At 34.7% G+C, this 65,370-nt stretch overlaps 2 protein-coding genes across 2 annotated transcripts; one reads left to right on the forward strand and one right to left on the reverse strand.

Annotated features, from left to right (window-relative positions):
• The first annotated feature begins 16,576 nt into the window (after positions 1-16,576).
• Positions 16,577-19,452, forward strand: LOC131944253 (GTPase IMAP family member 7-like). The gene is made up of 2 exons (XM_059304792.1): positions 16,577-16,667; positions 17,741-19,452. The coding sequence occupies exon 2, from the start codon at positions 17,747-17,749 to the stop codon at positions 19,148-19,150; it is 1,404 nt and encodes a 467-aa protein (XP_059160775.1). The 5' UTR covers positions 16,577-16,667; positions 17,741-17,746; the 3' UTR covers positions 19,151-19,452.
• Positions 19,453-37,857: 18,405 nt separating this feature from the next.
• LOC131944243 (GTPase IMAP family member 7-like) lies at positions 37,858-52,670 on the reverse strand. Its single transcript, XM_059304782.1, has 3 exons — positions 52,576-52,670; positions 44,338-44,410; positions 37,858-39,105 (listed from the first exon to the last, which is right to left on the reverse strand). Exons 2-3 carry the CDS (start codon positions 44,404-44,406, stop codon positions 37,858-37,860), a joined length of 1,317 nt encoding a protein of 438 aa, XP_059160765.1. The 5' UTR covers positions 44,407-44,410; positions 52,576-52,670.
• Positions 52,671-65,370: the final 12,700 nt, after the last annotated feature.

Raw genomic sequence — 65,370 nt, forward strand, 5'->3', positions numbered from 1 at the left:
TTGCGGACAAAGGGAAGGGGAAAGGGGAATAGCGATAAAAATACCTCACCCAGCCCCTTAATCAATAAAAATTATTGATTTGTACTTTAGAGTGATTAGATTGAATGATATGTATGCTAACGTCATATCATATTTAGTTTTTACGTCATTATATTGGTGAACTTTAAATGTAGACATTTTAAACGGTGTGTCCTTTGACACGACGTCCTATAACGTTGATGTTTTTTAAAACTCGAAGTTTATAATCTTAAGCAAATTTTTACTAAGGTGATCAAAAATTAAGATGACAATGTAAGATATAGAAAAAGAAAATACATTGAGTGGTAAAAATAAAAAATTGTCATTAGACGTAATGTAATATGTATAAGTAAACTTTCTTAAAAATTAAAGAAGTTCAAGTCAAAAAGAAGTTTGATGAAAACTGTAATACTAAAGCGAACATGGGAAGGTAATCTGCTGCAAGACTAAGATATATATATTCGTCTTCCTTCTAGGTTCATTGTCTTTTTTGGTTGAGGTTAAACATCGCCATGTTTTCAAATATCGCGATGGATGTCACGTTCTCTCCCCTCTTACCTAGTAATCGCTTCCTCTACCTATTGTTTACAACACGCTTACAAAGAAAAAATATCCCACCCCTCTACTTGAGACATAAAATACAAAAGTGTATTGTGCCTTGTCGTCACAGGAAACAAAAACGGTGGCGTCTAATGTTGTTAACCCTTGTCTTCGTAAATTATTTTTTAACTTGTTAAAGAAATTGAATGTTTAGTTAAGGATTCTGACGCGAGATTTTTCACAAGGGACGCTACTCGTGGCTGTAAACAAGGCTGTTCTAATTTTAGAACAGTTGTCTTTCCTCTCGTTTCTCTATTAGGGAAGACATGTGGGGAAGACACGCGACACGTCTTTTAAAATGTAAACAAACGTGCACAAGGTGCACTTAAAATAAACCCCGCTGTGAAAATGGCAACGGCCTGGTGACACTTTTTGGAAAACACGCTTTCATGTAAATAAAATAAGGGTCGCTTTTGTTGTCGCCATGATAATGTATACCTATAAGTTCTCTCCGCCTTTACCGATCTAGTATGAAATTCGCGCGCGCGCGCGCGCGTGTGTGTGTGTGTGTGTGTGTGTGTGTGTGTGTGTACGTGTATCTCAAAAAAGTGTATCATGTCAACACCTGGACAACAAGTCATAGTCAAAAAGGCCTAATTCATTACAGACCTATAGGAAATCCCTCTTTACATGTGCTTACGTTAGGGGGAGTAAACTCGTTTGAATCAAAAAATGTATTTAAATATATAGAGTTATAGAACCTTAAAGTTAACAGATGATGAAAAAAAATAAAAAATAAATAAATAAATAAAATTTAAAAAAAAAAAAAATTAAAATTAAAATCCACCTCACTTAGGTGGTGGAATCTTTTACTATATATCCTTTACTCCTACTTGTGTTCCCCCCTTCACCCACCTTCTCCACCTTCACCCACCTTTCACCCTTCACCCACCTGTTCACACCGTCGCCCGACTGCTTACACCCCCCACCCATGTTACTATAAGCGAGTATGTATTGAACATTTGTTAATATTTCCCCCTTCACCCACCTGTTCACACCGTCACCCGCCTGCTTACACCCCTCACCCATGTTACTATAAGCGACTATGTACTGAACATTTGTTAAATTTATCTGGCTCAGGGTGGTCAAATGGTGGTTAGATCAAAAGAAAATCGGAACGGTCATAAAAAACTTAATTACTTTTCGAGACTTGTAAAAAACATGTCTACCCCGCATACCTACGTACCAACGCACCAAGTCGCCCTGTCGCCCATTAAAAAAACACGAACCTACCGAGACTTCGTTTCGTCTCAAAACCTGATTTATCGGTGGTTGAAAGAAAATTCCAACCCTTAAATATATATTTTGTTTTCGGTGACCCTCGCTATAAGCGAATAGTTACAACCAATGTCCTTACTCGGCGTAATTACAGCACCAGCTGTTACGTCATGGCTTCTCACTCTAGTAACCGAGCGGGGAAAAATCAATTAAAGTGGTACAGCTGTTACCACACTTAACGCGGAGACGCGCTTAATGGCCCTCATTAAACACCGGACCCTACGGTGTTCGCGTCCGTGAACAACACATAAAATCGACGATACGTAACAAAATTTAATTAGGCGGGACATCATGCTGTGATGGCCCGTGGGTGGGATCAATATTAAAAACTTTGCTGGTGAATCGATACGTAACATCTGTTACATGTCTGGTTAATGGATGTTATTCACAAAGTACACGCTAGTGCACCCCTACCCTCAAACCCCATCATTACTCCCCCTCTCATCCACCAACACCCCTATCCGTTTACTATTAAACATACATACAATCAAATAAACAAACCAACAAATTAAACATCAAAGAAAAGAAATATATCAAATAAATAAATGAAACAAAGTAATCAAAAATCAAATTACGTAACTAGTTAATAATAATTTAACTAATTATAAGATAAAATTTAAAAATTTAAAAATTCAAAAAATTAAAATCCAATTACGTAACTACTCAATAAAAAATTAATTAAAAAGTAAACAAATAATCCAATTACGTAACTCGTCAATAAAAATTACAAAACAAAATAAACAAACAAAGTATTTAAATTCATTAAAATCAAACAAATAGTTAAATTATGTAACTAATTAAAAAACTAATTAAAATTTAAAAATTAAATTCAAACTAATTATAAAATTAATTAAAATTTAAAAAACAAAATACAAACAAAGTAATTAAAATCAAGTTAATTAAAAAACCCAGGTGGGTGAGTATTTTACTATATGAGGCTGTACCTCCACCTCCCCCAGGGAGTATTTTACTATATTTCGTTGTTCCTGCGGATTGTACTTCGCGGAGAGGCACTTAATGTACGTCGTAAATTACCATAACCTGTCAACCGAGCGGGGGAAACCCGGTGAAGCATAACAAAAATTTAATTAGGTGTGATGGCCCCGTGGGTGCGATCAATATTAGCTCGGCCGTTGTTTGACAAAAACAAAGGATTGGAGATCGATAAGTAACACATGTTACATGTCTGGTTAATGGATGTTATTCACAAAGTACAACTAGCACACCCCTACCCTCAAACCCATCATTACTCACCCCTCCCCTCAACCACCCCTCTCCGTTTACTATTAAACACACATACAAAGAAATCAAATAAACAAACCCCATGCTGCGACACCACCACCACCCCCAGGTCACCACTACTCCCCCACCCCCTCTCCCCCACCCCCTCTTCTCCACCCCCACCATTACTCCCCGTCTTCTCCCCCTCCACCACCACCATCACCACTCCCCCTCTCCCCCTCCCCCTCCCCCTCCCTCCCCCTCCGTCTGCCCCAGGCTGGGAGTATTTTACTATATCTCGTTGTCCCAGGCTGCGCATCCCCCTCCGAGTATTTTACTATATCTCATTGTCCCTCCGGCTCCCCCTCCCAAATAATAATCAAAAGTGACCTAATATACTACTGTCAGGTCTCCATTCTTTGGCAGTTTTATCAGGTATCCCAGTTTCCAGTCAGATGTCATCTCTTCTTCCCAAATCTGCTTAAGTAGAGGATGTAGTATGTCTGCTGATATGGCTGGGTCTGCCTTGAGTGCCTCTGGTGGGATGCCGTCCGGGCCAGCTGCTTTGCCATTTTTCTTGTTCTTTATTGCTCTTATTGTTTCTAACTTTGTGGGTGAATCGGTACACAAATTTAGTAGGTGATTTGCAGGTGGTATATCAGGGATGTTTGATGAGAGAGGATTGTTTAAAATCTCCACAAAGTGCTGTACCCATCTGTCTCTCTGTTCTGTGTTACTTGTTAAGATATTTCCTACTTTATCCTTTACTAGTTTGTTGGGATTAAAATTTTTGCCTGATAGGGTCCTGGCTACTTCATAGAGCCTCTTAATTTATCCCTGTCGTGCTGCAGTCTCTGCCTTAGCTATCATCTCTTGTATGAACTGTCTTTTGTCTTCCTTTCCTGACCAAGCGATTTACTTCACAACAATGTGTTCTGAGGTTTATTTTCTCTTTTTCATCCTTATATTTCTTCATCGTTTGCTTTATCTCTTTTTTATCTTCAATTTTGGCCCATGTCTCTGTTGTGATCCATTCTTTTTGTTCATTTTTTCTTCTTCCCAATATGTCAGTGCATGTTAACTTCCATAGTTAATGTATTCCTAGCCATTTTTGCTCTACTGTTTCTTCTGCTAGGCTGGAGAGTGCTTCAGACCTATTTTTTACTGCGCAGTTAAAGTCTTCCTTTATTTTTGGACGCCTAAGATATGTTGTATTAAATTTAAAGTGCGGTTTATCAGCTCGATCCCTGTAGGATTTTAGGTTTGATTTTAGTGTTGCAACCAAGAGTTGGTGGTCTGAGGCTGCATTTGCACCTCGTTTCGCCCTAACATCCATTAAACTTCTTCTTCACTTTCTGGAAACTGTGATGTGATCAATTTGGTTTTTTGTTTTGCCATCGGGTGACGTCCAGGTGGTCTTATGTATATCTTTATGAGAGAAAATTGTCCCCCCTATAATTAGATCATTAAATGCGCAGAAATCAGCAAAGAGTTCCCCGTTTTCATTTATTATGCCAATTCCATTTTTCCCCATGGTGAACTCACGATCTTTATTTTCTGTTCCAACTTTGGCATTCATGTCTCCCATCACTATCTTTATATCTCCTTTTGGTGAGTTGTCAATTTGAGCTTGCAGGGCGCTGTAAAAGACCTCTTTCTCTTCATCTGTTGCAGCATTTGTGGGTGCATAGCACTGGATCAAAGTTGTTTTCCTTCCCTTGGCATTGAAACGAGCTGCTATGAGTCGTGGTGAGACTGGTTCCAATACAATCAAAGATTTTTTTTTGCTTCTGGAGACATCATTATGGCTACACCTTGCGTGTGTTTATGATCTTCGTTCTCGTGGCTTGAGTAGATGACAGTCTCTCCCGAGACCAACCTAGTTTGGTCACTGCCATTCCATCGTGTCTCACTTAATCCTAGGACTTTTAATTTATACCTCCTCATTTCTTTGGCGACCTGGGCTGATCTGCTGCTTTCATATGGGTTCTGATGTTCCAGGTCCCTAATCTGGTTTTGGTCTTGGGCGTTAGGAGATTTGTCAGCAAACTAGCTTCCTTCAGGCTTTCACTAGTAGGCATCATGGGCTCTGCTAGAGAGGATCCTCCTTGACCAAGTCGGTGTTGGATTTGTGTACTTGCAGTTTCTGTAGCGGTTTATTTTTTTTACGAGATAAGGTTGCTAGCCTTATGTTTCAACCCCCAACCTGGAGGACCAGGGTGTTAGCTTTGGTCTGATCCCTACCCGCGCAGACCTTCTCAGCTTAGTTGAACCTACTAGGAGTTTACACTCCCGCTGGCATAGCTCTGGGGGTGGTCAGGATACACAAGCTGCCAAGCCACGACAAGGCTCTAACACCAGATGGCAGTTTTCGTCACTTACTTTTGTTAATTTCGACTGTTTCCTCAGTTTGCCTACTACTTTTTATTTATCAAACAATGCCCACCACATTTTCCGTATGTGCCCTTTATGCAAAAATACACATTTTTTCATGAGAGAATTATTATTGCTTTTATCGAAGAAAGTTATATGGTAAATAATTTGCAAATTTTGAAACTTTTGAATATTAAGAACTTGTAAAAATATTACTGGTAGCTCACTGAAAAAAAAACGTGAAATGTTATTAATATATACTGAAATATAAGCAGTGTAAATTTGATTGCTATAAGTGAATTAAAAAAGCCTTAGCATTTTTTAAAGTACCAAAAAAATTAAAAAGGCGGAGGTTTTTTTTTGGGTTTCAACCTTTTTTTCCGTTTAATACTTACTTTCATATGCAAAAATGGTAAAAATATTCAAGAGGCTGTAGATTTTAAATTGTAAAAATAGAAAAAAAAAACCGGAGCATATCGCCTTAAGCACACACAGTTTTTTGCTATAGAGAAAACACAAGCAGAGTAAAAACATGCATAGTAATACGAAAAACGAAACGTGACGAAACATTAAGCCTATGGTAAGATATAGTATCGAGCCGGAAAAGTACACACAGTAATATGACGTCATTGATTCTCGAGTAAACAATGAATTAAAAAGCCAACTTTGTTTAATCTTAAAAGTGGTTTGCGTGCAGAGTTTCTTTCATGCATTTCTTCTTTGTCCCAACCCCCCCCCCCCCACCGTAGAACGTCTAACCCTCCCCCGTCGTCGGTCTCCCCCGCCCCGGAAAATTTTATTCGATTCAAGTGCCCACCCCTGGAAAAAGTCTAAAAGAAACACCGAGTGAGTGAGGTTTATCGACCAAAAGTAGTACACGGGTCAATAATATAGAAGTAGAGGCTCTACCTTTATTCTGTATGATCTACAAATACGACAAGTTTTTCTTTCAGACATTTTCTTCCACTGAGGGGGGGGGGGGGGTGGGGTGTCGGGGTACTGGACATTTTAAGGGGTGGGTGGTTTTAATTTTCTGAGGAGGGGTCGGACATTGGTAAAAGTGTATATTATTATATAAATTCTATGTCGTTATAGGGGCGTGTAGACCTTTTCGGGGGGGGGGGGGTCTGCCCCCCACACACACTCTAACTCTCCCGAAGAGTTACTTGAAAAAACCTCTGAATGCAATTTTTGACAAGTTTGATCTTAGACTCAAGGTTTAGCGGTATGACCAAGACTATATTAATATGTATGTGCAGTAACTACGTGCCGATTCTTGATAAACAAAAATCATAAAAAAACGTTTTAATAACAAGCTTTTATGTAATAATGCACTAAAAAGTAGAAAATAAATTATACACCACTATTTAAATAACTATAAAGAAAAGCGTGGGTCTCTTCCTAAAGTATTAGCAACTACGATTTAAATTACTATAAAGAAAAGCGTGGGTCTCTTCCTAAATATTAGTAACTACTATTTAAATTACTATAAAGAAAAGCGTGGGTCTCTTCCTAAACATTAGTAAAGGTATCCAATAGATACTAAAGTGACCCACGCTAGAACTGCCTACGGTCCAAATTTTAATTAATTCATAAAAAAATAATTAGGCGACCAATTAAGTCAAATGGAATGTCACCATGCATTGTCTTCATTTCTTGACCCACGTACCAACTACGAACCATATCTGTCAGTAAGAAGTGCCTGCAATTCACACGGGCATTTCAATCTAGAATGACGACAGACTGACGACAGACAGAGCAAGTGACTTAAATAAAAGCTAGTAAAAATAGCTTTGTTCGTTTCAGGTTAATCTAGAAGTTGAGGTGGTGATTTTGGTTTTGGCTTTCGTTTAGAGAAAACTCTATCAACCTAGCGTCAGTTGTATCCTTCCTAAACGGGTCATTTATATCTTAATAATAGTTTCTCTATTCTGTCAATCTGTCACTGTATCTATATGTTGGGAACGCTATACTATAGAGTAAACACAAGCAAAGTAAAAACTTTAACAATCAAACAAAAAAAAAGAAACGTGACGTCACTTGTAACAAATAATAGGAAATATATTAAGTCTGAAAAGTACACACAATAATATGACGTCATTGATTATAGAGTAAACATAGAATTACATAGCCAATGCCGAAAAAATACACAATAATAATGACGTCATCGATACTCGATAACAAATACACCGACATTACCGCATAATTCATTTGCTTAACTTAAAAGTGTTTCGCGTGAATAGTTTCTTTCATGCTCCTCTTCGGGTAGGGCAAAGCCCCCACCCCCCCCCCCCCCCCCACCTCCTCCGTTACAACGTCTAAACCGCACCCCGCCCCATCCAAATAGAAATACAATTTATATAGAAAATATATACTTTTACAAGTGCCAACACCCCCCCCCCATGTATAGTGCTCCCTCCCTCGAAGAAAAATGTCTGCAAGAAACACTATTCCCATGATTGAGGTTTGGCGGCCAAAAGTAGAAAATCGATCTATATTAAATACGTAGACTCTACCTTTAATCTATCTGATCTACAAATACGACCAGTGTTTCTTTCAGGGCGATCCTTGGAGTTTTCGGAGGGGTGTGGTTTAAATTTTCTGGGGAGGGATCGGACATTGCTTAAAACATATTTTCTATATAAATTATATTTCGTAATAGGAGAATGCAGACGTGCTTCGAAGGTGAGAGAGGGCAATTTTGCCCCCCCCCCCCTCTGAAAAAAACTCTAAATGCGACGTTTGACAAGTTTGAGCTTATGTGCAAGGTTTAGGGGTATGACTACGGCTATACTTAGTAACAATGTGCAGTAACTACGTGTAGATAAAACTTGAATCCGTTTAAAATGCCGATTCTGGAAAAAAAGTCTGTTTTCAATTGCATTTTTCATTTCCAGTTAAATTTGAAGTTGAGGTAGTGATTATGTTTCTTATTTCGTTTTAAAGACAACACTATCAACTTAGCGCGCAATGTATTTCTCCCTCAACAGGACATTTATCTCATATGTTATATATTTTTATGTGGTTGTTATTTTACTATCTAGATGTATATCTATTTAGTTTTAAAACTGTCGATATGTGCCTTGGGCCAACATGCTGTTAAGATTAAAATATACGAGCCGACCCGCGGTGTATCATAGGCCGCTATTTAGTTGTTTTTTCTACTTTTCAGTAATTCATAATTTGTGAATTCGACAGTACCAATGCTGCCACTGAAAATATTTGCTTTAAAACACTAATCCCCCATCCCCCTCCCCCCCCCCCCCCCCCCCCGTGAAAGCAGCCTTGTCACAGCCTTTTTTGCGTGACTGGGTTCACGTTACAAACTTGCCACAGGCCTTTACCCTACCTTTTATCTATCACATACGAAATTACAAAACGAGCCTTCTTTTACGTTCTATATACATTAATTTTGTCTTCACATCGACAGCGTGTTCAGCCAAACGATACACAATGTTTCACTGTTATACGCCCTTTCTCCCGTTAAAAAAATTAATTTATTAATTTTTTTTTGTTATATAGATCAAATTCACTATAAAATCTTCATGATAACATAACAGTGAAACAAAAATCATGTGGAAAAAGAAACTTATTAATGAACATTCTAAATTATTTTATATGTACACTGATGAACTAAATCAAAAACTATCAATAAGCCAATACTATATCCCATAGAGGAGTATTTCCCATGAACCCCTAAAACAACAACCAAGTACTCGGTACAACCTCGAGATACCAAAAAATAAAACGGACTGCATCCTCAGTCTCGCACAACAAAATCAACTATCTAGCGATGAAGATCAATTATCTCCAAAAACAACACTAAGCTAATGGGTTCATTATCCAACCAAGAAAATCAAACCTCCTAGGGTACAATAATTTAGCACATTGTACATTAGATATAACGATATAACTTAATCACATATTTCACTTGCTATAACAACTAATGGTGCATGACGACGTCCAACCAACTATTAGTATACACATATAATATCCAATGGAGGACAATTTTCCATGACCCCGGGAAAAACAAAATATCTCGGCAAACCATCGAGATCCAAATAACCATATTCAATATCCCTCAAATAACTACGTTACGTATCAACCCGACAGCATCCAGCATGAATGGGTGACTACGACAATACAACTACTCTACAAGGGAAACAGGGAAAATACTGGGTCCAACAACCAAATCAGAAAATATATCCTCAATTGACATCATATCCAATAAACCAAAGAGTTATTAAACCTAGCACTAACAAAGTAACTTAGGTAAACCTTCCTGGTTTAGTAATAACAAATGACTCTAACTAAGGAACATCTCTTCTTAGTGTAACAAACAAAAATCATTAAACCTCACTAAGGAATATTGCCTCTTAGTGTATCTCAAAAAAATATAACTCAGGAAACTTTCTCCTAGTAGAACAAAATCATAGCTATGCAATAGCTCCCATGGGCAAATCATATTCTTGATTTCCCTACTTCAATGGTTGAGGTCAACTCCTCATTATAATATATGTAAATTACCACATCTTATTGCATATAATTACCACATCTGTCAGGTCATACTGCCATAATCATGTTCATTACTTAACAAGATATACAGTATACATACAAATCACAAAATAGAATAAAATGTATGTTCATTTTCATTACAAAATTAAAATAGTAGTAAAACATATTCATACAAGACATGTTATGATTTATTCTTATCTTGGTCACATTTGTAAAATGCTAATGTTCTCTGGAAGTACACATCACATACTACATTATTCAAAATTTCCTTATAAGAATTGGCTGATATGTCTCAGGTCATTATTTTCTTTAGTCAGTTCCATGTTTGTTTTTTTTCATCTTCAATCTGTCTTAATACTCAGCTAGAGTATTGTGCAGTCCCTTTAAAGTTAGCTTTTCTTGACATAATGTTCTTAGACAAATCCATTTTCCTTATGAAAGCAATATTTATTAAGTCAAAATTCCAAACACTTAGTTAAGCTCTGTTAATTGAATACAGCTTTAAACAACAGGATCCATTAGCATTAACATATAAAGTTAAAAGAAATACACAACAGTTATGTTCATAAACATCAGTTAACAAAATACAAGGTCCAATAGCAAACTAAACATTTGTTAACACATTATGATAGCAAACTCCATGCTGTACCTTAAAAAGTTTTCTAACTTACAAATTTTACTAAAGTCAATAACATGTCAAATAATGTATGTTAGTGGTCCTCAGTGGTGGTAGCTATACTTTAAATCACTGATGCTTAAGTACAAATGCACACACCATAAAATAACAGTTTTTGTTAGCCAAAAAGGAATGTGTACAGCCAATCAATGAAATAAATTTTTGAAACTGTTGAGGTTGGTGATACAACTAAAGTGGTTAAAAATTATATTGTCACATCCACTAAACCAGGTTCTATATGCATGATAACTGATGTTACATCTTAAAACTTGAAAGTAAAATCTTAAAGGAGTAGTAAGTTCAGCATATTTATCCACAAAATGTTATAAAAATTGCTTAGTCCAAACAATGATTTCACTTCTTTCTTTGTAGTAGGGGTTTTGATATTTAGTATTTTGTCCTTGTTTCCTTAAGTAGGTCTAATTTCTTTATTTCCAACCTTGAATTCTTGGAATTCTACTGTATTTACTCCCACATGCAGTTTCTCTGGTGCTATTGTAACCCCATGTTTTCTTAGTCTTTCTAGCAGTTCTTTTATTGTTTGTATGTGTTCTTGTCTCAACCGCTGCTCCAATTTGACTTTCCCATCTATCTATATCTTCCTCATTACTTTCTTTCACCTCCTTTACATTCCCAATGATCATATCTGCTATTGGTTCTTCCATGACTGCCACTTTATATTTACCATTCAGCCAAGCAGAATTTATATCAACTGCTGCCATCTCACACTCATTTTTAAATTTCTTGTTGGCATATGTCATTTTCATTATGCCAGGGATGTATTGTTCAGGTCTTACAAGACTTTTCTTAACAATAATACATGTGCAACCAGAATCTCTCAGGCACATTACTCTGACATTGTTTACTTTAGCTGGGAACATCTTCAGTGTTGTATTGCTTTGTCTAACAGATGCCACCATCTCTGACCCTTCTACCCCTGCTGATATCTCTTGATGATTGTTTCTACTAATTCTATTTTCTCCCCTGTTGTCTGGACTCATTCTTGGCTGTCTACTTTGATTGTGGAATTCATTTCTACTTTGTCCATTATACTGTAATAATTATTTTGATTTCTATAGTTATTATTAGGTGCATAACCTCCTCTGTAATTATTGCTGAGATATGTATCTCTATTTTGTGAGCTGAGACACTCAGGCTTAACATGGCCTTTTTTCCACAGTTGTAACACTCTGTGCTTCTGCTATATTTATACCTGTCTGGTTTCCATGTGGTAGGTGCACTGTTGCTTCTATCTCTCTTGCTGTTGACATACCTTCTTTGATCCATGCTAGAGTCTCTACTGTAGACTGCTGCTGAAATCTCTTCCTGCTCTCTTTTGTCCAAAACAGCCCCTGGATGTGCATCCTTATAAATATTGAGGTGCTCTATTAATTGTTTCTGTGTCCTAACTTTTCTTTCACTCAAAAAAGTGAATAAACTATCTGTTGCATTATTTAAAACATGATCTATCAGGTTGAGTTCAATAATTGCTTCAGGATTCTTTAAATCTATTTCTGCCAATTCTAGCCTTTTGTTCATGCATTTGCGAATGTCAAAAATGATCTGGTTTATGTCACCAGTGTTGTTAATTCTAGCATCTCTTATAGTCTTTCTGTAATAGTCTTCTGTCTTTCCAAAATGTTTCATCAATCTTCCTTTTACTAGGTCATAGTCTTCTTTTTCAGCCTCAGACAATCTTGCTATTATGGCAATAGTTTCTCCTGTCAAATTGGACAATAAAACCTGTGCCTTCCCAGCAGGTGAATAATTAAAACTCTTACATATTTGCTCAAAGTGTATTAAATAAGTTTCCACACTTTCTTCCTGTGGTTTGAATGCTCTGAATTTAGGCTTCAAATTGTCCATATTGTGAATCTATTGTGAATCTTGCTGTCTTAAAATTGGTGACTTTTAATTTTTTCTAACTCTAATTCATGTTGTCTCTGTTTTTTTCTATCTTCTAATTGTCCCTGTTTTTCTCTATCTTCTAATTGTCTCTGTTTTTCTCTCTCTTCGGCCTCCAGTTTAATCTTTTCCTTGTCAGCCTCAATTTTGGCTAGATCTAGTTCCTTTTGCCTATTTAGTTCCCTCTCTCGAGCTCTGTCTTCCCTTTCAGCAGCTACCTTCTTTTCAACCCATTTGGCCTTTTCTGCCGCAGTGTAACCTAACGAATCAGCCCACTGAATGTATTTGTCATATAACTCCATCGTAATGATGCAAGAACAGTTATTCAGTTACACTACTAAATCTAGATTTAATTTGTTCCTTCACGGTGCTGAGCACCGACCACTTCTGACACCAAAATGTCACAGCCTTTTTTGCGTGACTGGGTTCACGTTACAAACTTGCCACAGGCCTTTTCCCTACCTTTCATCTATCACATACGAAATTACAAAACGAGCCTTCTTTTACGTTCTATATACATTAATTTTGTCTTCACATCGACAGCGTGTTCAGCCAAACGTACGCCATGTTCTCGTCTCCCCCCCTTAGCACAGCTTTTCTGATGCAATCTCAAAAACACACTCCCAAGCTACGATACACAATGTTTCACTGTTATAAGCCTCCTCTTAGTTACCTCCTCTAAGTTTAAAATAGTTTCAAACTAATTTATCTGCCCCTGATAGCCGTCACCAAACCCTGCACTACGATTGTTTTGTAAACATTTAGCATGAACTACAACTCACCTGACAATGTGAGGGGGGTGAAGGGGGGTGAGGGGGGGGTGGTGGTAGCGATAGAGAGGAAGAGAGAGGAATGCAAGGCGCGCGCTTGCAGCTTGTTTTCTAACGGCTCCCAGAAGAGAATTATATATATAGATATCCTAGACCAAGCCGCAATAAAGATACTATGTAATCTTTTTGGTTGGGGATGATGGTGGGGGGGGGGGGGGGGGTAAGGAATGGTCTATACGAATTTAAACCGCCTACAGTTGAAAATGGTGAGGGAGTGGTCTAGCGGTAGAGAACTGGACTGCTAACCCGTAAGTCTCGAGTTTGAATCAGGGTTAAAGTCAGTAGATTGTCCCTGATTCCACCAAACTCTGATAGGTACCTAACTCACGTTAAGGAAAGTAAAGGCCGCTGGGCATAGTGTTGACCCTACTATCTCATCATATGCCGAGGTCACAGAAAAAAACACCAGGTTTGAAAGGGAACTTCACTTGCTTACTTACAGTTGAAAATATAACGAATCTAAATGCTTTTTACATCTAGCCTCCTACCACTTCCCCCCCCCCCTCCTCCACCACCAATAATATTGCAGCAGACAAATTTATAAAAGTTAAAAACATTAAGGTTTGTAACAATCTATATACTACTAAAAGTCAAGTTTGTTTACATGTTTGAATATTTATTTTTTTGTTTGTTTGTTTGTTTGCCTGATCGAGTATTCTGATATGTTCGACTCTATCTGGAGAGCTGTAAAATAGTATGTAGGTAGAGAATAATTTTTTAATGCAGACAGACTGTTAATCACAAATTTATTTAAAGACGTTAATTAATTTATTGATTTATTCATAGATTTATTAACAACATTTTTTTTTTAAATTTTAAAACACTAAGTAAACTTTGTGGGGATAGTGACGTCCCTTGATAGTGACGTCAGAGTTTTTTGTTGACTCTTTAGTACAATAAAATGGCGGCGTCTATCGAAGAAAATTGTGTTCCCATTCCAAAGTTTAACGCGTTCTAAATCTAATTTTCTGTCGGTCATAACTTTAACAATACGTCCGTTTGCTGTATTTATTACGTTCCAACACTTATATCAATTTTCAACTGTCTTTTTTTTCATTTAGTTTTACAATAAATTTCTCTAGATCTAAAGATCAGCTGTCGAAGGGGAGGCGGGGGAGGTGGAGGGGGGACATATGTTGGGGCGCCAAAATGGTTTGGAAAAATAAATTGAAAGGTTGAGGGGGGTTTAAATCGAAAGTTTGAGTGGGGGGGGGGGGGGGTGCACAACAAAAGTTTGAGGGGAGGGGGGTTGAAAATCGAAATCTGGGGGGGGGGGGGGTTAAAATCGAAAAGTTTGTCCCCGGGCGCCGGGAAGGCTCGCTATGCCTCTGAGTGACAGACGTAATGTTTTTTGATGGATGACCCCCGAAACCCACAGTTATCCAATGGATGACGGGTATTCTAGTAATAAATAAAAATACTATCTGATAATTTACGGAGCAACCTCAATTTTTGTTACGTATTTAGTCGTAGAAAAGTTATTTGTAAAAGAAATGTAGGCACCTCTTTGTGTTTTGTATGTGCTTTACCGTAAGCAATTCCTTGGACGGCTTCTCCTCAGTCAGCCTTGTCCGTCCACACTGTGTGTTGTTTACGTTATGCGCCTATGATATTGTCGGTTTTCTGTTTTGATTCTATGCGTTGGATTGTTATGAGCGTAATAAATTTGGGCAGTACACCTACAGCTGGTTAAACTATTCTTGCGGCGCGTTAAGGACAGCAAGTCTTATTAACTAAGTCTTCGTACCATAGCGTGTTTATTTAAATTTAGTATTAAAAAAACAGGATAAACATTATATTTAATTCTATAAACTACTATATTTTATATGTAAAACTGAATTAAAACCTGAATAGTTCATACAAAATATTTTACATGTGTTATAAATATTACAATACAACCTAGATACTTTATTACATTTTAATAAATCGTAAGTAGATTTGCATTCGCTGAATATTTAATACAAATAAGTATTAACACATTCTACGCAAATACATTTGTGACGTTTTTTCCTGATACTTTTTTTCCTATGACTTTATTTACTGTGTTTTTTTTCAGTGTTTTTTTTTTTTTTGAGACTTTTTTCTTACTAAACAAGGTAATTAAAAAGTCTAGTGACAATTTAGCGCAATTTTCCTTATGTTATCTAAAAATAGCTCTGTCGTAACGTAAATCAAGAGCAGGGTTAGTAAAACAATTGGTTAGTTATTAAAACGTTTTTTATTTATTTTTTTTTAGTATTGTACATGTTTTATTTACAATAGAGTTACATGACTAAAATCCATTGCGCGCCTAGCTACTGAACGTGATGACGCAGCCTTTGAACGTGATGGCGCAGCTATTGAACGTGATGAGGCGTGTGGTGTGGTTGGATAATCATGCCTAGTAATTCGGTCCAAATTTTAATTAATTCAAAAAACATTTTGTGACCGAACGAAAGGATATTTTTGAAAACTTTCTTCGGCAATATTGTTCTAAATTATGGTAGGAATCGATTGGTAAATGTTTCAAGTCGCTAATTGGTCTGGTTGCCGAGATATGGGCAAAAAACTGCATTTTTTGGAGCTTTTTGTTTTGGCTTTTCCGGGAAATCCATGAAAGAAACCCGGAATTTTTTGGCCCACTATCATCCTGGTAACTTGCTTAACATAATTTCTTTTGGAACTAGTCCTCGATATTGCTTCATTGAGGAGGAGATACGACTTAAACCTGCGGACACACATTCATACATCCATACATTCATACATCCAGAAATGACGGGTTAATAAACGCAATTCTCCAGAATGGAAATTGCGCTAAAAGATTAAGTACGGAAAATAAAACATGAAAAAAATCACGAGAGAAAATTTTTATAGAAAAAAACAAGCCGCAGAAATAAAGTCATAGATAAAAAGCCACAAAAGTCTTTTGAAAAATACTAAAGTGAACATGAACCGACCTATGAACCGAAGATGGACCAAACATGAACAGATTGTCTAGACCTATGTCGGTTCCTGCGCGTTTGAAATTTCTTTGTTATATCTGGTATCGGTGGATGTAAATACAGATTTAGCCGCGTGAAACTAGTTATAAGATTACGCCTATTTGTATCTACAGCTAGACGCATGCGCTTTGCGTTAAATATGTAGCGAGTCTCTTTGTGTGCAGCCTTTTTGAGACCGCATTTAGTCCACCTCTGTCGCTGTGAACGGGTTGCATATATTGAACTATAAAATCGAAGATTATTTGCATTGGATTGGAGCGTTCCTTGACGGTACGTACTAGTGAATTTTGTATATCACGAAACCGTCAATTTGAAAACAAAGTTGTGTAATAACATTTACGTAGATTTTTCTTAATTTTGCCAACACACTAATACTATGTTTAACTTACGTAGTAGGACTTAAATATAAAATTGGTATTTGAATAAATGTAATAAATGCAATGTAAAATAATTGCCAACTAAACACAATTGTCTACTTATGTTTAAATGCGTGAAAATTAAGCCTTTTACTTGGACAACAGCTACAACTTTTAAAATGCAATTTATCGTTTACCTGGAATTTCAATGACACGTTAAATTTCACATGGGCCAGAGACCTAACTATATTTGTAAATGTCAATTTTATTTTTATATTAATATCTCAGACGACCCTTAGTCACCGGGGTGGGGGTGATAAAAGGTAAATGGACAGTTGTAATTGACATCTCTATTCTTTATGAAATATTTAACCAATCAGCTCCTTCCTATCTACCTGTCTTATTCTAATTAAACAGCAAACTAAGCCGTTGCCTTAGTTTAACAGTGCAATATATATATATATATATATATATATATATATATATATATATATATATATATATATATATATATATATATATATATATATATATATATATATATATATATATATATATATATATATATATATATATATATATATATATATATATATATATATATATATATATATATATATATATATAATTTTTAAAAAGCCTCCATACAAATGCACCTATTCATAAATCAAATAGTATTTCAAATATAAAAAAATGATCTATTTAAAAACATATGCTACATGCATAATAAAACATCAAACAGAAAGTCATCCCGAAATTTCTTTAGTGCTTCTTATTTTTCTCTTTCTAACTAACTGGTTGTCCTTGTTTTATTAAAAAATTATGTTTATTAAAAGCATCACCAGTTGACTTGTTCCACACAGTCAATTTGAAAAACAAGCTACGTGCCAACCGATATCGCCTTGACTATTGAGTTTTCTATGACAATACATCTAATTATAACTTTAATTTAATAAGCATACAAATTATTTTTCCGTTCTTTTACAGTTTAAAATGAATATTCTTAAGCCGTTGGACTTCATTTTAATTGGCAAAACAGGAAATGGAAAAAGCGCCACAGGTAATTCCATCTTAAGAAAAGAAGATGTGTTTAATAGCAATTATGGATCAGCCTCTGTGACAAAAGAACCACAATACCAAGTGAGTAAGTTTGAAAATTATAAGATACAAGTAGTGGATGCACCAGGAGTAATTGATACAGATTCAAAGAAAGATGAGGACATTAAACTTATCACAGGAGCCATGGAGGAGGCTGTGGAAGTTAATCCTGACGGTTACCACGCTTTTTTAGTTGTTGTAAAATTTACACAACGATTTACTCCGGATGAACAAAAAGCTATTCAAATACTAAAAGGTATACTGGGAGAAGATTTCCTTAAAAATTACGGCATTATCATCTTGACCAAAGGGGATGCTTTCAAACGAGAAGAAAAAAAAGGTTTGACAATGGAAAAATATTGCAATGAAGAGGAAGGTCCTTTCAAAGATCTTTTAAATGAGTGTAGCAACAGAATTGTTTTGTTCGACAACGTTACGGAAGATACCGCAGAACAGAACAAGCAAGTTAAAAATCTAATTGAAATGGTGGAGCGTCTCCCTAATGGCGGAGCTAGATACTCAAATGAACTTTTTGAAAAGGCTGCACTTAAACGTAAGCACATGTATATTACCTCAAAGTTACCCATGATCCGAAAAGAGACATTGGAAGCTCAAACTTTAATTCTAGATGAAATAAAAAATTGCGATTTTGAACGAGACGAAAATAGGAAAATAGATGCATTGGTACGTCTTTTGCCACAAATAGATGCTATTATTAAAGACTTAACAGAAAAAGATCAGGGCACTGGAGCACTGAAGGAATTGTTAGATAACGTGAAGCAGACCAGAACTGACGCGACGAATAAAATAAACCACGCTACTCAAATAATTGAAGATGATAAAAAAATGAAAGAGCTAGAAGAGAAGATACAAAGAGAGGCAGAGGAGATGATTTTTAAGAAAACACAGGAAATTGAGAAAGAAACCGCAGAAATAGAAGTGAGAATGCAGAATGAAATAAAGATGTTTGAACTTAAAATTCAGTTGATGAACAAAGATAAAGCTGACGAAGAAAAAAAGAAATTAAAAAAAAAAATGAAAGAAGAAAAAAAGCGTATGGAGGAAGAAAATAAAAAAAAAGAAGAGCATATAAGACGCCAAGCAAAGGAAGAATTTGACAGACAACATGCAGAATTAGAAAAACAGAGGGCGGAAAACAAAAAGCTTCAAGAGAAGGAAACCGAAAGACTTAAACGTGAACTAGCTGAAACTCAAGAACGGTATGAAGTGATTTTTGAAAAGGCTAATAGAGGTTTCTTGAGAAGATTTTGGGATAATGTTACGGGTTTGTTTACTTAAAAGGAGAACAGCTTTACATCCTATGCAACTCTGTTGGGAACACACAAATGTGCTTTTTCTCCATTGTATTTTTTACATTTTGATTTTATTTTTTTGTTAGTATATTTGTATTTATTGGCAACATGTTACTTTTCAAACAATAGAACATCCCATTGAAATAGATAATATAACTCATTTTCCGATCAACAATTTAGCCTGATCAAAGGGTATAAAATCTCCGTACACTTATTTAAATATGAAAGTCCCTTTACCCACTCCGATACCATTGATAGCATTACTTTCACCAGAATGTTTGAAATTTAACATGCTTCATTTTTATATGTATCTGATAAAAAACGTACTTGTTTCTGTTTTATATTTTAATTTTTATTGAAAAATTATAAATATAGTGTGTACTTTGAATTATTGTTGCTTTTTTAAACTTCGTTTATTTTTTATTACTAATTTCACATTTTTTAACTGCAACAACTATTTTATTAAATTAAGTTCTTTTTTTTTTAAATTCAATATGAAAGAAAAAAGTAGGCTACGTTTCTCTAAACTTAACCTAGAAATGTTTCAGTATATCTGTTAAACGCATCGCAATTCGGCTACTGTTAAAATTTGATCAATTTTCAATGGCAGAAACAAACCTAGTTAAGAGATTTAACTTTGCATCGTCACACGTTGTAAGATGTTAATGTGTTCACATAGCATCAGTCTCTTGTTTGATAATTATAGATGCCGTTGCTACAGCATGATACTTCTTTTTGTTTAAAGGTTTATCTGACTTACAAATAAATAAGTGACAAAGATTTGTGGTTGATAGGGGCCAGCATACATATCGTAACAGTGTTAGCACTACAAAAAAATTAAAAGTACTGCCTATTACGTTTGTTTATTTATAAAAATAAATTTACATTATCGACAAACCTAGAGCTAAAAATAGAATTGTGTCTCAGAGGAATTGTGGCGTAGCGACACTTGGAGAGGGGGGGGGTGGATGAAATTGGTTTGATAAACCACTTCTGACGACAGTTAATAAAAACTACGCATGCTGCCCAGCTTCGCTTAGGCTTTCGAAAACATTGAGAATTTTAATGCTTAATTAATTCGCCCGAGGGTCGGTCTACAACCTCAAGAGTTATGAAGAGATTCCTCCACGGACAATTTTTTTTCCATTTATAGCTCATATAAGGCGCCGGTCAGTCGAGGTCAGTTTTGACCCCCTCATTGTAGAAGACTTTTCGGCCAACCGGCCCTCGTATTCTGTCGCCCCAAGGCAAGATCCTGCCAAATTTGAAGCGCCTGCGGCGTTGGGAAGTGCCCTGTCGGACACCCGACAACTTTGCTTTATATATTATAGAGATTAGCAAATTGCATAACTAAACAAAGATTTCAATAAAGTAATAAAGGCCTAAAATACTTTAGTATAGAAATGTATTGTTTGAATAGATTCTAGATCTAGGTAGGGTCTACATCTGTGTAAGTCTAGTTTTTCCGTAGATCTAGATCATCTAGATCTAGAATCCTAATAGAATTTTTTTTTTTTAAGTTTAGCCCGAGCAAAATAAAAAAAAAATAGATTAACCAAGTTGACTATCATCTCCACTATATAGGCACCTTATAAATTTTGGAGAATGAAAGACGTATTTTAAAATCTTAACTTACGCGAATATGCCTATTCTTTCAAATTATTTTTTTATCCCAAATATTGAAATTAGCCAGCTCCAAACAAAGGTTTTGTATAAAATAATTAGATCTATGTCTTGAAATTGTGTAGTCCTAATATAGAAATTTAGTTTTGGAATAGATTCTAGAGAAGTTAGAGTCTAAATCTAGATCTTAGCGTCTACGTCTCGATCTAGATCTAGATTGTGAGATATTGCGTAGATTTGTAGATTTAGATCTAGTCTAGATCTAGAATCTCTAGATCTAGAATCCAAATAAATAAAATAAATTTTATGAGTTTGGGCCGGAAAAATTGTATTGTGTACATTTCATAGTGTACGTAGATCTAAATCAAACTTAAATGAAATAGTTCATTTCTTTTTATTCTAAACACGGCAGATGACGTCATTAGTAAGCAATAGTGACGTCACAGTTTTATGCGTTCTTTTACACATCTATTAATGCTTTTCCGGTTGCATAAATAAAATTGTTTTTCTACATTCAAATACGCCTTGATTTTTTTATTTTTCTTCTTTAAATAAAATTGTGGTTATACATTTAAAACATCTAACATATTATTTTCAACAAAAGTCCGTATAAAGTTCTCCATATATCGCTGCCGTTTCTGACGTGATGTCCGGCGAAAATATTTTGCGGACAGACAGAGAGAGAGAGAGAGAGAGAGAGAGAGAGAGAGAGAGAGAGAGAGAGAGAGAGAGAGAGAGAGAGAGAGAAGAGCGCACATGGCGTTTTATATATTAGGATTGTTCAGATCAACTAAAGTCACCCAACATACTATTAAAATATAGGTGTGAGATATTCTGTCTGAGATATTTTGTCTGAGATTAATTGTCGGTGGTAACATTTGTCCTGATATATTTTGTCCTGGTATCTTTTGTCCGTGAGATCATTTGTCCTTGAGATCATTTGTCCTGAGATCATTTATCCGTGAGATATTTTGCTGAGATATTTTGTCTGAGATCATTTGTCCTGATATCATTTGTCCTGTCACCATCTGAAACAGTACTCAAGTTAAAGGCTCTTGATAAACCAAAAACGAAATACGTTCCACTTCTGATAACCGGGAATAGCTGAAAAAACTGAAAGATAAATAAAAGTTTGGGCTTTATTTCATTTATACTAATAGATTCGCTGTCTGTGTATGTATCTGTGTATCTATCTATCTATCTGACAAGAACGCTATGGAGAAAACACAAACAAAATAAAAGCTTTCATAGTAAAACGAAAACGAAACATGACGTCACGTGGAGCATATAGTAGGAAATAGTCTACAGCCGGAGAGTGCACACAGTAATATGACGTCATTGTTTCTTAAGTAAATATTGAATTAAAAAGCCAGTGTTGTCCACTCTTAAAAGTGGTTTGCGTGAAGAGTTTCTTTCATACAATTTTTCGGGGAGGGGTGAAGTCCCACCTGCGCGTAAGAACGTCTAATCCGCCCCCCACCAGAAACTCAAAATAAATGTCGTCAGCGATACTCTATAATAAAATTACCGCCTAATTTATGTGTCTAATCTAAAAATGTGTTTGCTTGCAGAGTTTCTTTCATGGATCTCTTCTGGTAGGGGCGAAGCCCATTTAACCCTCCCCCCCCCCTCTCCCTGGTAGAACGTCTAATCCCTCCCCCTAAAAAAACGAAATATAATTTATATACAAAATATATTATACTTTTACCAGTGTCGGGCTCCCCCGCCCTGTATAAATTTATTCGCCTCTGCAAAAATTCAAGTACCCAACCCCCGGAAAAATATCTGAAAGAAACACTGTCAGCTTGAGTGAGATTTATCGGCCAAAAGTAGGAAATGAGGTCTAAATTATAGAAGTAGGCTCTACCTTTAGTCTGTATGATCAACAAATACGATCAGTGTTTCTTTCAGAATTGTTCCTCCCCTGAGAGGGGGGGGGTACTTGAATTATTCGGGGGTGAGTGTGTACTAAATTTTCGAGCAGGGGGTGGGGGGCACTTGTGAAGTAGCCTATACTTTCAATATAAATTCTATTTCGTTGTATGGGACGGTATATGTGCTTTCAGATGTGTGTGTGAGAGGGGGCAAGTAGAGTCGTCTAAAAGAAACTCTAAATGCGGCTTTTGTCATGATTGAGATTAGTTTCAAGGTTTAGGAGTATCGCTGCAACTATATTTAGTATCAATGTGCAGTAACTACATAGAGATCAAGCTTAAATCCTATTAAAGTACCGATTCTGGATAAAAATCCGTTTTCCATGTCATTTTTCGTTTCCGGTTAAATTTAATTAAGGTGGTGATTTTGGTTTTGGTTTTTGTTCAGAGAAAAGAGACAGCACTATCAACTTAGCGCCCGTTGTATCCTTCCTTAACGGGCCATTTTTCTCGTCTATACTAATAGTTTCGCTGTCTGTCTATGTATCAGCGTATCTATCTGACAAGAACGCTATATAGAAAACACAAACAAAATAAAAGCTTTCATAGTAAAACGAAAACGAAACATGACGTCACATTGAGCATATAGTAGGAAATAGTCGAAAGCCAGGAGAGTGCACACAATAATATGACGTCATTGATCCTCGAGTAAACATTGAATAAAAAAAAACATTTTTTTCTAATCTTAAAAGTGGATTGCGTGCAGAGTTTCTTTCATGCAATTCTTCGGGAAAGGGCGAAGCCCCCACCCTCCAGTAGAACGTCTATACCGAAACCCCTTACCCCCTCAAAGAAGTGACGTCATCGATACTCCATAATAAAAATATTGACATTATGGCTTAAATTATGTGTCTAATATTATATGTGTTTTGCGTGAAGAGTTTCTCTTCTGGTAGGGGCAAAGCCCCTTTACCCCCACCCCACCCCTACGGTAGAAGGTCTTCCCCAGCCCCCAACTCCCACGGTAGAATGCCTAATTACTCCCCTCCCCTGGTAGAACGTCTAATCCCTCCCCACCCCCCCACCCACGGTAGAACGTCTATTCTCCCCCCCCCCCCCCCCGACGGTAGAACGCCTAATACCTCCCCTCCCTCCGGTAGAATGTCTAATCCTTCCCCACCCCCAAATAATATAATTTATATAGCAGATATATACTTTTACCAGTGTCGTCCTCCCCCGACCCGTCGAAATTTATTCGCCCCTCCAAAAATTCAAGAGCTCCACCTTCCAGGAAAAAAGCCTGAAACGAACACTGTCTGCGTGAAAAAAAATTATCGTTCGAAAATAGGAAACATGTCTATATTATAGAAGTAGTCTCTACCTTTAGTTTGTATGAGCGACACATGTGACCATTGTTTAGGTAGGGGGGGGGGGGGGTTCTTGAAATTTTCGGCGATTAAATTTTTTGGAAGGTGGCGGACAGGTAAAAAATGGTTTTAATAAAAAGTATTTTTCGTTGAATGGGACGGTAGACGTTCTTAAAGAGTGTGTTAGGGGGGGGGGTGCACGGGGCGGAGCGCCCTCCCCCTAAATGCGACTTATGTCGTGTTTGAGATTAGGTGCAATGTTTAGGGGTATGACTTCGACTATGTTTAGTACAAATATGCAGTAACTACGCATAGATCAAGCTTAATTCTGGTTAAAATGCCGATTCTTGGCAGAAATCCGTTTTCAATGACATTTTTATTCCGGTTAAAATTATAGTTGAGGTGGTGATTTTGTTTCACTATCGATTTAGAGGAAAAGATAACACTATCAACCTAGCGCCCGTTGTATCTATCTCTCAACGGGCCATGTATCTCGTGGATAATATTTGTCGAAGCATGGGTCTTATCTATACTACATCACAATATCACACACCCCTGGGCGCTGTGTATGAAAGCCTTCAGCTTATGTTAATCACTCTCTGTAATAGTGAGGTAGAGCACACCGCCAGGGTGTAAGGGACTAAAAGGGGCACTCTCGGGAGTCCCAGGTTATACTAATGCAGTGGCGCCGCGTGCGGCCGTTGGCGCGGTTTTATCGTCGAATTTCGTGTGCCAATATTGTATTGTCAATATTGTTTTCTAAAACTAAGTTATTTCGATGTAAACAATGCCTGCGCGTAGATCATTTTTATCGGGGCACGGGTTTACCTACACTACAGCCCAGCACGCTTTCGGGCGTGCTATATAACATAATTGAGTGTACGTTAATCACTCACCGTAAGATCACAGTTTTAATGATGCCGCCTAAGCATCGGGGACGTGGAGGTGTGATCGCGTGAACCCCCAATAACAATTCTGTAAGGGCGCAGCGTACGGCACCTGGCTCGATTTAATCATTAAATGTCGTGTGCCGCTGTGTCAATATTGTAGGGTGCTTCTTAAAACTAACGTAGCCACCATAATGCTCATTGGTTAGCGAAAGACGCCAAATCGCACCCTGCCCTTTTGCCAGTGAGTGGCTATAATGCCCCAACTTATTCATTGTCTATCACACTGTTTAGAACGAATGTAGGCGTCATTGCACTCACGGGAAAGACCAGGGCTCCAAATCGCACTCTTCAGGTCGCCATATCACGCTCCTGATTTGATATAGTCAACGATAATTGTTGCCCATAGTGTCTTCAGTGTATAGCCTTTTTTAACAATCGTGGGGCCATATTGTCCGGGGCTCTTCAGGTCACGCAATCGTCGGCGCGCCGGTGGCTTCCCCTGTTGCAGTTTTACCGCTGAATTTACTAGAACCCTTTACTCTCTATGCAGGACGCCCTATAAACGGGTGCCAAGTGCTATAATAGCCGCTCAGGAACTCTGGGCGCCAAACCGTGTATTGACGAAAATCGCACTCTCCCGGGCGCCGCCCATCAGAAATGTTAATTTTTTTCCCACATACATCTTTATGGTTGTATCCTCTTCAACTCCCCAAAGTTTCATGACGATCAAATGAATGGTGTCGAGCCGCAATTGACTTATATTTTAATATACAGTATATAGAGAAAATTCGCTCCGTCGCGTGGTCGAGTCGGCAAAAAGTTCAGGGTTGATAAATTCGAAAAAGTCTCTGGCAGATAAGGCTCGATCCCTTCCAACACTGAAGAATGAAGAAGAAACAATTTCACGTTTGGGTATGAATGGTGCATACAATACCAAAATTGTGTGAGCAGTTTTTTTATCGGACGCGGAATCATTACGTAAATTAAATGTAACAATTCATCTTGTAATTCATCGGGAATGATGGCAACATCAAGGGAACCAGAGAATGGGTAACGTGTCAAAGCAGATTATTCTTCTTTTTTATCAGGGAAAACAACGCGGCAGTTTGTTTTCAAGAGATTTAAGATGCCTAGAAATCGTTTCTTTAAAAATGTAATTTATCTTACAATCATATTCATCTACCACACTGAGTTTCTCAAATTTCAATATTTCCCAGATTTATTTTTCTTATTGAGATTATTATGAAAAGAGGTAATATTCGTTCATTTTCCCTCAAGCTTCAGGCTAAGCTTTCGAATATATATGCTAGGTATGATACTCTCTCCCAGTGTTTCTTCCAGAATTTTTACTCCGGGGGGGGGGGGCACCTGAAATTTTCGGGGTGAGGGGCGGACTAAAATTTCCGAGGGGAGGGGAGAGGGGGGCATTGTTAAAATTATATTTCATCTTTCAATTATAAAACACAATTCATAACATTTCGTTTGACAGCCAGAGTACTTTAGTGTAGAAAAGCAAAATCTCGTAATGTCTTTGCGCAACATTTTTTAAGGGCTCCAGATTTAATATTGTCACGTTTACCTATCTACCAGCCAGATAGATGGTGAACGCCCCCGGATTCTTTTTTGGGGTTATATGCAAATGACTTAAAGCCTAAATGAATTAACATTAACTCAACAACACACTAGGGCTCGTTCTCGATGTCTAGGGAAAACTAGTGATACTATCGAAGTTAACGACTCACTCAATCTGCATACAACCTTTAATAAGCGAACACAGTTGTGGCAGAACACTAGGTTAAACGAGATAAAATATTTAATTTAGAAAATATCAAAACCCAACTTACAAAGCGTAAGAAAAAACACTATCACAGATTTTAACACTGTATAAAAATAGCCACAGGTCACACAACACTGTTATAGCATCAGGAATTACTTGGCGACAAGTAATATTATACTAGAATACTAAAACAACTTAAGAAAGCATAGCACACTCAGGACTTAAGCTCTCTCACGTTCAAATGGTTTGAATGGACAGCCGGACAATATGGACGGCCTGGTCTTAATAGACCGTTTGATCAAGGTGGACTGCCTCGTGTTGCGTGTGTGCGATCCAGTTAAAGACTTATGCAACAGGGGAGGTTATCCTCAACTCATGTAGCCATTGGTTGGGATAGTCATCTGATCAGAATTAATCAATCAGATCTTGATGGAAAATTTCTGGGTCCTAGACACCCTTAATAAGACAGTGGAAAAAACCCGGTAGTTGCACCATCAATCCATATAAGGTATTATACAATGTCAAACTAAAAATGGAACACGAATAGACCTAAGTAGGTCACAATATAATTTACGACTTTTACTAGCAATGTATTCGAAAGATTCTTGATGGCGAGGGCATACCGGTTAATCAAACAGTGGATTCCCCTTGGCTAGGAAGCTACTGTTTTCTGAAAGCTCGATTTTGACCTAAACATAGATGGCGCAAAATCCGTACCAGTGTTTCTTCCAGACTTTTTTCTCCGGGGGGGCACTTGAAATCTTCGGGGGGCGGTAAACGTTCTTCGGGGGGGCGGACACTGTTAAAAGTATATATTTTCTATATAAATTATATAAATTTCATTTCGTTCGGGGGGGGGGGGGCGGTAAAAATTTTTCGGGGGGGGGCTTAGCCCCCCCGAAGAGATGCCTGGAAGAAACTCTGATCCGTACAAACCCCACAGCCGTTTTAACCCATTTTAATCATCCCGTTTAAAAAAAACACGTATTTATTTTATTCACTAGGCATACTGCCTAGCTTCGCTTAGGTTTTTAAAAAAAAATTGAGAATTTGAATACGTAATTATTTAGCGATGAAGTGGGTGTGGAGTGCTTTAATTTAAACAGTACCGCTAAATTTAGAAAAATGTTTTGTTTTGTCATTTAAATTCCATTATCAGGTAATATTGGAAAGTACGCAAAGTATAACGATTAAGGAAATTGAACTACACAGGTTCCATGAACAGTATATCTCATAGTTTATATTACATTGTCTTTTGAAATTAATAAATTTATTTAATTACGATACGTAACTGAATTAACAACTTGATTTGTACTAAAACAACTGCTATACTTCGTCATTTTCTGTTTCTGTTTAAAATAGTATACAATTATTTGAAAAACTAATAATTTTAAAAACGTTACCTCCCTTGAAAACTGAACGTATGACGAATGTCATTGTTTACTTATATTGTTTGCTTATATAAGAAATTACGTTATATGAACATATTTAACGACTATAATGGCTGTTTCCGACGGGAATAAAGTTTTTTTTGTTACCCTCCAGGGTCGGTCTACGACGTCACATAATATTAAGGGGATCGTTCGTCAATTTATTTATATATATATATATATATATATATATATATGTCATATAAGGAGAATTTCACTCAAGATCATCTTTTAGCCCTCGTCGAGGGCTTTGAGTCTGACCAACAGTTTTTCCATACGGCCTAGTCATCTTTAGTAGTGTATGCAAAAACTTAGCATGATGTACAGACGGTAAGTAAACTAAAAACTGTGTTAAAATTTCCCTGTTTTTTCCATAAAATACAACAATTATATAGGGAAATACAACTGGTCAGTTTTGACTGCTTTACGAAGTTTTCCCAGATATGGCAAGTTTTTTGTGACACCCCCAGGTGTTCTTCTACCACCTCACAAAATATCAAGGGTGGTCGTCTGAGGAAAATTGTTTTCGTAATAGAGCTCATATAAAGAGAATTTCACTCGCGGTCACTTTTTAGCCCTCGTCGAGGGCTTTGAGTGTAACCGACATTTTTCCCTAAAGGTCAAGCCATTGCCCTACGAGTATGCAAAAAATTAGCCAGATATACTGAGCTTAAGTACCCTAAAGTCTGCGTTAAAATGACCCTCTGTTTTCCCATAAAATACAAAGATTATATAGGGAAATACAACTGGTCAGTTTTGACCGCTTTACGACGTTTTCCCAGATATGCCGAGTTTTTTGTGACACCCCCAGGTGTTCTTCTACCACCTCACAAAATATCAAGGTAGGTCGTTGGAGGAAAAATTTTTTTCGTAATAGAGCTCATATAAAGAGAATTTCACTGGCGGTCACTTTTTAGCCCTCGTCGAGGGCTTTGAGTGTAACCGACAGTTTTCCCTAAAGATCAAGCCATTGACCTAAGAGTATGCAAAAAATTAGCCAGATATACTGAGCTTAAGTACCCTAAAGTCTGCGTTAAAATGACCCTCTGTTTTCCCATAAAATACAAAAATTATATAGGGAAATACAACTGGTCAGTTTTGACCGATTTACGACGTTTTCCCAGATATGCCGAGTTTTTTGTGACACCCCCAGGTGTTCTTCTACCCCCTCACAAATTATCAAGGGGGGTCGTCGGAGGAATTTTTTTTTCGTAATAAAGCTCATATAAAGAGAATTTCACTCGCGGTCACTTTTTAGCCCTCGTCGAGGGCTTTGCGTGTAACCGACAGTTTTCCCTAAAGGTCAAGCCATTGCCCTACGAGTATGCAAAAAATTAGCCATATATACTGAGCTTAAGTACCCTAAAGTCTGCGTTGAAATGACCCTCTGTTTTCCCATAAAATACAAAGATTATATAGGGAAATACAACTGGTCAGTTTTGACCGCTTTACGAAGTTTTCCCAGATATGCCGAGTTTTTTGTGACGCCCCCAGGTGTTCTTCTACCCCCTCACAAAATATCAAAGGGGGTCGTCGGAGGAATTTTTTTTTCGTAATATAGCCCATATAAGGCGCCGGTCAGCCGAGGTCAGTTTTTGACCCCCTGTCCGTAGGCTTTTCGGCAAACCGTCACCGGCCTTCGTGTTCTATCGCCCGAAGGCACCATCGTTCCAAACTTGACGTGCCTGCGGCGCCGGGAAGTGACCTATCGGGCACTTGACCACTTTGCTCTATATATATATAGATGCTATCTTCACAAAATAACAACTATTCTTTGCTATCATCTGAATGAATATAGACAAAGACCAGCAACTGCGAACACGAACTCCTGTCTGTTGATTTCTCAACTTGAAAAGCAAACAATGGTGAAAGCTTAATTTGATACAAAATGTGTTCTTTTACATCTTTGGTCATGTCTGCTATACGCCGTTGAATAGTAATATAAAACAGAGATATTTGTTGCATCTTTACTGCACTGGAATCCCTAAGAATTAATTTTACCGTCTTCTATATGCATTGTTTGATGAGATTATCTCCTATTGTTGTTTTTTTTTGTGCGTTTTTTTTAGGTTGGCAATTTCTATCATAACAAAGCTATGTTTCCTTGGTGAAAACTTCCTGTTCGATCAAGTCTCTGACGTTTGCAACTTACTTCACGCCGACAAATGAACATATCTTTTGTGTGTGTTCCAAGTGACTCGTCACAAATTACGCTTAAGTTTTGAAGAATTGATAGACTCATGACTGAGAACAACCTTGCAAAGTACGCATTGTTTCTTCTCTATTTCATTTCCAGTAATGTTAGTAAAGCCGAATTTTAGATATTCTTCTAAATATTTAAGTTGTTTTTCATTGCTAGAGTTTAGTATACCAGAGAACCTGTGATTTAGAATCTCTAGATCTAGAATCAAAACAGATAAAGTAAATTTTATACGTTTAGGCCGAGAAAATTGTATTGTATACATTACGTAGCGTACATAGATCTAAATAAAATGTGATGAAATAGTTCCTTTCTTTATATTTTAAAATCGGTGGATGACGCCATTAGTTTTGTGTTCTTTCCTTAGTGTAAACATTTTTGACGTCATTGTTTATCGCATTCTTGTCACAGCTATAAACACTTTTCCGGTCGTATAATTAAAACAGATTTGCAACATTTGAATGTGCCTATGTTTTTTCTTCTTAAAATAAATTTTTGTTTACACATTTAAACCCTCTACCATATTATTTTCAACAAACGTCCGTATTAAGTTCTCTATATATCGTTGAAGATACTGATATGATAACCTTTGAAAATATTTTACGGACAGAGATCGAGAGAGAGAGAGAGAATTGCGCACAAGGGTGCTTATATATATATATATATATATATATATATATATATATATATATATATATATATATATATATATATATATAGTATATAGAGAAAAAAACATTGCATCCGCCAGTGGAGATATCCCTGCAAAATTTAATTTAAAAAATTCCACAGAAACCTCTCCATGAGTATTCTCAACAACTTCTCAAAGTTTTATGGCGATTGGATGAAAGGTGTAGTCATGCATAAAAGACAAACAGACAGACAGTTAAACATGCATTGAATTATATATAGAGATTGATTATTACTTATTATTTATTTAAACCTGTTGGGGTAACAATGTTGGTTGTTATTGGAAAGGCTGGTATTAGATTAGGTATAAGAATTGATTTGTGTATTTTTGATTTTAGAATTAGGTTAGTGATAGTGATTAGTATATTACTCGAAGCCTTAGCTAGGTGTCGATAGTAGTAGTTAGTTATCTGTTTTGTTTGGTAGGTGAAGTTGTTTTTGTGTTTTGTTAGTTTAGTTATTGTAGGTCAAGGTTTAAGTGTGGTGTATTAGTCATTTTTGTTATAATAATATAATTGAACGGTTCCACATTTTTACTTTCTCGTATACAGAGTATTGAGAAAGTATTGTAATTGTGCGCAAAATCACATGAAATTTTGACAGTTTTCGCCGCTTCATCACATCCGGGATATAGAGGACTTATTTTAATCGGGCAAAAATTATAAATCTAGATTTTAAATTTTTTTGGCGTTTTATGCGTAATAGAGTTAAAAAAACTGGAATATCCAATTCTGTCCGTGTGTCTCTCGGTGTTTGTAAACACGATAACTTGAGTACCGTTGCAGCTAGGTTGATAAAATTTCATATATAAGTTTTATTTTAAAATCGTAGATCCGTATCAATTTTTGAGCGATTTCCGATAACCAGAAGTGGGACTTTCAAAAGCCTATAACTCGAGTACTATTTCAGATAGATAAATGAAATTTCACACGAAGTAAAATATCTAATTCTCTGCCTTGTGTTAAATTTTGAGTAATTTATGTTGACCGCAAGTAGTAATTTTTGCTATTTCCGATTTCTTAAAAATGCAAATGAATTTAAAAAGTACTAATAATATTCCGCACTGTTATGCACATTTTATTTGGCGTTCACTTGGCGTGCAATTGTTTGTTATATGAGATTTTATACTATTTTAAAAAGTTTAAATATTTAACATGGATTAAAAATCATGTCAATATCCCGAGTTACCATCCCCTTTTGTTTCATATAAGAATATTGGAGAAAGTTTAGGGGAGATCACTCCCGGTTTATTGTGTAAATAAAAGTTTGTTAAATTTTTTTTTTTTTTTTGGACTAAGCTGAGGGTTTGCTAAGAGTTAGATATTAGTGTTTTAAACACTCCCAATGTAGGGTTTACAAAAGGTCTAGGTCTATATAGGTTCATATATATATATATATATATATATATATATATATATATATATATATATATATATATATATATATATATATTATATATATATATCTATAATATAATCGGGCTGAGCGTGTCCTTCCGTCCGTCATCGCTATAGATTTTGGGACTATAAAAGTAAACTACGCACCATGCTGTGCTTTTCAGTGCACCGCAGTGTCTTATTATAGGTAATTGAGTAGGGTTTGTTTATATAGAGGCATAGAGCTATTTTATAAATGCCACTGTGTTTACTCTTTTGCATAACTTAAATAAAATATTAAATACACGAAAATGGCTAAAACATACTTAAAAAATCAATGTTAAATATCATTTTCGTTTATATTCTTAGAAAAAATGGATATATTTTCATGAAAGTAGGTCGAAAAAACTAATTAATTCAACTTTTGTTTGGTAATTTTTTTGCAAGGGAGGTAATTTAAAAATATATTTAACTCATCAATAACTAAGTTAATTTTTTTTTATTACTACCGCATTGATTATTACATGTTAAGGTTCATAATTAAAAGAGAAAAATGTTAAGATTATTTATATTATTTATTATTATTTTCTAATTAGTCTATGATTTCTCAAAAATCACTTTCTTTTTGCTTTTGTTTTTCGGTGTTATGAAAATAGATGGTAAAATTTGACTTTTTGAGAAGACTGGAAAGGCTCTCTCTCAGCGCGGACGTATGGGAAATTTTTTTTTTTTAATATTTAACTCACTCTCAATAATTTAAGTTATTTTTTTATTACTTCCACATTGATTATTATATGTTAAGGTTCATAAGTAAAAAAGAAAAATGTTAAGATTATTTATATTATTTTCTAATTAGTCTATGATCTCTCAAAATCACATTTTTTTGTTTTTGTTTTTCGGTGTTAACAGATGGTGAAATTTTAGGATTATAGTATAGAGAATGCTAAAAAGGCTCTCTACGGGCGCGGACGCCTGGGAAAAGCGTGTTTTTCGGTGGTGATTCTAATTACATTGCCAATGTGTTTTCTTAGAACCATAAAAGTAAACACCACTTGCCGTACATTTATTTGCATTGCATTGTTTTATTGTAAGTTATGGAGTAGAATCTATTTTTGTGACTTAAATAAAGGCTCTCTTTGGGCGCGGACGCCTAAAAAAGCGTGTTGTTTGGTGGTGATTCTAATGTTGTGGCTGTGGTTGTGTTGTGGTTGTGGTTGTGTTGTGGTTGTGTTGTGGTTGTGTTGTGGTTGTGTTGTGGTTGTGTTGTGGTTGTGGTTGTGTTGTGGTTGTGTTGTGTTGTGGTTGTGTTGTGGTTGTGTTGTGGTTGTGTTGTGGTTGCGTTGTGGTTGTGTTGTTGTGTTGTGGTTGTGTTGTGGTTGTGGTTGTGTTGTGGTTGTGTTTTTGTTCGTTTTGTTCTGTTCCAAAGTTGTACATTTAAAAAGATTTACCGTGGCGGAGCACGGGATGCAGCTAGTATATATATATATATATATATATATATATATATATATATATATATATATATATATATATATATATATATATATATATATATATATATATATATATATATATATCTAATATATAAAGCTCATATTTTAAAATATTTCTTTTAGTTTTTATTGTGGATGGTTGTGATAAAGGTTTAAGTTTACTGTTAGAGTTAGGTTTAGGGTTATGCGTCTATATTTGCATATAGGCTTTGATTGAAAAAGTAACTAATTACCTTAACCCGGGCAAAGCCAAGTATATCTGCTTAATAATACACACTTCGCGGTTTTTTATGCATAGGATTATCACAGGGCCAGCGCAGTGGCTGGCCGTAGCGGCTAATCTAAAATATAAAGATTAATTTATTTTTAAATTTTTTATTTATTTTTTTATGTTATTTTAATTAAAAGAAGCGTACAATTTGTTTTAGCCTTTTTTTTAAAAAAAAAATTACATAACAAATCGCCCTTACAGCAGTTACGATCTAATATATAAAGTTGATTTTTTAAACAATGCAAGTTGGCAGCCATTCAAAAGCACAATTAAATAAATTGTTACATGTAATTTTGATTTATTTTATAAGCGTATGTTATTAATGGTTATAACAAGTTTCATCTAGATCTATCTATCTATCTATATTCTACTAAGTCTCCTTTGTTTACATGTTTGTATATTTTTTTGTTTCTTTGGTTACATTAGAGAATCTGCACTATGTGTAGAACTGTAAAACACGTATCTTTGTAGATAATAATGCTCTTTTTTACCAAACTGTAAATCACAAATTCATTTATAGACGTTAATTGATGTATTGATATTTTCATTGGTAGAAACACCACCATAATTTTCAAAATTTTGAACAACTACTTTATTTATAGTAACGCTACATGGTTATTTAATTCTTAAACAGCAAACAAAGCAGCTTCAATTGAAGACCATGTTGCCCATTCAAAAGTTTAACGCATTTTAAGGCTAAATTTTCTGTCGACTATAGCTTTAACGATGCGTCTGTTTGCTATTTCATTAGGTTCCAACACTATTATCAACTTTCATTAGAATATGCTGGGTAGTTCTTCTAATTTGACTATAAAATACATTTATTACTTTAAAAAAAAGCAAGTTAATAAACGCAATAAATAATTGACTTTCTTTATTAAACTACTTTAGTCCTTAAAGATTTGCTGCACAAATATTCTAATTCGAGAATACAAAGAATTTAACTAGAGCTATGCGAAAACTAGAATTAAACCAGCCCTAGATAGTAGATCTGGATTCTTGCTATATATAGATACTAGAATTTAGATCTTAGCCAATAATGAGTTTCATTCTAATGGCATGTGCCCAGCTAGTCGAGATGACTTTGTGATATATAAAATACAATAGTAACGGGAAATGTACAAACCTACACATTATTCAATTAAGCCAATTATTATACAACAGCCTACGTGTGTATAAATAAATATGTTTGTGTGTTAATGTGTGGAGGGGGGTGGCAGACAGCAAAAGAAGACTACCTGTATATTTGATTTTACTTAAGTAAGCCCTACTTGATTTTTTATTAATGATTTGTGATATGTTTAATGTGTTATTTTTCTATTCCTATTAAAAGTACACTGTTATGTGGCTAAAATCAATGTATATAATTATTTTTCACGAATTTTGTCTTCGTAAAAAAAAAAATTAAATATGTTATAAGTTAAACGAAAACATTTAGTTTTTTAACTACTATTTGTAAGTGCGTATTACAAAATAACACAATTTTAAAAATGTTTTAATACATTGTACGTAAATTAAGTTAAAATAACTTGAGAAACAAAAATTAGCAATGAACATCATAAGAAATTAAAAGCGAGCAACAGATAAATAGTCGTGTCACATTGACTCTTTTTGTTAGCTGAAAGTTTAAAACAATTAATTTACGCCTTTAATCATTTTGATCATTACATATTGAGGTAATGAGCTTCGAGTGGACTAAAACGTTGCAAAAAAGCATTGGATCGCTATGTTACTAACTATCCTATACATGAAAAAAAAGAGGACTAACTTCAGAACAAACTACGTAGCTTTCAAAAAAAAAAAAAATAAACCCAGAAAAAACATATTTTAAAAATTGAAATATACATGCGTATAGAATGACTTACAAATGTATGTGGCATATATATATATATATATATATATATATATTATATATATATATATATATATATATATATATATATATATATATAAATATATTATACATATATATATAGGCTTACATATAGTTGGCATATATATATATATATATATATATATATATATATATATATATATATATATATATATATATATATATATGTGTGTGTGTGTGTGTGTGTGTGTGTGTGTGTGTGTGTGTGTGTGTGTATAAATATACATAAATATAGGCTTACATATAGTTTTTTTTGCGAGGGGGGGGGGGGAGCTGACATAATAACTTATTTAACTTGCTATCTCTGTCTGTCTTCAGTCTGCCTAGATAAAGCACCCGAGAGAAATTGCGGGCACTTCTAACAGACAGATTCAAAGTTGGTACATGGGTAAAGACATGAAGACAATGAACTATGACATTAGATATGACTTAATTGGATGTCTAATTATTTTTTTTTATGAATTAATTTAAATTTAGGCTTAATAAGTACGCTGCCTTATCCAACTATTCCGCAATATTATACGCGCGTTTTCAGGGTCGTCTATAAATGAAGTTACACTCGTAGGTTGAGGGGGGGGGGGGGGGGGGTCCGTAACTTTATGACGGTGTGTAATAAGGGGGAGGGGTTCAGATGGTGGTACCAGTGGCGTAGCAAGGGAGGGGGGTGCGGACCGCACGGGGTGACACCATTTAATGGGGTGACACCAAGGCAAAAAATAGCAAAATATATAGAGAAAAATTATAATTTCACTTAAGTGATTAATTCGAGTGTTAAATAGTCTTTTTAGAGGTGCAAATCGAAAGTTTTGTGCGGGGGGATGCAAATCGAAAGTTTGAGGGAGGGGGGGGGGGGGCAAATCGAAAGTTTGAGAGGTGTGTGCAAATCGAAAATTGAAACTTTGTCCCCGGGAAGGGTCGCTACGTCTCTGGGGGGTGACATCGTTAAGTGCCGCACCGCGTGACACCCAACTTCGCTACGCCACTGGGTGGGACGTTACATTTTTCCCTTAACAAAATGTAATGTTAGAAAACGAATTTAGCCGTTATTTCACGTTTTAGACAACTTTTTTAATAAATTATAATAGGAAATGATTAAAATAATCTATGTTAATCGAGTTCAGACAAGATTTTGGAAAAATATCGATGTTTTAAGAAAAATTCAACTGCAAATTTGGAGGGTGTTGTAGGCTAAGGTGTGACGCCATTTTTTTTTGGGGGGGGGGGGGTCTGGCTTTTTGTGACGATGTATGACGGAGGAGAGGGTGAGGTAAAATCGTCATAAAAGCGTGACGTCATTTATGGATGACCCCCTTAGCTGTACAACAGTTTTTAGTCATGCAACGCTATTTAATTTTGAGAAATATTAAAGTACTGAAAAAAGTAGCTTCAAAACGTTTTAATAACAAGTTTTTATGTAATAATGCACTTAAAGGTAAAAAAAAAGATTTTCGTTAAATGTGTAGCATCCTACGCTTTAAATAACTATAAAGAAAACGTGGGTCTCTTCATGCTTTTCTTTATAGTTATTTAAAGAGTATCGAATTATTATATATTTAACAAAAATAATTTATTTTCTATTTTTTACAGCATTATTATATAATAGCTTGTAATTAAAAAGTTTTTTATCAATTGTTTTTTTTGCTGTTTAATATTAACTTTTATATGCTGAACAAGAATAAAGTATACAAATGGCTTAAGATCTTAAATTGTAAAAAAAAAAATTGAAATAAATTGAATATATCACCATAAAGAATTTTTTTTACATGTTGTTTGAAACACATGTGTAATTTTTTTATTTAAAGTTTTCTTTACATGATTGTGCAACTTTTCTCACCCTTTTCCATCTGGTGATCTAGCATAGGTTTATTCAATTTTTCCTGCATTCGCATCATTTCAGCTTTTTTTTGTTCTTTCTCGAGTTCTTTCTTTCTTTTTCTTTCCGCTTCCTCCTTAACCATATTCTCCAATTTAAGCTGAAACTCTTTCAATTCATTCTGCATTCTTTTTTCTGCTGCTAATTTGTGATCCTCGAGTTCCTTTGTTTTCTTTAAAATCAACTCATTTGCCTTATTTCTTATCTTCTCCTCCAGAGCTTTCATTTTTTTATCATCTTCAATTATTTGAGTAGCGTGGTTTATTTTATTCGTCGCGTCAGTTCTGGTCTGCTTCACGTTATCTAACAATTCCTTCAGTGCTCCAGTGCCCTGATCTTTTTCTGTTAAGTCTTTGATAATAGCATCAATTTGTGGCAAAAGACGTACCAATGCATCTATTTTCTTACTTACGTCTCGCTCAAAATCGCATTTTTTTATTTCATCCAAAAATAAACTTTGAGCTTCCAATGTGTCTTTTCGGATCTTGGGTAGTTTTGAGGTAATATACATGTGCTTACGTTTAAGTGCAGCCTTTTCAAAAAGTTCATTTGAGTATCTAGCTCCGCCATTAGGGAGACGCTCCACCATTTCAATTAGATTTTTAACTTGCTTGTTCTGTTCTGCGGTATCTTCCGTAACGTTGTCGAACAAAACAATTCTGTTGCTACACTCATTTAAAAGGTCTTTGAAAGGACCTTTCTCTTTATTGCAATATTTTTCCATTGTCAAACCTTTTTTTTCTTCTCGTTTGAAACCATCCCCATTGGTCAAGATGATAATGCCGTAATTTTTAAGAAAATCTCCTCCTAGTATACCTTTTAGTATTTGAATAGCTTTTTGTTCATCTGTAGTAAATCGTTGTGCAAATTGTACAACAACTAAAAAAGCGTGGTAACCGTCCGGATTAACTTCCACAGCCTCCTCCATGGCTCCTGTGATTAGTTTAATGTCCTCATCTTTCTTTGAATCTGTATCAATTACTCCTGGTGCGTCGACGACTTGTATTTTATAATTTTCAAAACTACTCCATTCGTACTGTGGCTTTTTTGTCACAGATGTAGATCTGTAATTGCTTTTAAACACATTTTCTTTCCGTAAGATGGAATTACCTGTGGCGCTTTTTCCAAGTCCTGTTTTGCCAATTAAAATTAAGTCCAATTGCTTTTGACCGAACATGTAACTCTGAAAATAAATGTTAAATTTAAATCATGTTCGTTTAAGTGTTTATATATATATATATATATATATATATATATATATATATATATATATATATATATATATATATATATATATATATATATATATATATATATATATATATATATATGTAAAGCAATATATGACTGTGTGTGTCTTTTATGCATTACTACACCTTTTATCCAAACGCCGTGAAACTTTGGGAAATTGTTGATAACACTCCTGGGGAGGTTTCTCTGGAAAAAAAAATCAAGTTCACAGGGGTGAAGATCCGGAAGGGTGCGATTTGTTTTTTCTCTGTATACGTTAAATAAATAAACCGGTAGTGATCTCCCCTAAACTTTCTCGAATATTCTTATATAAAACAACAGGGGATGGTAACTGGGGATATAGTTATGATTTTTAATCCATTTTAAATACTGAAACTTTTAAAATTAGAATAGAATCTCAGTAAAAAACAATTGCGCACCAAGCGAACGCCTAATAAAGGTGTGTATAATAGTGCGCAATAGTATTAGTACTTAATAAATTTACATTCGTTTTTTGAGAAATCGGAAGTAGCGTAAATTACTACTTCCTCTCAACGGAAATTACTCAAAATTTAACAGAAGGTAGAGAATTAGATCATTTACTTACATGTGAAATTTCATTTATCTATCTGAAATAGTACTCAAGTTATAGGCTTTTGAAAAATTCAAAGTAGAAAAAGTACCACTTCCGGTTGTCGAAAATCGCTCAAAAGTTGATACGGATCTACGATTTTGATATAATACTTATATATGAAATTTCATCAACCTAGCTGTAACGGTACTCAAGTTATCGTGTTTACACACGGACACACACACACACACAGACACACAGACATACGGACAAGATTGCAAAATTATATTTTTTCCGTATCAGTGAGGTGTAAAACGTCGAGTTTTGCAAAAATCTCGATTTTTTTTTGCACGATTACAATACTTTCTCTATACCTCGTATATACGAGAAAGTAAAAAAAGTTGATTAGAACACTCCACGTGATGTTTCTGGAAAAAAGTCTTTTTTTAATTTCGCAAGGGCGTCGTCCCGGGAGGTTAAGATTTTTCTCTATATACGGTATCCTCATATATAAAAATCAATGTGCGCAATTATTTCTCTTTCCCTCTCTCTGTCCGCAAAATATTTTCACTTGCTGTGATATTAGTATCGTCAAAGATATGTGGAGAACTTGATAAGGAATTTTGTTGAAAATAATATGGTAGATGTTTTAATTGTATAAACAAAATTTTATTTAAAGAAGAAAAATAAGAATAAAGGCTAATTCGAGTGTAGAAAAACAATTTTAGCCGGAATCCCGCTAGTTCCCGATAGCCAACTTCCATCATTCACGTTTACAAAAAAAAATAAAAAAAAAAATAACTTTGAAATGATGTGTCTCCATCCCATACCACCCGCATGGTAGAAAATACACTACCATCTAAGCTTTATGGGCACTGACTAACCAATGTAGAATTAGTCCTATAATTTACTGCAAAGTAAGAAACCAGATGCGCGAATAGGTCCTATTCTTTTAAATTTAACTAGGGGTCTATATCACAAATTAGCCAATTCCATAGCTAATCAAACAAAGATTTTTATTAAATAATTCAGCCCCGAAATATTTTAGTATATAGATTCTAGTTATAGATTATTCTATATAATAGTTTCGCTGTCTGTGTATGTATCTGTGTATCTATCTGACACGAACGCTCTAGAGAAAACACAAGCAAATTAAAAACATGCATAGTATATCGAAAAACGAAGTATGACGTCGTTACATTTAGCATAGAGTAGAAAATAATCTTAAGCCGGAGAGTGCACACAGTAATATGACGTCATTGATTCTCGAGTAAACATTGAATAAAAAGGAAATTTTGTCTAATCTAAGTGGTTTGCGTGAAGAGTTTCTTTCATACAATTCTTCGGGCGAAGCCCCCTTACCCGCGTAAGAACGTCCGAGCCCCCCCCCCCCCTCCCCAACTCAAAGAAATTTCTTCATCGATACTCTATAATAAAATTAACGCCTAATTAATGTGTCTAATCTAAAAAGTGGTTTTCTTGAAATTTCTTTAATGCAATTCTTCGGGTAGTGGCTAAGCGCGACACCAGTGTTTCTTTCAGACTTTTCCTCCCCGGAGAGGGGTGGGTGTACTTGGAATTTTCGGGGGCGTGGGTAGAATTTTCGGGGAGGGGGCGGACACTGGAAAGAGTATATAATTATATTTCGTTGGGGGGGGGGGGGTTGGGGGTGGGGGTTGGGGGTGGGTGTGGGGGGGTGGGGTGGTTTTAGTTTAGAGAAAAGAGACAGCACTATCAGCCTAGCGCCCGTTGTATCCTTCCTCAACGGGCCATTTTTCTCGTATATGTAGAATTTACGTTGAATCTATATTCTAGTTTTTGCCGTAATTCTAGATCTAGATCTAGAACTTAGATAAATCCCATGCATTCTTAAATTAGATGATCATTGAAGCTAAACAAAGATTTATATACAATAATTAAGGCATGAAATAGATTCTAGATCTAGATTCTAGATGTTGAATTTACATTAAGTCTAGTGACCTAGATCTAGATCTAGATCTTAATATAGAATATAGAATTCTTCATTGGACAGCTGATCTTTAGATCAAGAGAAATGTATTGTATACTAAAATAAAAAAATAACTGTTAAAAAAATTGATAATAGTATTGAAACCGTATAAAATAGCAAACGGACGTATCATTAAAGCGAAAGACGACAGAAAATTAGCTCTATAATGGTTTATACACCTGAATAGAGGCAACAAAATCTTCGATTGAAGCCGCCATTGTTGGTGTGAAAAGTAAATAAATCATGTGTCGTCACTATTCAAAGTCATTGTTCTGAACTTGTATAATTAATGTGGTTAATCTACCAATGAATGTATCAATAAGTTAATTAACGTCTTTAAATTAATTTGTGATTAACAGTCAGTCTGAAAACAAAAATTATTCTCTACCTACATACTATTTTACTGCCCTACAAATAGTGCAGATTCTCTTCTGTCACCAAATGGACAAACAAGCAAACAAAAAAAATATTCAAACATGTAAACAAACTTGAGTTTTAATAGTATATAAATAGGTCTATAATTCACTTGTAACTGGTATCGACGGTTAGTATTGAAAAAGAAGTCGAATTTTGTTTGATACCTTTCATCCAATTGCTATGAAAGTTTAGGGAGTTGATTAAAACATCACTATGGAAGTTTACGCGGGGAAAAAACATTCAAATTCGCAGTGGTGGCGCCCTGGCAGGACGCGATTTTTTTCTCTATGTACAGTTTCTAAAATGGATGTCGATTGCGGTTTGACACCGTTCATCCTATCTTCATCAAACTTTGTGAAGCTAATTGGAACACTCCAGGTGAAATTCCTTAAAAAATCATGTTTAATTTCGTAAGGGTGGCACCCGGGGCGGGGGGGGGGGGGGGGTGGGTTGAAATTCTTTACTATATACGACATATTTAAAAAAATGAAAGTCGGACGCGGTTCGATACTGTTTATCTAAGTGCCAAAAAAACTTAAAGGAGTTGATGAATACTCCCAATAAGATTGCTGGGGGGGGGGGGAATATTTTCCTCGGGCAAGAGGCTATTTAGCGTCCTGTTCTCTCCCTTTAGCGCTATGGTGATTACGTTCGTTCTAAACAGGGTGATAGACAATGGATAAGAGGGTGCGTTATAGTCGTTCACTTAATTCAATCAGATATGTCCAACGGTGTTCTGGTGGTGTGCGATTTGGCTGCGAATAAAAATATTAATTTTGGCCACCAAAGTATCACATGGGCCGCTGAGGGCCATGTAATACGTTTCATTTTAATAATCAGAATAATTAACCGAGGTTAGATTATTAAATGGATTGTTTATTTTTCCATAAAAAAATCCAAACAGTTTCGTCATTTTGCGATCCAATCAGAAATTGAGATCGAGCTTCTAATAATACACCATTTGTAACCCTAAACAAATTGCATCAGTCACATTGATGTTTATGACAAGTCAAATGTTTTTTTTTCCTGACACATGGGCGGTCACCGAAGAGTGTTCGACCAAATTACTTCGGTGAATGATTAACGTACACTCAATGTTTTCATGCATTATTGTAGGTAAACCAGTGTCCCGATATTTATTATTCAAGCACAGGCATTGTTTACATTTAAATAACTCAGTTTTAGAAAAAAGGTCACGCGTTTAAGAAAATAGAATTGGTAACGCATGGATGAAACTTTTCTTCTATCCTCGAGGAAACGCGCGAGGATGGGTACGCTAGTGCTAGTTTTTAAAAATAAAACTTAAAATTTAAAAATAAACTAATACACCAGCATTTGTGATTTTTGTGTAGTCTGTACTGTAATTGAACAGTAACAAAACTTTAAAAGGAAAAGAGAAAAAAAGTATATTACAGAAGGTGCTTTAAGTAGAATTGAATCAAAAGAGAAAATAATTTATCATGTATTAATTTAGTAAGATCTCGACCCTATTATTTGTGACCCTGATTATTATGACAGGACGTATAAATGGAAATGCATTAAGAGCAATAAAGAACTAGATGTAAATTACTAATTATGAATAAGCCTTGGGGGCTTTACAATTTACAAAGTAGGCTGGTCGGAAGTTGAGGAAATACTTGTCGTGAAGCTTTACTGTGGTCAAATTTGTGAAGGCCATTTACACTATATTTGTTAGAGATATCGTTTCGTTAGATATAAGATAAATGATGACGCTACCTTTTTTTAAAAATGCATAACACTTTTAATAACAAGAAGTCACACCTAAGCTTAAATGTTTTGTGTTTTAAATAGATTGATTTATTTTTATAATGTTCTGAGCCCGATCCTCAATTGACTAATATATGAACAGATCATTAAAGCTAACGTCTAACTAAGAAATAATGAGTTAGAACCAATCTGGTGTGTATTTATTTCCCACAATGCATTTTCTATGAGGGAAAACTAAAACAAAAACATTTAACAATAAAATGATGTGTTTCAAAACCGCACAAACCTCGTGGTGAATATTACAATACCATCTCCGCCAGCTACGCGCATACATATTGAGCAATTTTACTACAGCTACCGGAAGAAATTAAAATTGCTAGAATACTATTTAAAATTAAATTATATCTTCATTTAGCCAAATCTACTGCTATAAAAACAAAGATTTAAAAAAGAATACTAACCGTATCAGACATGCTCTTAAATGCGTTTAGAACATCAAGAATGTGACTTGGGAGTTTACTCATCATCATATACCTTGGGAATATATTGAATTTCTAATTAAAGTGTATAAGCAAAAACATAAACACAAAATAAACATAACTCTAACCCTCACCACAATCTCAGAAAACATAATTATCATAAACATAAACCAACTCTCACCACACCTTCAACCGCAACCGCAACCACAAACATAAACATAAACTTCTATATTTTAACCTACAACTACACTTACACCTATATCGATATCTACACCTAGGCATAATACCTAACCTATTCCGAACGGGTATACGACCAACTCCCGAAAGACAATTGCCCGAGTGCCATTTTCCGAGGACCGATTTCAAGAAAAAAAAGCATTTTCCCTAATTCGACAAACGTCCGAATGGACAAGTAAACCACCAATAAAGTTGTGGTAATTGCATTCTTAATTTTTTAAACTCAAACCAAGTATATTTTTGAAACTAATTACATTTTTAAACACATTTTAATATTTAGTAACACTTACATTACATCAATCAAAACTTCGTATCAAACTCACAATAATCTGACAAACTCTACCATAACAAAAAAGAGAAAAATTTGACGTATTGTCACATCAACCCATTTGAATGAATCTATCAGATCAAATGTTTTTAAATTCTCTAGTTAAGGACCTAAAGTAATAATAAAAATGTAACTGTTAGTCAATGCCGCTGTGTCGATCTTTTTAAAGAAACAACAAGTGAAACCTGATGTATGTATAGCAGCATTTTAATCGATTATATTATAAAGATCAAATGAACTCTGTATGTGGCGGGCATGTGTATATAGTAAAAACACGACTTTATCGCCATTAGAAAATATTTTAAAGTGTTTACATTTGTACTAAAATCAATTTGGATTTCCAAAAAAATTAATTTTTTATGGTTTTGTAAAAAAAAGTTTTATTTTCCAACATTATCATTTTCCTTAGTACCATTACTTTCCTATATAGTTTATGAAAAATAAAAATACGTCGGAAAAAAAAATAATTTTGTTAATTTGTTTTGATGTTGGAAAAAAAAAATTATATAATCAGCAGGGATTAATGAAGTGCAATGTGGTCCGTAAAAAAAACGGGTATTTTAAATACTACCTGTTATTTATTTCATGCACTGAATGTAATATTTACCTATTGGTATTAATCAATAATTTTTTAGAAAATAAAATAAGTTTTCTTCTATCTTTCCGTTTTGCGAATAAGATAGGGTATTATTGTCGTTCACTAAATTGAATCAGGCGCGACCGCCTGCGCCTTAGCAGAATGCAATTTTTTTTTGAAGCCCCGTGTCTTATCGTGAGCGCTATGGAAACTAAGTTCATTTGAGTGCGTGCAATAAACTACAGATAAGACTGGGTATTACAGTCGTTTACTAAGTGAATCAGGTAGATCCTTCGGCGCCCCGGCAGGGTGCGATTTTGCGGCCTCAACTATAACGTGAGCCATATTTGTGTTTTTGTTCGCGTTTATTTTTGCATTATTTTCTGTTATTGTTTGTGTTGTATTTGTCATAGGTTTGTGTTTGTGTTTTTGCTTGTGGTAGTTGTAGGTAGGGTCAATTCAAGAAATAATATATTTTCTTAACCCAGGTAATGTCAAGTATATGCTGCTTAATAAACACAAAAGTCACGATCCCTTACAGATATTGTTTTTCAAAGAGGCCAGAGCAGGTCCTGGCCGGAATGCTATCTCTTATATATAAAGATGAAATGGACACTGCGGCAACTCTGATAAACATGCATATAATAAATAACTCTACTTTATAAAAATGTGTAATCTTTTTAAGGGTTTATTTACTTACTTTTTTTTACAATTTTGAGAACTAAAGCATTTGTAACATGTTAGTAACATGAAAGTTAGTATTAAACAAAAGAAGTAGAAAACAATTTTGGTTGTCATGGAGATCCGAAAAAAAAATCCGCCATTTTGATTTTTTTGAAATTTTGAAAAAGCTAACGGTTTTTTATTTATAAATCTATAGCAATCAAATTTATTCGGCTTATATTTCAGTATATATCAAAACTTTTGTCACGACAACTTTTTGAAAGAGCTACTGGTCCGAATTTTACAAGTTCCGAAAAATAGTACGTTTTTAGTATTAAAAAATTTCAAAATTTGAATATTATTTACCATGAACTTTTTTTCAATGAAAGCCTACACAATTCCTTCTTGACAAAGGTTTTATTTTTCCATGAAGAACAATTACTAGAAATATGGTTGGCATTATTTTAATAAATAAAAATGTAATAGGCTTTTTATTGTTTAAAAAGTTCGAACTGAGAAGAACAACAAAAAGGAACGAAAAGTAGGTCACAAAAATACCATATCTGGGTAATTTGTTAAGTAAATTGTAAGCTTTGGGTTTTTCCGAGATCATTGAAAATACGCTTATCAAAAACATGAGAAATGCAGCTTTTGCAATGATGCCTAATGCAATATGATAACGGATAAGAAAAACGTTTCGATAGATTGAGAAAAATAATTATTTTTTCTTTAATTGGGTAAAAAATGATTTTTTTTAAACACACTTTTTTTTACATTGGTTATTTAGTCTATTTTTTTTCTTAATACTAAAATGGACAAATTATCCAAAAGTGCAAGAAACTTATTATGACGATAAAACAAGGCATTTGTGATTTTGTAAGGAGCATATCCCCATAAAGTTTTCATTTTTTATTAAAATCTCAATGTTGATCTTTTTCAAACAAAATTTTCATTTTACATCTTACCATTTTCATTGACGAAACTTGCAAATATTAAATTTAAATTAAGTGTATTATATTACCCTTTTCAATAAAATTCCAATTTTGTTTTTAAAAAGAGGACAAATTACATCCCTTTGCGCTAATTATTTATTTGACTGACATAAAATTTTCTTTCTTTAAAGGTACTTTTTTGTTTGCATGTGTGTTTCCGTTTGTTTTTCTGTTTGTGTTTGCGTTTATGTTTGCGTTTGCGATCATGTTTGCGTTACGTTCCTATTTTGCGTGTTTGTTTGCGTTTGCCTTTATGTTTGCGTTCGCTATTGTGTTTGCGTTTGCTTTTGTGTTTGCGTTTCTTTTTTGGTTTGCGTTTGTGTTTGCATTTTGTTTGCGTTTCTGTTTGCGTTACGTTTGCGTTTGAGTTTGTGTTTTTATTTTTCTTGTGCTTGTTGTGCTGTGTGGGTTAAGTTTTGAGTTAGATTTAGATTTAAGGTTATGCGTCCATATTTGTATATGGACATTTAATTGGCAGAGTAATATATTTCCTAAACCCGGGCATGTCGTGTACATGCTGCTTAATTAATACACAAGTCACTGTCTTTTACAGATACTTTTTCAGAGAGACCAGTGCAAAATTACCGTTTCCGAATACAAAAGCCGAGAATAGGTAGAATCTATATTAATAATACTTAGGCCGGAGGGTTGTAAACGTGTAGGGGGGTGGAAGCAGGCGTTGTCACTGAAATAGCAATATTAACAGAAAGTGATATTTCAACGCCAAGGGTAGACAAAGGTACAGAAAATAGTCCAAGTAAAGACAAGCAGTCAGACACCAACGGGTTTCGAACCTAACATTCCACACGGCACCTATCGCCTTCGCCTTCCATGCATCAAGTCAGACGTGTAACCGCTTCTTCCACTCGGCCCTACAAAAATAAGGCTTTCGTGGCAGACCACTATCATAGCTTGTGCAGGTAGACGCGGGGTGGCTTTGACCCTTGACCCGAAAGGTCAAACCGCTAGCTTTCATAAACACAACAAGGACCATTATTCGACCATACAAACAACACACACACAAATACCGAGACGATGGCACAGACAAATAGTATATATATATATATATATATATATATATATATATATATATATATATATATATATATATATATATATTTCGATAGATAAGGGGTACTTTTAGTACATTGATCAATTGTATGATTAACGTTATATTTATTATTTTTGGTAATACATAATCATCAGAATATAAAATAGTATTTCGAGACAATACTTTGCAAAAGGTAGTAATTTTATACATATATATATATATATATATATATATATATATATATATATATATATATATATATATATATATATATATATATATATATATATATATATATATAATAATTTTTACCTTTGGACTAAAATTTTATGACATTACATACATTTCAAATTTACAAAAGATTAAGTGTTGAGTTAGAGTAAAAAAAAAATTGGCCATATTACATCGATACTATTTGCAAAGCTTGTGATCTAGAAATCTGAGGCTGTTTTTAAGGTTTAAAAAATGTAAGGTTCACATAGTGAGTATTCGCCACACAAATATTATAGACATGTTCCATTTCTAACAATAGTGTATATTGTTTATATTGCTTCTACTGAAAAAAAAAAACAACAAAAAAAAACCCGATTCGACGCAAATGGTGGGGTGGGTGGGGTCATGGGGGCATATGTTTGAAGCGGTAGGGATTGGTTGGGTTCGGCGGGCCAGGAACCTGGAGCGTTGTTGCGTGACCTAACTACTGTGGTGTTCTGTTTATAGCGTGTGTGTTCGGTTGTTTTCCTTGACGAGTCGTCCTCTATATATCAGGCCCAAAGTCTGTCTAGTAAATTCTGTCTTGTTATGTTTTGCCCTATTTCTGCCACAGCAGATAGTTTGTCTATATAAAGCTACTGTCCTTACTTTGCATTTCAATACCGTCCTGTCTTTCTGTCTAGGTATATTGTTTTATGTCATAGCTATGTCAATTTTGGAAGACTCATTTCTAGTCGTAAGTATAGTTTCTAAGGTTTTCTTCATGCTCTGAATGGTTGGTCTGTCTAGATAGATGTGTTTTTCTGCTTCCGGTGTGTCTTGTTAGCGCAGATAGCAAAGAGATATATGTTTGTGTGTCACTGGTAGTGTATTACTTGTGTGTTTGTGTCTCAGTGGTGTTGCGTTGTAGATGAGTCTGTGTACAATTCTCTGTCTTTGGGTGTAAATGTGCTAAAATCGAGGTTTGTTAAAGCATAAGTCATACTCCATATTATTCTATTATATAGGGCGGGGGCTAATTTTGTACTAATTTCTTGTAGATATATTGGGATTGTTTGGATAGTAGATTTTCATTGCTTTTTAAAATTTGTATATATTCAGTGTAAATGTCATTTAGTTTTGTTCCTACAAAATGTGGGGAACTATTGTTAATTTTAATGAGTTTGTTTACCTTTATTACCATGGAGCTGTGTGCTAGTCGGCGCAATATTTGTTTTTCCATAAATTAATGCTACAGTAGTAGGTCAAACATCAGAATTTTTTTATACCAAGATTAAAATATTTTAAGTAAGTTTTCAACAAATTTCTTACAAAAGATTAAGAAATTTTAAATAAATATTAGTTAATTATTTTTAGAACGATTTTCCTATCGGTATACTTTACAAATTATATGCTGTATTATACATGTCATATTCTAAGTAGCTTTGTAAAAATTCGTATGTCAAATATTTTTATTACTGAAGTATTTTGTTTCTCTCCAATAGTTTAGGTAATACTACCCCGTAAATAATGGGTCCTATGTGCTTTGACCACAGATGCTTTGATCATAGGTGGTTTGATCATACAGGGCTTGACCATAGGGAGTTTGGCCATAGGGGGTTTGACCATTGGGGGTTTGAACACAGCGGGGCTTTGACCATAGATGTGCTTTGACCATAGGGGGTTTGACCATGGGGGTTTTACCACAACGGGGCTTCGGCCACAGAGGAGGGCTAACCATAATATATAGGTTTTAAAATATAAATTATAAACTGTAATAGTTAAAGAAGTTTTCTTGGGTAAAGCGTGCAAAACATAATCTGCGAGAGTTGAAGCGACTGTCTTTTGTGTTGCTGCTAGAGTAGCAAGAGTAGCCTCAAGTCTTCTTTTCATTTCTCCAACAGCTCGTTTTGCCAAACCATAGCTAATTTTTCCTTCGTGTGAATGTTGAGGAACCTGCTCTCCTATAATCACACGGTCTTGTGCAATTATTGCAGCTTTGCACTTACAAGTGCGATTCTTCGTACACCGCGAAACGCGTGACCCGTGCTATACATTCCCAGATTCTCCATGGTTTTAACATAGAGTAGTTTAGATGCCTTGTATTTATACATAATGAATTAACATATTATTACATCATATCGCAATTTAAAATATAATTTAGCAACTATTAAAATAAATCCTTACCATATATGGCGAGCATTGGACAAACCACTTGAGTTCAAAGACACTATGTGGACAAAAAACCTATGATTAAAGCCGGATACAGCGCTTGTGATCATACACCCGTTGACAAACCGCCTGTGATCAAAGACCCTCTGCTGAGAAAACACCTGTGGTCAAACCCCCTATGGTCAAAACCCTTATGGTCAAAGCCCCGCTGTGGTCAAACCCCCTATGGTCAAAGCACATGTGGTCAAAGGTCCGAGCATTAAATAATGTTACAATTAGATGTACTGTCATAGATAACGGTTGGCACGTAGCTTGTGTTTCACATTGTCTGTTTGGAACAAGTCGTCATAAAAAACAATTGTTTTGACTCAGGGTGACTTCAAGGATGGGTTGAGGGCGGTTTTCAAAAATATTTGAATCGATAAAAAATATAAATGGCTTTTCTACGGCTTATTTTCACCATAAAAATATAAAAAGAGTGTAGTTGATGGTACCCAAGCAGCATAAATTATTAGAAATGTAGCTATAATTTCATCGCATGTCATATTTTTATAAAGATTAAAAAATTATTCGTATTATTACTTAGACATTACTAACCTATTATATGACTTTAACACTTGCATTTATTCAATTTTTATTATAACTATTTTTACAAGCATTCATTTAACTCACTTCCACTGTCTGTCGTCAGTCTGTCTTTATAGATCGAAACGCCCGAGCGAAATCGTAGGAATTTCTACTTAACATATACGGTTCGTAGATTGTACGTGAGTCAAGACATGAAGATAATGCATTTTGACATTAAAGTTGACTTAATTGGATACCTAATTAATTTTTTATGAATTTATTAAAATTGTGTCCAAGTTAATAGGCTGTCTCATCAAACTATTTCGCGCTATTAGACACGCGTCATCATGTACAATAGGGCGTGGTCACGTTCAATAGGTGCTCAATGGTTTTTAGTCCTGTAACTCTATTGTAAACAAAAGAAGTAAAGTACTAAAAAAATTAAGAAAAAAACATTTTAATAACAAGCTTTTGTGTAATAAAGCACTAAAAAATAGAAAATAAATTATACACTAATATTTAAATAAAAAAGAAAAGCGTAAGTCTCTTCCTAAACATTAGTAAAATTATCCAATAGGTGCTAAAGTGGCCCACGCTTTTCTTTATAGTAATTTAAATATTAGTGTATAATTTATTTTCTACTTTTAAGTGCATTAAACATAAAAGCTTGTTATTAAAACGTTTTTTATGTATTTTTTTACAAGCTTTTATTCAACTTGATTCCTATGTTGTCAGTCTGTCTAGATCAAAAATTCCCTAGCGAAATTGCAGAAACTTCTTACTGACAGATACGGTTCGTTGTTGGTACATGGGTCAAGACATGAAGACAATGCAACAAGACATTAAATTTGATTTAATTGGTTGCCTGATTAATGTTCTATGAATTAATTGAAGTTATGTCCAAATTAGTAGGCTGTCTCATCAAACTATTCCGCGCTATTAGACACGCGACATCACGTTCAATGGGTGCGCAATGGTTTTTAGTCATGCAACTCTAGTGTAAATAAAACATGTAAATCACTAAAAAAAATCAGAAAAACGTTTTATTAACAAGCTTTTATATAATAATGCATTAAAGAGTAGACAAAAAATAGACACTACTATTTAAATAACTATAAAGAAAAGCGTGGATCTCTTCCAAAATATAAATAAAGGTATCCAATAGATACTAAAGTGACCCACGCTTTTCTTTATAGTTATTTAAATAGTACTGTATCATTTTTGTGTACTTTTTAGTGCATTATTACATAAAAGCTTGTTATTAAACGGTTTTTATGAAATTATTTTATTAATATAAATTGTTAGTTTTTACATTTGCTACGTAAGTTAAATATAACACTAGCGTATTGGCAAAATTAGGAAAAATCCATGTAACTGTTAAAAACAGAACATTATTTTAATATAACTCTTTCATGTTATACAAAAATCCACTTGTACGTACCGTCAAAGAACTCTCCAATGAAGTGCAAACAATATGCGAGTTTATAGCTGAATAAAATACCACCCGTTATTAACCTCAGGTATGGACAAAATGCGGTCTCAAAATGGTTGCATATAATGAGACGCCAATATATTAAACGCAATGCGCATGCGTCTAGCTCTAGATACAAATAGGCGTTATATTATAACTAATTTGACGCGGCTAAAGCTGTATTTATATGCACCTATACAAGATATAACAAAGAAATTTCAAAGGCGCAGGCACCGGTGTAGATCTAGGCATGTTCGATTCATATTTGGTTTACGTTCAGTTCATGCTTCGTTCGTGTTCATTTTTTTCATGTCCTGTTATGTTTATGTTCATGTGCATTTCAAGTTCCACCCATGGTCCATTGATACTTGTTTGATGCTCGGTTCATGTTCATGTTTGATTAATGCTCGGTTCATGTTCGGTTGAAATTTGTTGATGTTCGATTAATTTCCGGTTCATTTTCGGGCCATGTTTGGTTCACGTTCGGTTCAAGTACAATAATATGCTCAATTTATGCTTGATTCATGCTCTGTTTATGCTCGGTTCATTGTCGGTTCTTTGTTTATGTGTTATTATCCGCCTTTAAACCTTAACATTTAGGCGTTAAAGGTTTGGATCGTTATAATATGTCTATTTTGCATCAACATACAACATACAATTCAAGCTTATATTTATAACTAGGCTTCCCGGCCAAGAAACGCCATGAACATCAGAAGAACCGTGTATATTGATTGTTTAGTAGAAAATAAATTTGAAGTAGTCGTACTCTATATATCTCTTAAAATAACTGTAAAATAAACCGGGAGTGATCTCCCCTAAACTTTCTCGAATATTCTAATATAAAACTACGAGGGATGGCAACTCAGGACATAGACAATATTTGTAATCCATTTTTAATTACTTAAACTTTTTATAATAGAACTAGCCATCGGTAATGGTTTCACGTGAATTATAGGCCTATATATTTTAAAATGTACTTGTTTGAGAAAAATAATTTATGAAATAGTTATTGCTCAAAACGTAATGTGCTTTACTACACGCTGAACGATATTAATGACAAAGCAAAAATAACTAATTAGCTAAAATCAGACTCATTTAACGTACATTTAGATCTAGACTCTAGTCTAGAATCTAGATCTAGAATCCAAATAGATAAAATAAATTTTATAAGTTTAGGTCGGAAAAATTGTATTGTATACATTTCATAGCGTACGTTGTCTAGATCTAAATCAAATTTGAATGAAATAATTCATTTCTTTTTATTCTAAACATGGCGATGACCTCATTAGTTTATGTATAAACAATAGTGACGTCACTGTTTTATGCGTTCTTTTTCACAACTATAATCGCTTTTCCTGTTGCATAATTAAAACTGTTTTTCTACATTCGAATACGCCTTTCCTTTTTATTTTTCTTCTTTAAATAAAATTGTGGTTATACATTTAAAGCATCTAACATATTATCGGAAACAGCGTAAATTAGTACTTCCTGTCAACGGAAATTACTCAAAATTTGCCAGAAAGTAGAGAATTAGATCTTTTACTTACATATGAAATTTCATTTATCTATCTAAAATAGTACTCAAGTTAGAGGCTTTTGAAAAATTTAAAGTAGAAAAAATACCACTTCTGGTTATCGGAAATCGCTCAAAAGTTGATCATGATCTACGATTTTAATAAAATACCTATATTTGAAATTTCATCAACCTAGCTGTAACGGTACTCAAGTTAGCGTGTTTACACACAGACAGACAGACAGACACACAGACACACAGACACACACACACACACACAGACATACGGACAAGATTGCAAAATTATGTTTTTCCGTATCAGTGAGGTGTAAAACGTCGAGATTTTAAATAGCTCATATTAAACATTTTACATGGTCTAAAAACATTGTAACCTTTATAGTATACAAAAGTTACAAAGTGTGCATATTATTTACCTTAAACCTTTTTTCTATGAAAAGTTTCAAAATTCCCTAGCAACAAATAAGTACAATATCACATTTGTAGTTCTGTATAATTTTTTTTCAGCGATTTTCGATAAACGGAAGTGGAACTTAGTTTACTTTTAATTTCTCAAAAGCCTATAACTTGGGTACTGTTTTAGATAGAGATACGCAATTTCTCATATAAGTTCTAATTTTCTGCCTTCTATTAAATTTTGAGTAATTTCTGTTTACCAGAAGAAGTAATTTACGCTATTTCTGATTTCTCTAAAAGAAATATGAATTTATAAAGTCCTAATAATATTCCGCACAATTATACACATATTGTTTGCCGTTCACTTGGTTCGTAATTCTTTTTTTCTACGAGATTCTATTCTATTTTTAGAAGTTGAAGTGATTAAGATGGATTAAAAATTATGCCTATATCCCGAGTTGCCATCCCCAATAGTGTTATATAAAAATATTCAAGAAAGTTTAGTGGAGATCACTCCCGCTTTATTTATAATCTATTTCTTTTTTTACATTTCAACTATTAACCAAATTGCGTGGCTCTTAATCACAATTTCTTTACGCTGTTGTGCAATATAATCTATTCTGAAGCCATTGGTTTATGAATATATTTTTAAATACAAAAGGCATTGAACATATGGTTACACGAACATAAGATTGTAAGATTTTTCAAAAAGTATGAATTGTTTTATAAAGGTTCATCGTCGAAAATTATCTTCTTTGTTCTAAAGTGTAATGTTGAATATGATTTCCTCCAACACAATTAATACGCCGTATCATACGCCGCTATTTAGTTGTTTTATATTCTACTTTTCAGTAATTCATAATTTGTGAATTCGACAGTAAAAATGCTGCCACTTAAAATATTTCCTTTAAAACACTATCAAATGGCCGTTAACGACGATACCCCCCTCCTTTCCCCCAAACCCTACCCCACCACCAGCCCACCCCCGCACCACCCCCCCCCCCTTGAAAGCAAACTCCTCTTAGTTACCTCCCCTAAGTTGAAAATCGTTTCAAACTAAATTATCTGCTACTTATAGCCGTCACTAAACCCGGCTCTACGATTGTAAACATTTAGCGTAAACCACAGTTCACCAGACCATGTAGGGGTGGGGGTGGTAGGGCGCGCTTACAGCTTGGTGTTTTCTATCGTCTCCAAGAAGAGAATTATATATATATATATATATATATATATATATATATATATATATATATATATATATATATATATATATATATATACATACATATATATATATATATATATATATATATATATATATATATATATATATATATATATATATATATATATATATATATATATATATATATATATTTATATATATATATATATATATATATATATATATATATATATATATATATATATATATAGATGAGTCATTTTTTTGTTTCAATTTTACACCTGATGCATTTTAATTACTTTTGCCATGTTTGTTATTAAGTTACTAAATAGCAAAACAGAGTTTAAAATCTATATCTTTTGTCATCGAAACAAGAAAAAAACATCCGCCGTTTGAGTTTTTCTTCACTCTTAAAAACGCTAAGGCTTTTTTTACTTTCTCGTATATACGAAGTATAGAGAAAGTCTTGTAATCGTGCAAAAAAAATCGAGATTTTTACAAATCTCGACGTTTTACACCTCACTGATACGGAAAAACATAATTTTGTATGTGTGTGTGTGTGTATGTAAACACGATAACTTGAGTACCGTTACAGCTAGGTTGATGAAATTTCATATATAAGTATTTTATCAAAATCGTAGATCCTGATCAACTTTTGAGCGATTTCCGATAACCGAAAGTGGTACTTTTTCTACTTTTTCTATTTCAGATAGATAAATGAAATTTCACATGTAATTAAAAGATCTAATTCTTTACTTTCTGTCAAATTTTGAGTAATTTCCGTTGACAGGAAGTACTAATTTACGCTATTTCCGATTTCTCAAAAAATGCACGTAAATTTATAAAGTACTAATAATATCCCGCACTATTATGCACATTTTATAAGGCGTTCACTTGGTGTGCAATTCTTTTTTTTACGAGATTCTATTCTATTATAAAAAGTTTAAGTAATTAAAAATGGATTACAAATATTGTCCTGAGTTGCCATCCCTCTTAGTTTTATATTAGAATATTCGAGAAAGCTTAGGGGGAATCACTCCCGGTTTATTTTAAATGTATGCATTTAAAGCACACACGTTTACACTGCTTATATTTAGAACATATTAAAACTTTTGTCGCTACAACTTTTGGATAGGACTACTAGTCTGAATTCTTCAAGGTCCGAAATATTGCACTACACTTAGTACGCTAAAATCTGAAATATTTGCATATTCATTTTACTAGAATCTTTTTTTCTATGAAAACCATCAAAATTCCCTCGTGATATTGTCTTCATTCATTTATTTCGTTGAAGGGGACGTGCTTCAGTGTGGGTGGTGGGGGGAGGGGTCGCCACCCCTCAGAGGCGCCTGAAAGAAATTCTAAGTTCAACTTATGTCATGTTTTAGACAGGGTGCAAGGGTTTAGAGATATGGTAACGACTATATTTAGTATCAATGTGCACTAACTACGTGTAGATCAAGCTTAAATTCTATTAAAATGCCGATCCTGGATACAAATTTGTTTTCGATTACATTTTTCGTTAGTTTCCGGTTAAATTTGAAGATGAGGTGGTGGTTTTGGTTTTAATTTAGAGAAATAGACATCACTATCAACCTGTCGACGGTTTTATTTCTCATTCAACTGGCCATTTATCCTGAGATTACAGAATAATACATTAAATAATGTCCGAAATTCAAGTTTAATCTAGATTTTTCTAGATCTAGTAGTCTAATAACTTTAAGCCTCTAATAATAATAGTAGTAATAACTGAATAGAAGAATTATGTTAAGAACTGGCTGTCTTATTTTAGTTATCTTTAAAAATTATCGTAATATATGATTTAGTCTACTCTTTGCATTATGTAGTGATTGATTTATTTATTAAATAATGGAGAATAGTTCATTGTTAGTAGACCAAAATGTGTTAATAGTCATAGATGGATCAACTGACTAATCAAATCAATATAATTATCCTAATATGTATTCTGGTTGAATAGCAGCTGTATGAATTGATGATAGTTAGTTTTATTAGCCTAGTTTGAATATTAATTTTCAACTAATGCCTGATTTGGCTAAATATAAGTAATAGATCTCTATTGAGAGATTTTTAAATATGTTTTTTATTAAATGTTTATGAATTTTGACACTTGTAGACCTATTATATTTAATTGCAAATTACTTGCATTAAAAGATTAAAAGTAAGCTGTTTTACCTATATATTTAATGAAAGCTAATAATTAGAAGTTCTACTGGGGGGGGGGGGGGGGGTAAATGGGTTTCGCATGAAAGAAATGCTGCAAGCAAACCACTTTTTAGATTAGACACTTTAATTAGGCGGTAATTTTGTTATAGTGTATCGATGACGACAGTTCTTTTGAGTTGGGAGGGGGGCAGCTTAGATGCTCTTACACGAGGGTGGGGCTTCGCCCCTACCCGAAGAATTGTATGAAAGAAACTCTTCACGCAAGCCACTTAGATTAGACAAAATTGGCTTTTTAATTCAATGTTTACTCGAGAATCAATGAAGTCATATTATTGTGTGCACTCCGCCGGCTTTAGACTGTTTCCTACTATATGCTCCATGTGACGTCATGTTTCGTTTCGATTTACTATGAAAGTTTTTATTTTTCTTGTGTTTTCTCTATAGCTTTCTTGTCAGATAGATACACAGATACACAGACAGCGAAACTATTAGTATAGATCTGCAAGTAATGTTCCCTCCGTACCTTTAGTCTGCTTCATTAGCTATTCCGAAAATTGCATGAACATCATTGCTACAGGATCCACAAGAACGGGCTGCACTTTATTATTTTTTACATACTACACAGAATCTGTTGGCCTTTTTACTGTCACGCAACTGGTCTGGACGTTCCGCCACGGCAGTAGATGTGTTAGCTGAGGATGTCATTGCATTTAGGGTAACCTTCATTTCTTATTCAATTTTCTCAAGATCTCCCGCAGTAACTAAATTATCGAGAGCCCCCCCCCCCCCCCCCACCCCCCCGGCAAAATCTAAGTGTTTTCCCACTTTTGATTTGCACCAAAACAAGGATTCATATCGCGATTGTTGGATTCCTTAAATGGGTGGTATCGAAAGCGGCAAAGTCTTTTGAACGTTCCTTCTTGTTGCACGTGGTTGGCGACGCCGACTGTCTTTGATTTTTTTCTTTGATGATTGTCTCACCTCGTCATCATCGAGGAAGCTATCACACAGTTGTAGCCCAAATATTGAAACTAACAATGATTTGAATTTTTTTCTTTGGCAGCCATCTGTTAGGTCTGTCTTATGGTCTGAGGGCCCATTTGGTCCATGTCGCATTGCATATAGAATGCTATACAAACAAGAGCCAAATAATACCTTACTCACAATGAAACCGCACCCAGAATAATGAAAACGCGATCACAACTTAGTCTAGATAGGACATTGGTCAGGAATCCCGGCCAGTGCGCGCATTGGCCGGCCAATGCATGTTTTGGCCGCACTTCGGGCTTTGACCGTAACATATATATATATATGTATATATATATATATATATATATATATATATATATATATATATATATATATATATATATATATATATATATATATATATATATATATATATATATATATATATATGTAGTTTAAATGATCTCAGCACGAATGACCTCGGACAAAATATCCCAGACATAATATCGTAAGGACAAATGATCTCTAGGAAAAATATTCGTTCGCAAAATTGAATCAGGCGCGTCCGCAGACGCCCCGGCAGGGTTCCACTTTGCGCTATGGGCTATCCTGTGAGGGCTACGGTTTAGGGTTAGGATTAGCTACGGGCTAGGCTGTGGGCACTATGCGTTTATGTCTGCACTTAACTTTGTGGTTATTGCCGTTTAGTTTTGTGTTTTTTGTGTGTTTAATTAATGTTGCGTTTGCGTTATTTTTTTGTGGTTGTGGTTTTTTTTAGTTTGCATTGTGTTTTTGTTTGCGTTTGTGTTTCCATTTATGTTTTCTTTTGAGTTTGTGTGTTGCGTTTGTGTTTTTGTTTGTGTATTTTGCGTTTGTGTTTGTGTTATTGTTTTCTTTTGTGTTTGTGTTTAGTTTTGTTCTGTTCCCAAGTTGGTAAATTTTAAAAAAGTTTTACCGTGGCAGAGCTTGGGTATTAAAAAGTATATATGTATTAGTAGACTACAATACTAAATATATTCAATTAATTAGATTATTTATTAAAACCATTTCCTAAGTTAGTAATTTAACATATTTCATCGCAAAGTATATCATAAGACAACAAATCCCAACATTTTTGCTCTAACTTATTTCGGGCGTTTTTTTTTTTTTTTTTATTTTCTATTTATACATTTAAAAAAAAAAATTTTCAACGTCTCACTCATGCTGCCTAATATTGTGAAAAAAGTAATGTCTGTCAAGGCGGTCGAAAATATTTAGTTTTTATATGTTTAATGGTTTATCGTAATTGTATTATTCTTGTGTTTTTCTGCATTTATATTGTTAATTTTTTCAGGTATGGCATTCTTTAGTATAATTCAATTTAACAATTGAGAAAAGAAATTGATTTTTAAAAACATAAAAAATATTAGAATATTTAAATATGGGCAATAATACATACAAGAGGTTGGAAGGTTTGCCTATCTTAAGTCTACAGCTCATGTGGATGTTTTCACTTTCGCGTATACAGAGTATGGAGAAAGTATTGTAATCGTGCAAAAAAAAAAATCGAGATTTTTGCATATCTTTCCCGCATGTCTGTGTGTATTTGTGTGTGTGTGTCTTTAAACATGATAAATTGAGTACCGTTATAGCTAGGTTGATGAAATTTCGAATATAAGTATTTTATGAAATTTGTAGATCCGTACCAATTTTGAGCGATTTCCGATAACCGAAAGTGGAACTTTTTCTACTGTCAATTTTTTAATAGCCTATATCTTGAAAACAATTTCAGATAGATAAATGACATTTTACATGTAAGTAAACAATCAAATTGTCTGCCTACCTTCAAATTTTGATTAATTTCCGGTGACCGGAAGTAGTAATTTACGCTATTTCCGATTTCTCAAAAAACGTTCTAATAATATTCCGCACCATTGCACACATTTTGCTTGGCGTTCGCTTTGTGCACAATTCTTTTTTTCTACGAGATTATGGGCGCCTTATTCTTCGCTTTCCCTGGGGGTTCTACTGAAGCCGTTAAGGAAGCCCAATAAAAAATTCTTAGCACCCTGAGCGACTATGGTTTTTTTCTTTAAAAATATCTACTACGACAATGATTTTTTCTACAGTTACTTACACACACACTCTCTCTCACACACACACGTATATATATATATATATATATATATATATATATATATATATATATATATATATATATATATATAGAGAGAGAGAGAGAGAGAGAGAGAGAGAGAGAGAGAGAGAGAGAGATTAAGGAGGTCATCTTCCTCTTCAGTTGGCCCCAGGCATTTACATAGGTCTACACACCACCGGTCGTAGACCGACACTGAAGGGTAACAGAAAAACTGTATACCCGTCGGAAAAGCCCATAGGGCCTTTAGATTTCTTTAGATTCCGTATTTTTGTGAGAAAAGAAAACAAAGACTTCGTTAATCGTTAAACGTCTATGTAGAAGGGAAGTAACTTTCTAAAGATTTAAAAAAAAAATTTTTTTTACTATTTCAAACAAAAACATTACTCTCAATACAAGTTGACAAAAATTATAATTATGAACATTATACTTTTCATGTAATGATTTAAATAAGAGGTTATTCTTCTAAATTGTATGCGGTAGTTTATTAATTTTATGGCATTACTTGAACTTCACCATCCCAAACAAAGCAACCTTTCGTTTGGAGAAGAGAAATATAAGTTTGGATAAAAAACATTTTGCTGGATTCTGTTAATTGGACGATTATTACATTTTGCGGGCAGTGTAATGTGTATCTATTTTCATATGGCAAAGTGGTCGGACGCCGGCTCGGGCAATAACCAGCCACGAAGGGGCTTTAAATTTGGAAGGCGCTCGCATCAAGCAAATAGTAAACGGGGTGTGGGGAAAGGGGAATCTGTCACCACCGAGTGCTAATAAATTGGATTTGACTGTCAGCGTTTTATATAAGCTACATATCGAAAAAAATTGCTCGACGACCCCACTAATATTTTGTGAGTGCAAACTAATGCTCATGGTTCCAGGAAAAAAAGTTGATTCATAAAAAAATCTTTAAAGCGGTCAAGGCTGAGCAGTCATATTTTCTTATATCATTATTGTAATTTATGTGAAAAACAGGATAATTTTACTAAAAGAGTTTGCAATCATCTCAATAAATGGCTGGATCGTATGGGGAATTTGTCCGTCAGACTCCAGGCTCTCGCCGAGAGCTAAAAATTGACCGCGAGTAAAATTCTATTTATAGAAGCTGAATATCGAAACAAATGTGTATCGACTACCCTAGCCTCTTGGAATACTTTTTGTTAAGTAAGAAAAGAAATCTGATAATATGTGTCTATCGATATTTTATTTTTGAATCATAGAATTTTATTTGACGCGCAACGTCTAAGTATGCCTACGATGATTATTGTCTTATTTAGTTGAAATATGTTCAGATGAGCGATTAAAGAAATCGTTTATAATCTGTGATTTTAGTATGGTATTTCCATAGTTTACCTAATTATTTGGTCTTGGCATATGAGAAATATTGAGATAAGTTCCATGTTTAGCAACCTTTGCTTTCCGTTACTTAATATGTACTTATCGGGGCTGAACAGGTGAGATACGTCCTTCAGTCTTGGTTTTGGCATCCAAAATGGATACTTTTGGAACAATAGTAATACGCTAACTTCCTCCACTCGATCTACGCCTCCGCACCGAAAAGAATTAAATTAATTTTCAAGTGCTTTTAAACTAATATAAAACTAATTTTAAATTAAAACAGTTTGTTTTTGTACTTAAAACTAGTGTTAAATTTAGAATAGGCTAGAATTATTATAGGAGTTATATAAAGGGAAACATTTTTTCAAAAGCCTAAGCAAAGTAAACCAGAATACCAAGTAATTAGTATGTTCTCATTCTGAATTTAGGTACTGTTTTGGTCCTACAAGGTCTTTGTTTCATTCTATTTTAATAGTGACAGCAGAACCAGACTAGCAAGCTGTTAGTTTCGTACACACAAATAGATGATAACTTTATAATCATACATATAAACTGCTACATTATAGATATCTAATCTTGATTTATTATTACGTTTGCCAGTTGTAGCGATTACCTTGTGGCACATATAAAACTGGACAGATAAATAATTTTGTCCAGAGTTTCTTCTAGGTATCTCTTATGGGGAGTGAGAGGCCGGGGGGTGCCCCTCGAAGAAAGTCAACCGCCCCCCCCCCTCCTCCCAAATGAAATAGAATTTACATAGAAAACATATACTTTTACTAGTCTTCCCCTCCCCGAAAATTGTAATCCGCCGCCCCCACCTCCCACCCCACCCCCTCACCCCTCCCCCGTAGAAAATAGAAAAAGTCTGGAAGAAACTCTGAATGTGTTCAACCAGTTGACGATCTCTTATAACTACTTATGAAAAACAACAATTTAGAAAACATTGTGTATTAACTTGTAAAAAGACAAATTTTGTAATCAGTGTTTATCGACGTGAAATTATATTTATTTATCCTTTAGTAACAGCTATTATACTCACACATGTATTTTAAAAAGCCACATTGGATTAAAAAGGCTAAATGTTCCAAGCTGGTTAAGACTAAGTTTAAAATGGCGTTTAAACAGTATGAACAGAATACAATTCGCTTCAATTAAAAAACAAATATTAAAGTTAGTTTGTTATCAATTGAGTTTTGAACACTAAGACTTAGACTTATTTAAACACGTTTTTTTTTCAGTTTTTATGAACGTGTGTTCTCTTTGTGTACTGCTTTATCTGGCCTATTTATATTTAAATGGTAATGAAATATGTTACGTAACAACAACACCAGAAATATGTTTTATTTGCTACACCAGCCCCAATGGAAACACAAAAGATTACAAACAACAACAGTGGATGGAATAACACATTTGCTCTGTTGAAACACTATCTATCACAATATCTAGATGTTTACAATATCCTAACCTTCAGCCAATCTTTATTTTTGAACTTGTGAAGACATGTAATTAATACTTGGGGAAGCGGTGTATAACACTTATTATGGCGGAGTTAATGCGCTGTAATTATAGTACTTTTAGAGGTCATACATTTAAATTGCAACGACAAACAGGGTACGCCTAACTACAATAATAATTGAACGTATGTATTTGATCACAGCCATGATATGACTTGTTAATTATTTGGTCGTGATAATACGTGTACGAACACGTAGAACGCGGTTAGTACATGCAGGAGACGTTGCCAAATATTCCATACAAAGTATTCTATTCATTACATTTTCCAACTAGACAAGTGTAAAATATTTACGTTTTTAATGTTTTTATTTCCTGTCGTGACTTGACATAACATTTTCATTCTTGAATGACAATCAGTGGCGGAAATTTAACCCCCCCCCCCCCTCAAGAATTTTTTTTGCCTATGAAGAAATATTCGCTCCCTATGCGGGGACATGCACCCACGCGTAGCACGGTAAACTCTGAGGTAGTATCCATATTCACACCGTGGCGATATCCACACCGTAGCAAAGCACTGGTATAAGCTTTTGTGTTTAGTTTTGTTCTGTTCCCAAGTTTGTACATTTAAAAAAGATTCATCGGGGCGGAGCACGGGTATGCAGCTAGTATATATATATATATATATATATATATATATATATATATATATATATATATATATATATATATATATATATATATATATATATATATATATGTGTGTGTGTGTGTGTGTGTGTGTGTATGTATACATATAAATTTATACATTCGGGCATTTATCACATTCACATTCAGGCAAGTGTTCATTCGGGAACTTGTGGACTTCGGACAAGTGTCCATTTATGAAATCGGCCTTCGGGCAAACGGGAATCGGGCAAGTGTCTTTCAGGAATTTGTCGTAAAACCAAATCAGATGTTTTACAACGCGTGAGCAGGCAAAATAAATGTATCCAGGAGAGCAGCACAGACTTTCCAAACATAGTCCAACACACCAAACTGAAGCTGCTTTTTATTAGGTTTTCATAAACGTGTTATCTTTTTTCCAGATCAAAGTTAATTAAATGTAAACACTTTCGGTTCTTTATTTCTTGGATTTTACACTTAAAGCGCGGGTTTTTCCAAACTACCTCTTGGACGGCCCAGGGTGTGCTGTCACCCCTCAGCGACGGTCCATGTGTCAGTGGCCTCGCGGAGCTCTAGGGAGCCACCAGATACATTACTACAATGTTGATGCGTGAAACCCATGGTTAGATTAAAAGTCAGCGAGACTTTGCCCTAGTGTAGTATGCACTTTTAAACCACTGTAGGGACCAAAATACTCATTTGAGATGCATTCCGGATGACACTTCCGACGATGGAGGCCCCTACTTTATGTCGACTGATGATTCAAGTAAAAACACTATCCCCTGTGTAGGACAACCAATAAGCAAATCCAAGGTGCAAAGATAGCAACTTGAAATCTCATGGTGTTAAACCACACATTCCCGTGGGGCGCCTCTTAGGCACCTTACAGAAACTTTTTCGGAG

The sequence above is a fragment of the Physella acuta genome, unplaced genomic scaffold (assembly GCF_028476545.2).
Source record: "Physella acuta isolate Inbredline_101_S28 unplaced genomic scaffold, ASM2847654v3 ptg000486l, whole genome shotgun sequence".
Classification (NCBI taxonomy): Eukaryota; Metazoa; Mollusca; class Gastropoda; family Physidae; genus Physella; species Physella acuta.

Excerpts from the sequence above, each read along its gene's own strand:
- LOC131944253 (XM_059304792.1), top strand. The coding sequence starts at position 17,747 with ATGAATATTCTTAAGCCGTTGGACTTCATTTTAATTGGCAAAACAGGA.
- LOC131944243 (XM_059304782.1), bottom strand. The coding sequence starts at position 44,406 with ATGATGATGAGTAAACTCCCAAGTCACATTCTTGATGTTCTAAACGCA. Across the intron at positions 39,106-44,337 it reads TTAAGAGCATGTCTGATACG|AGTTACATGTTCGGTCAAAA; the intron begins GTTAGTATTCTT and ends ATTTATTTTCAG.